The sequence below is a fragment of the Oryctolagus cuniculus genome, chromosome 8 (assembly GCF_051225735.1).
Source record: "Oryctolagus cuniculus isolate XC-2025 breed Fujian yellow rabbit chromosome 8, ASM5122573v1, whole genome shotgun sequence".
NCBI classification, from domain to species: Eukaryota; Metazoa; Chordata; class Mammalia; order Lagomorpha; family Leporidae; genus Oryctolagus; species Oryctolagus cuniculus.
In genome coordinates this window covers 42,018,248-42,078,144 of record NC_142874.1, presented here as the reverse complement: position 1 = coordinate 42,078,144, position 59,897 = coordinate 42,018,248, and the positions used below count along the sequence as shown (strand labels likewise).

General features: G+C 50.9%; 1 long non-coding RNA gene across 3 annotated transcripts; it reads right to left on the bottom strand.

Moving 5' to 3' along the window:
- Window positions 1–17,288: 17,288 nt before the first annotated feature.
- LOC149124994 (uncharacterized) lies at window positions 17,289–31,594 on the bottom strand. Of its 3 annotated transcripts, XR_016211872.1 has the most exons (5): window positions 30,768–31,594; window positions 29,493–29,581; window positions 28,198–28,351; window positions 23,792–23,926; window positions 17,289–17,850 (listed from the first exon to the last, which is right to left on the bottom strand). It is a non-coding gene; the product is annotated as an uncharacterized LOC149124994 (long non-coding RNA). The 3 variants fall into 3 exon arrangements; XR_016211873.1 differs by lacking the exon at window positions 30,768–31,594 and having other exon boundaries at window positions 23,843–23,926; window positions 29,493–30,222; XR_016211874.1 differs by lacking the exons at window positions 17,289–17,850; window positions 23,792–23,926; window positions 30,768–31,594 and adding an exon at window positions 23,952–24,839 and having other exon boundaries at window positions 29,493–30,222.
- Between the last annotated feature and the right edge of the window lie 28,303 nt (window positions 31,595–59,897).

Below are 59,897 nucleotides of genomic sequence, written 5' to 3'. Positions count from 1 at the left end.
CGGGCTTTCTCAACACAGTGGTCAAGGTGATGGATATACACGCAGTGGCTCCGTCTGAAAGACCCAGCACAGCACGGCCCTCTTCGTTCTTCCTCTCATTTCTCTGGAAGGAAATAGCCAAGCCTGGCGAAATCCTAGCCTGAGTGCCTGGATGACTGTGTGGAACAGAGCCAGTCCTTCCTTCCTTCCTTCCTCTCTCTCTCTCTCTCTCTCTCTCTCTCTCTCTCTCCTCTTTCTTCCTTCCATTGGTTCACTCCCCTAATGGCAGGCACTGACGGCGCTGCACTGATCCAAAGGCAGGAGCCAGGTGCTTCTCCTGGTCTCCCATGGGGTGCAGGGCCCAAGCACTTGGGCCATCCTCCACTGCACTCCCTGGCCACAGCAGAGAGCTGGCCTGGAAGAGGGGCAACTGGGACAGAATCCGGCGCCCCGACCGGGACTAGAACCTGGAGTGCTGGCGCTGCAGGCGGAGGATTAGCCTAGTGAGCCGCGACGCCGGCCTAAACCTTCACTTTCATTAGTGCCAGAGCGGGGCACAGAAAGCACCACCCCCGCCCTCCCCCACAGCAACCCTGGTGCTGAGACCCCAAAACAACAGAGCCTGTTGCAAAAGTTGTTCCTCGGCAACACGGTGTGACCGCCTGCGCAGGCTCCGTTCAGCCGAGGTGTTCGCGGCGGCTGCCTGCAGACCAGACTGTTGTGGTCGGACACTCCTAGTCGGTCTGCGCCTCTGGCTTCGCCACTCCACACGTGACCCACCGCCAGCGTACTGAGCGTGGGCAGCTCTCCTGCATGCGCTGAAATGCCAGTCCCGGAACCCCTCGCTGAAGGCACTGGCGCACTACTCACGGAGCAGAGCTGAAGTTCTGTGCCTGCTGTGCTGTCCCCGTAGCTACCACTTGAGATACGAGCGAATCTCTGACCCTAGTGAGCACATGCTTGGGCTCTACAAGCACCATTTTGCACTAATGACTCCTAAGGAGAAGCCATTGCCAGGGAAATAAACAGCTCATTAGTCTGCGGCCGGAACGGTCAGTGGAGGCACGGATTCCTGATTTGTGTTTTTGTATTTTGTGATTTATTTTCCATCCATCAGCAAGTACCCATCGATTGCTCGCAATGGGCCCATCACTGCTTTCATTTTGAGTACAACAGTGTATTTTTTTCAACATGAGATTGTTGTTACTACGCAATGAAAAAAAGTTATTGAATTTCTCTCCTAGTTAGAACACACACACACGTATGTACACACACACACACACACTAGAACTTTAACTCTTGCTGCATTGTTAATAGCAACTTTTCAACTGAATGCTGGAAAGCAAAAGATAGAGTTCTTTTAACGGCAGTTCCGTTGGGAGGAAACGTTTTCTGAAATGTTGCTTACTTGAGTGGTGAGCCCTGTTCTCTCCCTTTCTCCAGTGCACCTGTGGCCCATTCTTGGACCGATCTCTTTGCCTACATTCGGGCATCACACAGACCTGAGGCCTTCCATCCTTAACCTTGCAGGCTGTGGAGCCAGTTCATGGTGTCTCTTTCCACCTCTTCCATCTCTTGGTCTGCAAATCATTAGAAGTGGTTTTTCATGTGTCACTCAAGTGTCTAGTTCCAGTCAGCCCGGCTGTGGTCACCACTGAATGCAAACTTCCCTGGTTCACCCAAGTCCAGCGCTTGGATTCCTCCCTGGCCCCTGGCCTGCTGGCCGCCCTGGGCTCCTCCATCCGGATCTCCCATGCTGGTGGCAGGCTTGCTTGCTCCCCCTAAAGAAACAGGAAACTCATTGCAGTGCCCCAGCACTCTGGCAGGGAACTGCAGTTCTGACCACAAGTGAGCGTAGGCGCTTTGCTGTAAACAAAGCCTCTGAGTGAGCTTTCCTTAGGTAGAGCCGGCTGAGGGAGCAGAGAAAAATTATTATTATTTGGTGCAATATAAAGGAACGGGAATGTGGCAGAGGTGCAGTCTGAAGCCAGGAGCAGACAAGTTGAGGCCAAAAGTCCAGATCGGAACTTTCCTGCGGTGATGGAACTGTTTCCAGTTTGCAGCAGGCAATATGGTGGCCACTGGCCAAAGTGCCTGCTGAGTACTTTCAATGCTATTTAATTTTAATTCTTCTAAATCCAAATGGCTACACGCACGGCTAATAGCTTTGGACAATGCAGGACCAACATAGATGGAGGGCCTCTACAAATTCAAGGTGAAGTCTTAGAAAAGAAGCCAAGCAACGAGCAATGATGACAAGGAGGGTGAGAGGACCTTGGCTTTATGTCCTGTGCTGTGGTGTCTGCTATAGTCGGGGAGGGTCTTCAAGCCATTGGCTTGAAGGGGTTAACAGAAGAGGAATGCAGAGGCTGATGCAGTAGGTGAGAGGGTGAGCCAGGCCTGTGTCCTCCCACCTGGCAATGGGCTTGGCCTCTTTGTCCAGGTCCCTGATGATCTGAGGCACCTGCAGCCAGCAGCTGGGCAGAGAGGCCAGCACCCTCTGCAGCCTACAATGGTCGGGCTGCCTGGACAGGAGAGGGAGGCCGGAAGTGAAGTTTGATCTGCTTGTAACCACAATCTCTAAACCCCTGTTCCCAGCTGGCCCCGGGGACCACGCGGGCCTCAGGAAAGATGGCAGGAGACGGCAGACTCGCACAGGGATGAGGGCTGCTCGTGTTGTCTGTCCCTCTTCTCCATCAGCAAATGTGCTCAACGGCCCCCAGAGGAGCCGCTAGTTCCCCTTCTGCCAGGTGCCAAGAATGGCCAAGTGTAACGGAAAACCTCACGTTCACAAAGCGCCATAGCTTCAGGAGACAGAGCATCAGGGAGGTGGCCCCAGGAGGCAGGGAGGGGTGGGGAGAGAAAAGAATTACCTGGCAGCAGAGAGGTAGCAACGTTTCCACTTTCTTGCAGTGCAAGGGTTGCCCAGGCTGGGAACAACACCTGCTGCTGGAAGTGGATGAATCCAGAAACAGAGAAAGAAGCACATTATTTATTGGCATGGTGGTGACCACCTCAAGAAGGCAAATCTTTGTTCCTGGGATGGGACAGGAGAGAATTTTATACTTCTTTGTATAGTTTTGAATTTGAATAATTCTTATCAAGAAGAGTAGCAAGGCAGTGTTTAGTATTATTTTTTAAAGGTCTGTTGATTTATATATTTGAAAGGCAAAGCGAGAGAGAGAGAGAGAGACTGTAATAGAGAGACATCGTCCATTTGCTGGTAAATTCTCCAAATGGCTGCAATAGCCAGGGCTGGGCCAGGCTAGAGTTAGGAGCCAGTTCTCCCACGTGAGTGGTAAGGACTCAAGCACTTGGGTCATCATCCACTGATTCCCAGGTGAGTTAACAGAGAGCTGGGTCCGAAGCAGAAGAGCTGGGACTGAAACTCAAACTTCAAACCACGCTGAGGTGGGATACAGGTGTCCCAAGCAGCAGCCTAACCTGCTGCGCCGTAGTGCCTGCCCCTGGCCATTGTTGTATCAAGTAGATATTGAACAGAGGCATCAGGACACAGGATAGTTCATTGCCAAAGGCCCTGTGAGTGAGACACGATAACAGAAGGCCTATGATGGCGTTTCTCAGGGGAACAAAGCTAAGAGTGGAAGGACATGTGGCCATATTTTAATGACACTGGATCCCAACCATGGGGTCACAGGGGCCATGTTCTGGCTCTGAGCTCTGTGCCAAGAATGCAGGGGTATTTTTCAGGGACATTCGACAGATAAGATCGCCCACAGCCGCCACGTAGCACATCAAAAGAGGCACAAAGGAGGATCTGAGGTCCAGACAGAGAGGTCCTTTACAGGGCTGTGCTGTGGCACAGTGGGTTATGCCGTGGCCTGCAATGCCGGCACCCTATATGACTGTTGGTTCTAGTCCTAACTGCTCCACTTCCAATCCAGCTCTCTGCTGATGCACCTGGGAAGGCAGCAGAAGATGTCTCAAGTCCTTGGGCCCCTGCCACCCATGTGGGAGACCTGGATGGGCCTAGCTTTGTCCTGGTCCAACTCAGGTTGTTGCTGCCATTTGGGGAGTGAACCAGTGGATGGAAGATTTTCTTCCTTTCTCTGTTACTCTGTCTTCCAAATGAATTAAATGAAATCTTTTTTTTGTCTTCAAAGAGAGGTCCTTTTCCCCTAAGTATCAACAAATGTTGTGACTCAGACTAAGCCAATTAAAACAGGATGGGTGAACTTAGAAGCGGGCCCAATTGGACAACAAACACCCCCTCTACAGGCTAATGCGGGGAAGCGAGGCTGGGCTGTGCTCTATGGGACAAAGTCCACACCTGGCAGCTCCTTGGCAGACCCCTGGAGGGACAGAAGTGGGCTTCCAAGAGCCTATTTTGGGGACAGACAGAAACATTAACCACCTCAGTAGCGACAGCTGAGGCTGGGAGGCCTTCCTTCCGGGAGCTGCCAAGTTTGCCATCAGCCTGGAAAATCCTCTCCCTGGTACCCTAGTCTGTTCCCTCCTCCATCGTCCTCCTTCCCCTCCTCCTCCTCCTTCCCCTCCTCCTCACTTCCGTGTTCCTCCCTCCTATTACGTCCTGTACCCTTTCAGGGAGGAACTGCGCAGAATCGCTGGGCAACCACGGGACGGACTTGCAGCTACAGTGGTCGCCCGACAAATCAGGAGGCAAATCCATCTGAGCCCACAACTACAGACCAATTCCGACATCTCATGAACACGTACACTGACTTAATTCCTTCAGCTGAAGAAAACAGGCAACTAATGATCACAGTTCTCTCAGCCAGTCCAAGATGGAGCCACCAAGCTACTAGGACGTAGGCCCACGGTGGGTTTTGCAAGGCTGGCTGTGTCAGCGTGGTTCTCCCCCAGGGTTAGAGCAGGGAGCCCCCACTCCTCTGGGGAAGAATGGTTAACATAGTTGAAGTCAATTCATTCCTTCGGCCTTCCGTGGAAACCCCACCCCGTGGCTCTGTCTGAAAGGGTTCTGGAATGCCTATGGTTTCTTGCTCAAGAAAGAAGAATAGCTTTTTTGTGTCATTCTGAGAGCAAGCAACATGAGTCTCCACCACATACTGCAAAACTTGGAGACACACGATGCGTCAACCGAATCGCGGTCCCGGCAAGCAAGCCGTGATAAGGAGGTGTGCGGCACTCCACAGCCAGTCTCCTGCCGGTGAAGCAGCAGAACAGCCCAGCCAGCGCCGCCTAACAGCTGCGTTCTTGTCTACAACTCCAGCTGCATGAAAGTGGCACGCTACTAGGAAACAGTGTGTGTGCCAATAATGGAGATTGTTCGAGATTTCCAAGGAATTGGAGAACAAGAGCGGATTGTACGGACGGAGCTTAGGGAATTCATGGCTTGGCTGGAGCTTTTTGGACGTGGATCTGTTCTTCCCTCAGCAGCCTTGGATGGGGTTGAGAGGAAATCTGGTGCTTGGGTGAGACGGGGCAGATGAGGGAGTCACACGGAACCTGAGGGCCTGTGGAGGCTAGAACTGCAGCGTGAGGCGAAATTTAAGGCATAGGATTGGACTCACCCAAGTATCAGAACAGGCATCCGGGTTCTCCCCATCTCCGGCCCATTGCCTCTGTCATGGGTTCTTCCTTAGAGGCCCACAGCAGAGGCACTTAAGGAAGAAGCTTGTGGCTCCAGAGAGAGGTGTCCTCACAGGGAGTCTCTCAATTGTTCTTTCCCGGTCTGTCTCCCACCTTCCAGATCTCAGTTTGTGGATGGGAGAGGGAGGGGACGTGGGGCATCGTATCCAGTTGTACAGATGGAGAAATTGGGATACAACATGTTTAAGTGCCTGAGGCTTATCTAGGATTGATCCCTTCCCTCTCCACAGCTTTGCTGGAATAAACCAAGATTAATTGGAGGAAAATATACACGCACATTTATTACGCACATAGAGACAACCAAATAGTGTGAGTGCCCACTAGCCCAACTTGATTCAGAGGCTTACACACCCCTTCTCCGTAGGGGAGGGAGCAGGTGGGATCGTGGGCACTTTTTGGTAGGATAGTAAATGATTTTTATAGCAATTCAGTGAGCCTGGAGAACATACAATGGCCGGGGACAATGTCTGTTGGGCCTGTAGAAGAGACAAGGGTTTGTAAGTGATTCTCTTTGGAATACGAATGGGATTGAAATAGGGACAATGGTGTAGGACAAAAGTGCGTCCACGCTTGGTGACAGACTTCAGTGTTTGTCCCCGAGCTCTGCACTTAGTTAATGAGAAGTTGGAGAAGGGACCAGAAGTAATTGTCTTGTTCCTTGGGGATCTAGACTCTAAGCTATCAGAGGAAGCCTCTTGCCGCACCTGCTGCTCTCTAAGGCTCTTTTGATTTAAAATAATCAGTACACTATATAACCATATTTGGGGGTGACAGTCCCCAGATCCCTTCACAGTGCAGCAAGCAATAGATAGAAGTAGGATTCAAACCCTGCTCTTTGAAGTCTTGCTCACTCTGGGTCCTCCCTCTTCTAGGGAAACTGATTTCTGACTATCCATGCTTTTGGCTTTGCCGTTAGCATGTTCCAACTGTCTCCTGAGAGCCTCTGTGTCCAAGCTGGCTTCAGGAGAACTTGCTAGCGATTGCTAAGTTTCCAAACTCCAGACAGTCCATCTGCCTGCTTTCTAACCGCAGCTTCAGCCCACTGCAGATGTGACCCTCTCAAATGCTGGCTCTGTATCTGTGTCATGTTTGCGAGGGGACTTCCTGTGAAGCTGAGCTGTGTGTGGTGGGAGCTGGGCCAGAGAGCAGGTCATCAGCCAATGACAGCTCCATAGAGATGTTGACCAGATGGGAGAGGCAAAGTCAGAAGCCAGAAAATGAAGCCAAAGGTGTGCCAGGTGCAGACAGTGGGGAGGACAGCGGGGCTGGAACCCATGCAAAGATCTGCAATGCAGAAGTGACAGGAACATGCTAGGCAAAGACAGATCAGGGGGCAGCTCTAGGAGTCATCCATGAGCACTGGGCATGTACTATGGGGTATTCCATAGCCAAACACGTTTTACTGGGGTTTTAGCCACACTGCCTTGGGTGAAATACGGGGAGACCAGACTCAGATTAAGAGAGGGAGTAAGGAAGGAGTTTCACAGCTGGGTACATTTGCAGTGGGAAGTCCCCAGTCCACAGCACAGGACCCCTCCAGGGACACACTGCAATTGGCCACCAGGCAGAGAGAGACACGGAACCTTGAATGAGTGCCTTTATGTGGTTCTCATGGGCAGGACCCAGGCAGGCAGGGGAGATGAGTTCAGGATGGCCTGGTTGGGGTGATTTCAGCAGGCTCTGGGGCATAGGAGCTGTCGCTGGCTGTCTGGTACTTGGTCTTGGGGCAATTAGAGCAGGTGAAATGTTGACCTTGGGTGGGTGGTGGGGTGTGGATTGAATCAGTTGCTCAAAACTGGGAACTGACTGATCCCTGGTCCCTGGTCTCAAAATTGGGTCCAGACAGCAGTAATAAAAACTATATTACAGCTGGATCTGAATAGACTCCTAAAGAGAGTTTATTATTTAATTACAAAAGTACTAGAGGGAAATTGAAAAAGCCAATAGTATATAGAAAGCGAACTTGAAAATGACCCCCTAATGTCACAGGAACAACTGACGAGGCTGATAGGAAATGCATAACCGTGAAGGATCCTGTACACACCCATTGCTTTGTAGTTTATATAAAGCCAGGTTATAGAAAACACATGGCACAATGTCTTCCTTTTAAGCTCCGCCCTATGCCACAAGCCTTACTCCGTATCAAGATGAGTGTATACAGTTTGACCCTGCTGTTGTTAATGCTGGCACCCAGTCTGGCTCAAGCGTTCTGTGTTGCTGATCGTTCTCCTACTAATTAATAGCTATGTAGCCTTCAAGGTTTTACTGTTAGGCAGACTTGGTGAACACTGTACACACTCGCATGGCTTTTCTGGGGGGATAGCTTCCTATAAGTGAAATTTCTGAATCAATAATTATATGCATTTTACATTTAATTAGAAACTATTCAATTTCTCGCTAAAAAGATTACAACAGTGTATACTCCCAGAGCAGTTTATGATTAGACTTTAGACATTATTGATCCTAATTTCTCCCATCTAATTGGTGGGAAATGTGGCTTTCTTTTAATTTGTATGTATCTGATAACTAAGGAGGCAGGTAGGTCTTCTTAAATGCTATTAGCTGTTTGAATATCCTCATCTAGAAATTAACTCTTCAGAGGCTCCCCAAGTTTATAAACGTTTGTTCTGTATATTAGGCATATTTATTTTGTAGATTATAAGTTTTTATTAGTCAATATTTGCTTTTAATTTTGTTTGAGGTCTTTTCATGTGCAAAACCTTTTCTTTTTTAAATTAGAACTATTTTATAATTTTTGAATTATTTATTTCATTTTATTATTTTTTAAAAAAGATTTATTTATTTAGTTGAAAGGTAGAGTTACAGAGAGACAGAGGCAGAAAGAGAGAGGGAGAGAGGTCTTTCATCTGTTGGTTCACTCTCCAAATGGCTGCAACAGCCAGAGCTGTGCCAATCTGAAGCCAGGAGCCAGGAGCTTCTTCAGGTCTCCCATGCAGGTGCAGGGGCCCAAGGACTTGGGCCATCTTCTACTGTTTTCCCAGGCCACAGAAGAGAGCTGGATTGGAAGTAGAGCAGCCAGGACTCGAACCTATGCCCATATAGGAGGCCAGCACTGCAGGCCATGGCTTTACCTACTATGCCACTGTGCCAGCCCCTGAATTATTTATTTAGAGGAAGAGAGAGAGAAAGATACACGCACTTGTGCAGGGGTGCGAGCACATGCACGCGCACACACACACACACACACAGAACCATCCTCTAGTTTATTCCCTGAATGCTCAAAACAGCTGAGTCTGGGTCAAGCCACAGCCAAGAAGTAGGTCTCTCACGTGGGTAGCAGGGACCCAACCACTTGAGCCATCACCCGATGTCTCCAGGACGCTCATTGGCAGGAAGCTGGAATCGGAAGCGGAGCCAGGACTTGAGTATGGGCTCTCTGATATGGGATGCAGGTTCCCAAGCCGTGCCTTAACTGCTGCACAGGTCCTTCCTCTAACCACACGTAATTTTGCCTATGATTTTGAAGGGTTTTACAGCTCCTCCAAGTCTATCACAGTCCCCTGTATCTTCTTGCTGGGTTAAGAATCCTTCCTACTACCCTGACAAACCTCCGCTCCAGGTGAACATTTCAAATGTTCCAGCGCTGTCTGCCATCAGCTGTGTAGTCCTCGTTGTCTCCCCCTCTAAGATTTCACCGGGAGCCAGGCGGTCCTGAGCCTCCTTCTGCAGCTCACTCGCCCTCCCTGGAGATCCACTGAGTGCTTGTGGCCCTAAGTGGCAGGGTGCACATCACCCAAGCTCAGGAGCAGCACCCCTGCCCCTTCTCAGGACAGCAGCCTTCCCCACGGCACCCTCAGCTCCCTATGATCACCCTTGTGCCCTCCTGGGTTTAGAACCAAGGAGAGGACAGCCAGGCCTCCTCTACTCCACACGCTTGGAGCTGGAGGCCGGGGCTGGGGGTACTGGGGGATGGGGCGATGCCATGGGCTGTGAGACAGCCCTCCGAGAGAGTGGAATCCGCCCGCCTCTAGAAAGCCCGCAATGGAGGACAGTCACCTTAGCAGCAGTTTAGCAAGGGCTCTGGAGGGCAGAATCAAGGAACTTGGGAGTTCAAGTTCTCTTCTGGGAAAACCGATAGATCATCACCATGAAGGAAAAGGTTCTAGGGTCTTTGCTGAGTGCTGGGCCTCCCTGGGTGCCACGGAGGAAGGGAGAGCCGCTAAAGGGATCTGGAGTCGTTGCACGTCCAGGGACTTCAAAATAGACACAAACATCCTCAACCATTCTCGCTCGCTCTCTGATAAAAATGTCCTCGGCAAATCTAATCAATACTTCCAGGAGCACTAAGTGAGCTGCTCTCAGCTTGAGAAATGTCAGCCTTAAACGGTTCTGATCCCTTTCCATGGTGCTGTGGTCACAAAAGGGTCAGTTCAAAGCTTAAAGATCAGCACAGCTGGCACTCGCATTTCCCGATACCATCCCAACACCCCCATAGGGGATGCAAGTCCTCTCTGAAGCAGGCCCCGGCACTTCCCTTCCCTAGCTTGCATTTCCTTTGGGTGTCCGCCTGCTTCTACCCACATGTTTTTTGCCTTTTTGTGCCTCTAAACATAATTCAGCTTGATCATAATCCTCCTAGAGAGATAATCAGCAGAGATCCAACACTCAGAGAAAAACAGAATTAGCCCCTCAGCCCAGAGGAATGCAGGTTAAGCTAATTTCAGCACCAGGCTTCATTTCTCCTAGGGGGCTGCTTGGTTAGTCCCCCATTGTTCAGACAAGCTTTCAAGTGAGGAGGAGGAGGAAGCGTGCTACCCACACTGGATGTCTGGGGGAAGCAGAGAGCGGATGCTGCAGGCACCGATAGGCGGCAGGTGGAGAAAGGGGGTGTTTTTCCTGTCCTGGTTTCCATCCAGCCAATGCACCAAACCAGAGAAAAGGCCTGAGATGAGCACAGCGCCTGCCCTCAAGGAATTCCAGTTCAGGAAGGTCCCACTGCCAGAAACATATGGGGGAACAGTGGTGAGGCGCCAGTCACTCAATGTACTTTTTTTTTTTTCAAGATTTATTTATTTATTTGAAAGGTAGAGTTATACACAGAGAGAAGGAGGGGCAGAGAGAGAGAGAGAGAGAGAGAGGTCTTCCATCCACTGGTTCACTCCCCAACTGGCTACAACGGTCAGAGCTGCACTGATCAGTAGCCAGCAGCCAGGAGCTTCCTCGGGGTCTCCCATATGGGTGCAGGGGCCCAAGAACATTGGCCATCTTCTCCTGCTTTCCCAGGCCATAGCAGAGAGCTGGATCAGAAGGGGAGCAGCCAGGACATGAACCGGCGCCCATATGGGATGCCAGCACCGCAGGTGGCGGCTTTACCTGCTACCCCACAGAGCCGGCCCCAGTCAATGCACTTTTATTTTTTAAAATTATTTTTTTTTTGGCAGGCAGAGTGGACAGTGTGAGAGAGAGACAGAGAGAAAGGTCTTCCTTTACCGTTGGGTCACCCTCCAATGGCCGCCGTGGCCAGCGCGCTGTGGCCAGCGCACCGCGCTGATCTGATGGCAGGAGCCAGGTGCTTCTCCTGGTCTCCCATGGGGTACAGGGCCCAAGCACTCGGGCCATCCTCCACTGCACTCCCGGGCCATAGCAGAGAGCTGGACTGGAAGAGGGGCAACCAGGACAGAATCCAGCGCCCCAACTGGAACTAGAACCCGGTGTGCTGGCGCTGCGGAGGATTAGCCTATTGAGCCACGGTGCCGGCTATTGCACTTTTAAATAAAGTATGTGTTTCAAGCACCATTCTAATTATGCAATAAGTCAATACAGAAATAAAAAAGCTATCTAAAGCTATCCCTGGCAGGTGTCTGGTGTCATGGGTAAGCTGTTGGTTAGGATGCCCACATCCCATGTCAGGGTACCTAGGTTTCATTACAGCTCTGGCTCCTGACTCCAGCTTCCTGCTGATTCAGACCCTTGATGACTCACGTGGGTGAGTTCCTGCCATGCATATGGGAGACCCGGATGGAGTACTTGGCCTCGGCCCAGTCCAGATCCAGATCTGGCTGCTATGGGCATTTGGGTAGTGGTCAGACGGCAGCTCTCTGTCTGTTTCTCTTGTTGACACTCTACTCTGCCTCTCAAATAAAACACATTTTTAAAAGATTTATTTGTATTATTTACTTGAAAGACAGAGTTACAGAGAGAGGATGAGAGGGGAGACAGAGAGGGTCTTCCATCTGTTGGTTCACTGCCCAAACAGCTGCAACAGCCAGGGCTGGGCCAGACCAGAGCCAGGAGTCTGGAACTCCATCTGGATCCCCATGTGGGTGCAGGGGCCCAAGCACTTGGGCCATCTTCTGTTCCCTTTCCAGTTGCATTAGCAGGAAGCTGGATAGGAAGCGGAACAGCTGGGATTCAAACCAGCATGCATACAGAGTACCAGCATTGCAGGCGGTGGCTTAACCCACTGGACCACAATACCAGCCCCTAAAATACATTTTTTAAAGATTTATTTATTTTACTTAAAAGTCAGAGTTACACAGAGAGAGAGAAAGAGGTCTTCCATCCACTGGTTCACTCTCCAGTTGACCGCAATGGCCAGAACTGCGCCGATCCAAAGCCAGGAGCCAGGAGCTTCTTCCAGATCTCCCACGCGGGTGCAGGGGCCAAAGGACTTGAGCCATCTTCTAATGCTATCCTAGGCCATAGCAGAGAGCTGGATGGGAAGTAGAGCAGCTGGGACTCGAACCGGTGCCCCATGGGATGCCGGAGCTTCAGGCCAGAGCATTAACCTGCTGCACCACCAGCCCCAAAATACTTTACTTTTTTTTTTTTTTTTCAACAAATGTCTATTCCACGCATAGTTTTTTCAAGGCACACATTTCCATGAACTTTTTGAAGATCTCTCATTCACATGGATTTCAAAAATGTTTTCAACAAAATAAACAGATCTTTTAATTCCAGCCTCCCAAAACTTTCAGGTCCTATTGGGAACTGTCTAAAAGGGTGGCTGCTCTGCTGTCTTCAAGGGCACTAAATTTCTAAAGTAATAGTGAGGGTTGGTGCTGTGGCATAGTGGGTAAAGATGCTGCCTGCGGTGCTGGCATCCCATATGGGTGCCAGTTCAATTCCTGGCTGCTCCACTTCCGATCCAGCTCTCTGCTATGGCTTAGGAAAGCAGCAAAAGATGGTGCAAGTCCTTGGGCCCCTGCACCTGCGTGGGAGACCCAGAGGAAGCTCCTGGCTCCTGGCTTCGGACTGACACGGCTCTGGCTGTTGCAGCCATCTGGGGAGTGAACCAGTGCATTGAAGACCTCTCTCTCTCTCTGCCTCTGTCTCTTTGTAGCTCTTTCAACTAAATAAATAAATCTTTTTTAAAAAATAAGAAAAATAGTGAGGCAAATATTTTAATGTACATTTTTACAAATACCAGTGCCTAAGGTTTTTGTCTCTCTTGAGATTTTACCCAAAGATAAAAAGAAAAATCACATTCTAGAATGAGAATCTTCCAGAAATACATACCTTACTCCAGCATGTATTCATACCAATGTATATTTTATCTATCCATCTATCGATCGATCTATCTATCTATCTATCTTTATATATATCTTGGAAATCTATATCAACTTCCAGTTTTCCAATTTCTCCTCCTCAGGGAATGCACAAGATTCTGGAGTCAGAGGGTCAAAGAAGATCTCATTTTGCTCTGATTTTGAGTTCCCTTCACTGACAGCTTGCCAGGGTCCAGTCCTGTGGTGCTGTTGTCTTGCAGAAATCTATGTGGGAGAATCTCTTTCTTGTTTCATTTGAAGCAAGCCTTTTTTTTTTTTTAAGATTATTTATTTGAAAGGCGGGGTTAGAGAGAGAGAGGGAGAGACAAAGAGAGATTTTTGCATCTGCTGATTCACTCCCAAAATGGCCACAACAACCAGGGCCTTGGCCAGAGCCAAGGACTCCATCCGGGCAGGTCTCCCACTTGAGTGGGAGGGACTCAAGTACTTGGGCCATTCTCTGCTCCTTTCTCAGGCTTGTTTGCTGAGAGCTGGTTCAGAAGTGGAGCAGCCAGGACTCGAACCAGCACCCAAATGTGATGCCAGTGTCACAGGCACTGACTTAACCCACAGCACCAGAACCTCCCAAGGAGGTCTTTAGTTTCAGCCAACGTTTTCTATCAACTAATTTGTTTAAAAAAAAAAAAAAAGATTTATTTAGTGAAAAACAGAGTGATGGAGAGAAAGACCTTCTGTCCCCTGGTTCATACCCAAATAGGAACAACAGACAGGTCTGGGCCAGGCTGAAGCCAGGAGCCAGGAACTCCATCCAGGACTCCCACATGGGTGGCAGGGGTCCAGTACTTTGGCCATCTTTTGCTGCCTTCCCAGTAGCATTAGCACGGATCTGAATTAGCAACAGAGCAAGTAGGACCCGAACCAGCTCTCTGATGTAGAATACTGGCGTCAAAAATAGTAGATCAGCCTCATGTGCCACAATGCCAGCCCCTGAATCAACTCATTCCTTCAAAGATTCAGCTTTCTAAAATCCCTCAGAATGCTGGCTGTCCACAACGCCCGTCTCTCTGCCTCTCTGTCTCTGTCTCTCTCTCCTTCTCCCTCTCTCCCCCTTCCCCATCTCCCTCCTGCACCTTGGCCTTGTGTCTGTGTTCTTTCCTTTCCTGCTGCAAACAGCATTCTGCAAGCTGTGAAGCTGGAAGGGGAATCTTCCGCTGCCTTCAGTGGACAAAGCTGCTCCCGACTTGGGGTATAGAATAGGAATGGATTTCCTTTCCTTTTTCTCCTCTGGGGTAGAAACACAAATACCTGGTGATTCCATGTGACTTAGCATCCCCCACTACCCCGATTCTCACCCCAAGACATACCCAATTGCATAAATCAACAGTGACCTGACAAGGGCTCCTTTTAGCATTTTACTGCATAGCGTAGACGCAGGGGAAACCTGGCCAACGTGGCAGTGTTTTTTGTGGTGCTGGGGCCTGAGCTAGCTCCAGACCTTTGCAGCTGGGATTGTCTGGGGTCTGTATGTCCAGCTACCTTCTCTGGTGACCTACTGTGCAGAGCTGGACAGACACAGGCGTGAATACTGGGCTCAATATGGCAGCAAGGAGGACGTGTGTGGAGGGCCTTGCATACTCATCTCAAGTAAAAAAAGCAGAGAAAACCTCCCCTTCCTGCAGTTGGGTAACAACTGGTGGGAGAGAGCACCTGGCAGATGTGGCTGGGAGGAACCAAGAGGCCAGGCTGGCGTGCATGCGGGATGTGGGAGCCTTCTGTCCATGGGGATCCCAACCTTCAGTGAGGATGTGCTTGCATTCCCAGAGCTGTGAAACCACGGCTGGCAGTGAGGACACACCAGGGCATGGCCTGCATGGTTGGAGATGAACTTCCTGCCCAAGCGGCCCCCCCAGCATCTCCAAGGCTGCACAGTGGAATCACCTGGTGTGGGAAAAGACACGTGGAGCCCCACCCCCAATAAATATGCTGATTTAGTTGGTCACAGGTGGGGCTCAGGCAGAGGGATTTTGAAGACGTCCATGCACCATATTGGAGCATGGGTTCAGGTTCTGGGCTGTTCTATTTTGGATCCAGCTCCCTGCTAATGCACCTGGGAAAGCAGTGGAAGATGACCCAACTTCTTTGGCCTCTGCAACCATGTGGGAGACCTGGAAGAAGCTCCTGGCTCCTGGCTTTTGCATGGCCCAGCCCTGGCTGTTATGGTCATTTGGCGAGTGATCCAGCAGATGAAAGGTCTCTCTTTCTCTCTTGTCTCCCTCTCTCTGGTGCTCTACCTTTCAAACAAATCAACAAATCTTTAAAAAATAAAACAAGTGCTCCCATGTTATTGTGGCAGAGTTGAGATGAACCAAACTGACCAGTTGGAACCAACCAGCTGGGAAATTCACGTTAGTGCCTCAGTTTCCCCTTTGTTCTGAGGGATGCTACTGGGTCAGCAGGGTCTCCAGTGCGTCCGGCTGTGCAGGCCTCCAACACCTCCCCATGGTGTCTCCCTCCCATCTTCCCCCTTCATATCTGAGCTGTTATGCTTTGGCTCCTGTGGGGACCGATCTCTGCTAAGTGACAAAGACTGCTAATTGCTTAATCAGATAAACTAATTGCTGTTAACACTACCTGGCTAAAACATTCCCCGTGCACATAAAATATGCCTTGAGTCTGTCACACGGGCTCCCTGAGGAGTGGTGCCTATGTGGGGGAATTTCTGGCAGGGCCAAGAGAGAACAAGGGAACCTCACAGGGCTTGCAGTCCCGCCACGAAGGGGCTGTGCCTTCGCAGAGAGAACTGAGCCCTTTCTGTACCAGCTGCATCCACCTGGCCCATTACTTGGTCTGTGCTCACTGCCCAAGGTCAGGGCTAAAGGCCCATCCAAGGGTGTGGCATGTTAGGGCTATTCCACAGACCTATCTTTCATGTCAGGGGCCAGACCCAGTGACTAGCGGGGCTTCAAAAACTTGGAATTAAAAGGTAAGTTTATTTTGGTGCAAAAATATCGAAATCTATGCATACAAGGGGTCTGCAGAAAGTTCACGAAAAATGCACATTGTGAAAAAATTAGGCATGGTGTTCACAATTGTCTTACACCAAAGTAATCTTAGCTTTCAATCCTCCTTTTCCACGCACTTTTTGAAGTGTTCATGTACATCTTCGGACAGCACATCTCATGTTTAATACGCAGAGATTCAATCTGTAGCTAAGCCATATCCCTCTCATCTGCATTTGTTAATTTTTCTTTTGTTTTTATTTCTGCTGTGGCAAAATACATAGGAAACTTCCGATCGTGGGATGGGCATTTGACCTAGCAACGGAGCTGTCGGGTAAGATGCCTGCATCTCGTATTGGAGTGTGGGAGTTCCATCTCCAGCTCCACTCTTGACCCTCCTCCTCCTGGTGCAGTCCTGAGGAGTAAGAAGATGAAGGTTCAAGTGATGGGATTTCTGCCACCAAGTGAGAGACCTGGATTGAGTTCCGGGCTCCTGGCTTTGCCTTAGCCCAGGCCACTGCAGGCATTCGGGGAGTGACTCAGCAAATGGAAGCTGTCTGTCTCTCAAATAAATAAATAAATAAATAAATAAATTTGGGGCCGGCACTGTGGTATAGCGGGTAAAGTTGTCACATGCAGTGCCTGCATCCCATAGCCGGTTCAAGTCCCAGCTTCTTTACTTCCCATCTCTGCTATGGGCTGGGAAAGCAGTGGAGGACGGCCCAAGTCTTTGGGCCCCTGCACCTATGTGGGTGGGAGACCTGGAAGAAGTTCCTGGCTCCTGGCTTCGGATCAGTGCAGCTCTGGGCGTTGCGGCCATCTGGAGGGTGAACCAGTGGATGGAAGACTTCTCTCTCTCTGCCTCTCCTCTCTCTGTGTAACTCTGACTTTCGAATCAATAAATACATCTTTAAAAATAAATAAATAAATTGGCCACCTTAATTATCTGAAAGCATACAGTTTAGTAGTATTGGGCACATTTGTATTATCACCCAACATCACCACATCATGCATGTGTTTCCCTTCATCTTTCGAACCGAAACTCAGTCCCAATTAAACAGTAACTCCCCCCTTCCCTCCTCCCACCAGCTCCCCTCCCCCTGCAACCAACATTCTACTTCCTGCCTCTGTGACTTTGACTATTGTGGGAGCCATGGATAACTGGAATCAGAGAAAAGTTGATTTTTTAGATATAAAGATTGAATTTTATAGATTGTGTGCTGTTACATTTTCTCTTGTTATTTTTGTCCATGCCCAAGCCTTTCTGGAGCCCCGGGGTCCTGGTTTTATTGTCTGAAGTGCTCCCTAATGGTCCCAGGTCTGTGCCATGGAATGACAAAGGGCTCTCAATATCTTTTCAGTCATGGTAACTTTATGTTATTTTTTTTTTAACAGTACAGGGAAAAAGACAAAGTCCCTGTAGACCCCCACACTCCTACTTTGATGCTGATAAACTAAGCACATCGGTTCTGTTAGTTTCAGACCAATCAGTCTGAGTCCTCATTCAGTTAGCATGTCCCTGAGCTTCACGGTAACTTTGTAGCAGAGCTGGTGTCCTGCCCCAAACTCCATTCTTGGCTTCCCCATCATCACAGACCCCTAGTGGTTAGCTGCTGTGACCTCAGCCTCTCCGTCAGCTGATAGGGCCACGGGTCAAGAACTGTATGAGAAATTGTGTCCTGGGACTGCAAGCATCTCTCCCTAAAAGTAGGTGACTCAGCTGGGAGGGGCCGGCCCTTCCTCCTTCCGGCTGCTTGAATGTAGATGTCATGGCTGGACCTCCAGCAAGCATCTTGGATCATGAGGTGACCCTGTGGTGAAGGAAGAAGGAGCTGACGTTTGCCCGTCATGGACCCACCATCACAGCCTGGGACTGCCCGCCGCCAGATATCCTTACAGGAGAGAGAAATGAGCTCTCTTTCATCTAAACTTTTGAATCAAAGCCTAAAAAATGACAAAATCAACAAACTCCTTGTTAAAATCCAGATACCCTGTGTCTTTCCCAGAAAGAAGAATGTTGGGGTTGAAGGAGGGAGAGAGAGCAGGAATGAACAAATGAATGAACCAAGTGATCTTGAGTTTCCGGTCCCTGAGTTTTCTGGGAATACAACATGATTTCTCCACATCGGGAAGCGCCCTTTACACCCACAGCCTTCTCCCACTTTGAAAAAGAGCTCGGAGGTTATTAGGAAGAGGGGAAAAACAAAAAGGGAAATTTGTCAGCATGTACTTGACTCAATCTCCTGATGTTAGGAGCTAGAAAAGCCTTTCTTTGGAGACTTAGGCCATTTCTAACAGTTTTACTTTGAAATCCCTAATTATGCACTCATTGGAGCCAGAACCAGCAGCCAATTACCCATGAGAATCACTCACTGTGTGGGCTGCCTTCTCTCTCTGTTCGCATAATTTCAAAATGCAATTTCTAGAATCATGCTAAATACTTGTAAACAGAGATTGGTTTAATTGCAAGGAGGAGCGATTTCAGGGGATAAAAAATGAAAGCTGTTTCTTCTTGTTTTGTTGATAACAAAGTGGTCCTGTTTGGGTCAGACCCACAGTTCCTGTCCAAGCATCCCACCATCCAAGCCAGGTCTCTCTCTAACTCCAGTTGGAGGTGCCGTACTAGGAAGAAGGGTGGAGATTTGGTGGGGGACCAACAAGAACGTAGCACTTGGAGTTCGAAGACCCATTTTCAAGGAGCCAACGTTATGGCACAGAGGGCTAAGCGACTGCCTGCAACACCAGCATCCCATAGGAGCACTGGTTCAAGTCCCAGTTGCGTCACCTGCTAATGCACTTGGGAAAGCAGCAGATGGTTCAACTTTAGGCCCCTGACACCCACGTGGGAGAGCTGGATGGAGTTTCGGGCTCCTGGCTTCTGCTTGGCCCATCCCTGGCCATGGTGGGGTAAAAACGGATGGAAGATGTATATGTGTGTGTGTGTGTGTGTGTGTATAACTATGCCTTTTAAATAAATAAACGTATATATACATATATACATGTATACACATATATACATTCTTTATATATAAAGAATGGATATATATATATATAAAGAAAGTAGACCTGGGTTTGTGTCCCAGCCCCAGCACCCACCAGGCTGTTGCTATGAGCATGGTCGCCTAGCCTTCCCCAACCTCAGTTTCCTTATCTCAGAGCTATGCAGGGTTAGGAGCACTGTCGGGTACTGGAAGGGTGTAAACCACAAAGGGTTCTACTGGGTTCTATGTGTCAAGAGGGTAGAGGCTCAGCTGCCTGCTGCCTCAGGGCTCTGAACAGTGCCTGGAAGACCCTGAGAGGGGGTATCACCTGCAGAATGGCCCTGTGATGAGAACTACAGAACGTCAGCGGCCTTTGACGACCACCGTTTGTTTTTCACAGGTCTGTGGGCTCTCGCTGACCCAGGCTGGGCCTGACCGACCTCCAGTGGACTGCTTAGTCTTGGTGCGGCTGAGCAGAGAACACCGAGCTCTCTGGATGTCTCTGGCTCCTCTCGGGCTCGCCACTAGCTGGGGCCCCTCCTTCTCACGCTGAGGACAGAAATACCAGAGGAGGCCAGAGCAGCCTGGCTGTGCCGTAAGGGAAGACACGTGGCCAGGCTTAGGAGAGGGAATTCCACTGCGCCCACGCAGCAAAGGTACTGCGAAGTCCATAGCAAAGAGCGAGGATGGTGAGAAGGGCAAACAATCGAGCTGTTAAAATCATTGCCCATGGGGCAGGTATGAGCAGATGTGATTTTGGAAAAAATGAATGAAGGAAGGAAGAAAGGAAGACAAATGCGAGCCACTTGAGGCTCTTCAAGCAAGCCCTGGCATCGCCTCATGGCTTTCCCTGTCTTTGACTAATGGAGGAAATGCAGCTACCACAGACTGCCAAGTTCGGCACTAAGGAAATGCCTCTGCAGCTCCTTGCTCTACCCTCTTGGAGCTCCTCCCCTCTTGCTCTCCAGCCTCCTGGGCCAGCCCCTCCCAGCGCTGGCCCTGGAGCTCACTCTTAACTGATTGTTGTTAGGATTGTAGTTGCTCTCCCGGGTGTCATCTAAACACGTTGTACCATTTCAAGACATGGAGGGACAACGGGGTTGGAAGGTGTGTTTCTGCCTGCTCATTGGGGGGCTTCTTGAGTAGAAATAAAGAAATCGCATCACCTGCAATGATAATAACTATCAAAGAGACTGAAACCCACCGGTTAATGGTGGCTTTCTTTGGGGACTTAGCTTAGGGATAAGGTATAAGAGGAAAACATTTCCCTGAAATTTTTTGCATTCCCATGCTGTTGGGAAAAAAAAAGTTGAACCATATGCATGTTATTTTTATCATGTGTTTTTTAAAGGCTTTAGAGACGCAGTCTGTGCAGCTTCTTGCTTGTGTTGGTGCTGTGGGATCTGGAGGGAGGTGGGATGACAGGCCTGGGAGGCTGGAGGGAGGCTGGGGGCTTTATCCAGAAGCCCCTCAAATGCTACCCCGTGGACATGACTTCCCTGTCTGACTCACAAGGACCCCATGTAATAAAGGAAAAGAAAGCAACTCCCCCTGCCTCATATTAATACCGGGAAGAGAGCATGAATGAAATTAACATTCCTGTCTGCTCACCTAGACGAAAATGTCACTGGGTGAATAAGAGAGTGATTACTTGCAAGGCTGAATGAGCAAACTCCTTAGGCAGATGGAGAAGGCTGGTTGTACTACTGATTTTGGGGTTATTTCCCTTGTCTTTCCATTTCTTCCTGCCTCCTCCGGGGTTTCTGTGGGCCCGGGTTTGCATAAAGGGTATGTTTGGGGGAACATATCCTGGGAAGGCACCAGCCTCCTTTTTGCATTTCCAATTTGGTTTTTAAATGTTTCTGTAGGAACAAACATGAGCTAAGAGGGATTTTTTTTTTTTTTCTGGAAAATGCTGTTCACAGCTCTCTTCTGGGTAAGGCTTAGAGAGCTGTGTGCTGAGTTTCTTTCCATGTGCAGGATAAAACAGGTGGGGAACAACCTGGCCATAGTTTTACTTTGCATGATGGTTGGATCGGGTCCTTTTGATGCTGAACGCCTCTCTGATACTATAGCTGATGAGAAGTAAGGTAGCGGGCTGGGGTTGTGATGCAGTGGCACCGGCATCCCTTGGTGGAGCACAATTCGGAGCCCCCGGTTACTTTGCTACTGACCCAGCTCCCTGCTGATGCACCTAGGAAAACAACCAATGATGGTCCAAGTCCTTGGGCTCCTGATCCCCACATGGGAGACCTGGATGGAGCTCCTCACTCCTGGCTTCAACCTGGCCCAGCCCTGGGCTTTGCGGCATTCGGAGAGTGAACCAACAGATGAAAGATCTCTGTCTCTCTCTGGGTCACTCTGCCTTTCAAATACATGAAAAAGTCTTAGAAAAAGAAAAAGAAACGTGGTGGTTTCTGAAATGATGATATGAAATTCCCCAGTCCTTATTGATTGCTGAGGCAAAGCTGGTGTGCAGGGTGGGCATTTGGCACAGCTGATGAAGCCAGTGCTGGGAGGCTCACATCCCACGTCAGAGCGCCTGGGTGCCAGTCCTGGTTCCACCGTCCATTCCAGCTTCCCGCTAATGCAGACCCTGGGAGGCAGCCAGTAATAGTAGTGGAGTCCCTGGCATGCCCATGGGCAGCCCAGCCTGAGTTCCAGGTTCTTGGCTTTGGCCTGGCTCAGCTCTGGCTGTGGTGGACATCTGGGGAGCGAACCAGCAGATGGGAGATCTCTATCTGTCTCTCTCTGTCTCTTTCTCTGTTTCTCTGCCTTTCAGATAAAACAAAATAAATTTAAAAACGTGATTTAAAAACTGGGTGCCTGTGAATGCCCGGCATGTGCCTGTGGTTGAGTGTGCTGAGGGGAGGGCGCGTGGGAGGGGAAAATCTTAGGGTGAGATGGCTTTTCCAAAGACCAGCATCATCTGCCGCTGTTCTGGCCACAGAGAGTAACACAAACCCTGAAAATGAAAGTTCCAGCGTCCCCCACCCCCCTGTAAACCAAGACAAACAGCCCCAGGGCTCAAAGCGCTCCAACCTTGAGGCCAGAGAGAACGGGCCTGGAGTGCCAGGTGACCTTGAAACTCAACGCTGGGGGAAATCCTTCCGGAACACAGAGTGACAAGCCATCTAGTGCCCCGCTGATTGCCTGCCCTCCCAGAGCCGGGAGGGGGGAACAAGAAGAGGGAGTTGCTTCAGCCACGCCCCCCCCCCCAGCGTCCCTCCCTGCCCTCCGAGGCTGGCTTTGCAGAGATGCTCACTCTATTGCAGCCTCTCCCCATTAAAGCAGATCGTGCGCAGCCTCTGTATTCCGGTGATTGTGTCATAGCCGGCTAATGTGCAACGCGGTAGCTTAACAGTCTATTAAAACACAGCACTGCACATTAAAATCCCCACTGTACCACTGCAGATCTGCCTAACAAAGAAAGGCAAGGTCTCCACAAAGCCCCCTTTGCTCCCTGAGAGTTGCTGCGACAGATGGGGGGGGAGTCTCTTACAACAGAGAAAATTTAAAGGGGACATGGGATGGTGAAGGGGATGCTGAACACTGCCTGAGGTCCCCAACCCCGCTCCCAGGAGAGCAGCCCCTCCGCTTGGCTGCAAGCAGCCAGATCTGCCAGTGCCATGGGCTGCATCTGGAAATTCTTGGAGTTTAGTGACAAATCCCTTCAGATCAGCTCTCATCACTCAGATCTTTATTTGGAAGCACTTGAGTTTCCTGTCTCCTTCTCAGAGAGAGGCACAGTTCAGGAAAGCTGCCCCCAGCTGGGGGAGCCCCCCCCCCCGCCCCGCCCCGCCCTGGCTCCTCCCTCCAGGAACTCTTCAAACAGCTGTAAATCCTCCCACCAACATCTCCCTCCTTCAGAAACAACCACAGAGCCTGGCCCCAGCTGCCAAGGGAAAGAATCAATGGTTTAACAGCAGCAACACAAGGCTGGGAATGTGGTGTAAACACCTCTATTGCACATAACCCAAATATCACCTTAGAAACACCCTAGACACCCGGAGAAGAAAACTCCTGGTGCTGCAGCTTCAGACGGGCCCCGAGCGGCATGCCTGCGAGTGAGCTGTCAAAATACAGGCGGCAGCTTTGCAGCGGAGCAGGCGCAGTGCAAGGAGAGAGGGGAAGATGGAGAGGCGAGCTTGGGGATTTGCAGAACCAAAGGCAAGGCAAGGAAGTCGAGAAATAAGGCAGATGGAACAGCTGTTAGCCTGGCGCTGACCGGCTGAGCCACATGTGCACCCAAGGAGGATCAGGACACACAGATGGCACTGGAACCAAGGTTGCACCCCCAACCCGTGCCCCACAGAACCAAAAATTGGAGACAGAGCCGACGAGGAGGAGCCAGACAGCTCCTAGGAAGTGAGAAGGCTGAAGATGACAACATAGGCTGATTGGGTCCCTCCGCATACGATCCACGCGTGGTCCTGCCCCAGGTCCCTGCCATTACGAATCTCCTTGTCTGACGTCCCTTTCTCCTTCCTGTTGGCCTCAAACTGTTATTTTCTTAAGTATCTTCATTTTTATTCCAAATATTTCCCCACCACCACCACCACAGAGAAAAGAATTCAAAGCAGAAGCATAAATACAGTGCACAAGGGAAAGCAGGATTTGTTCAAACGCGAGAGTGCGCATACATTCACGCATGCGTGTGGGCCACCGCACATGGAGACACCCGCCAGGAGTTAGCCAGAGTTGCCTGTTAGGAGAGAGGCCAGAGAAGGACCCTTGAGCAAGACCCAGAAGCCGAAAAGCAAAAGGGTACCTCCAAATATATCAGTCCCTTTGATGAGGAAGGAAGTGGAGTTCCGTGTACCTGAGGCTCTCTGGGAGTTTCATGGCGCCTCCACATGGCTCTGAACTTCTACACAGCCATCATGGCGGCTCCCTCTTCCTGGTCCTGGATGAGACACAGTGCATTATGGGACACCAGGGTTATTGGATTGACAGGTGATGGGTGAAGTTACAATGTAGAGCTACACAGAAATTATGAAAAAAATTCTTCCAGCGTTACTTATTCCTATGTAAGTCCCAAACGTTGCTCAGGGAGACAGATTTGGGCTTTAGCCCTGCCTCCAGGCCAGTCAGCCACACAGATAAAACTTCTGTGTCCCAAAGGCCAATCAATGGCACAGATTGGTTGGTGTGCACACTGGTCGTGAACTGCCTAACTTTGGTAACAGCTGCGTTTAAAGAGACAAGAAAAGATGAAGCAAGTGTTCTTAGGACGTGGGCGGCACCTGGCACAAGTCCTGTGGAACTCCGAGCCTGGAGCAGAAAGTGACCACTACCTGTAGTTAGCCCCCAGACTGGCTGATGCCCACTTTGCCATCATCAAAATTCCCTAAAGAATATAGTATTGCTGATCAATGAAGGAGGCCATAAGCACGACAGACCAATCAGGAACTTGTACAGGTACTGAGCAGGCACCTGCCAGCCCCAGCTTCAATCGGTAAGGACCCTTCCCACAACCCCACAGGGAGCTCAAGGAATTAAGTGACAGCTGCCCAAGTCCGCACCGCATTTTGCAATAAACACCTCCTTTCTTCCACTCCTCCAATGATTGGTTTTCTGCACAGTGGGTGGGCAAACCCAGTTTCAAGGGGTCTACAGCAACTCCTCCAGTCCGTCATGGGGCTTGTTCTCCAACAGGAAGAGGGAGAGGGTCAGGAGGCAGGTGCAGGGTTCACTGCTCCCAGGTTCTGGGGGTGTCATGGTGCCTCCAGCTGGAGCTTAAGTTCCACATGGCCATCGTGTCCTCTCCTTCTTCCTGGTCCCAAGGAGTCCCGGGTGCATTATGGAAAGTGGGCAGACTAGAGCGACAGATAAAGGGTGGAGTTATAACGTATGAATCACAGCCTTAAGTCTATGAACAACCGAGGGCCTCAATCAAGTCCTCTGTGCCAAGAATTTCCCTGAGCTTCCCTCTGGCCGCGTCCCCATCTTCAGTTTGCCCAGGCCCAGAGGAGGACGGCAGAGTGGAGACGCAGAGGGGAGAGTGGCCTGGGAGCCAGAGCTGACTTCCCCCCTCTTTGCACCCCGGGGACTGCTAATTGCACCCGCACCTGTGAGGCTTTGTGTCACAGGCTCCCAAAATGAAGAATGGAGAGTTACACCCCCAAACCAGTGGCAAGGGAGTCTTGGGAGAGGACCTGCCTGCCGCACCCTTATCTCTGCCCCCAGCTGTGATGGATGCTATTCAAATTCCAAGGGAGCCTCTGTTAGCAGCATCTGTGGTGTGGTGGTGGGGTGGGGTTGGTGAGAAAGAAAGGGTGAGAGGAGCAGCCTGGGAAATGCTGGTTGATTTTCTTCTCAAAATAGTCCAGGTGGGAGGGGGAGAGCTGAGGAATGAAAACGCACGATAGGCAGGATTTCATGGCTGTTGCCCAAGATAGTTCGGGGTAGGTGGCATCTACAGAGCAGGGCCCAACGCATTCCTGGCTGCTACCTTCCAAGCAAGAATTTAGAACCAATTCACATGCAGACAAAGTGTCCTCCCTCAGGCTTGTCTTTAGGAATTTAGGAATGCAGGATCTGGACAGGAGTCTTTATTAGCAATGTGACCTCGGGGCTTGTTTTAATAACCTCTTTGGTTGAGATGGCCCATCAACAGGGTCGCAGCATTGGTATTAAAAAACAAGAGCCCATGGAGGCAAGAGCATGGTGCACACTACAGAAGCCTGTGTGGATGATGTTATTACAACCAACGGTTAGCCTGGACAGGAGCAAACACCACTGGCCCACCCCTGCCTCCCTTCTAACTGACTCCCAAGGGCGCAGCTCATACTCTGGGCGTTCTAGGACCCCCCTCAGTAGCTTTCACAGACTTCTGAAGGCCAAAGCCAATGAGCTCACTCCAAGAAGACAACAGAGGAAGCCCCCAAGGTCTGCCAGCCACGTGGGTGCTTCGCTAACAAGCTGTTCTCAAGGGGGAAGAAATAGCCGGGCTGAGGGGTGGCTCCCCTAGCCAGGAGAGGGAGACTGCAAAGGGAAGGAAAATGCGAGGAAAGTGACATGGAGAGAGCTTTGTCACATGGACCGAGGAGGCCACCAGGAAGCAGGGTTTATGCACAGAACGCCAGCTGCTGCCTGGATGTGACCCTTGGTCACCCCCACCCTTGAGTACAGGCACATGGAACTCTCAGACAACTACATTGGTAACCCAGAAGCTTAAGATGCATGGCAAGGAGGCATTAGACTCCTGTTCTGTGGGCATTCCCATTCCACGTATACATTTGCTCCTTTACCTTCTGTCAACCACATGGCCCCTGTTTCTTCTCAACATCCCATAGCCCATAGAAACTCCTACTTCCCCTGCCTTCCTTGGGACCCTGATGCAGAGTTAACTGAACCTGAGTTTGAATAGATTGACAGACCATGGAATATCTTCAAAGGGGACTCTGGTTCCCCGTCTGCCAAGGAGAGGGGCTGGTCCGGCCTTTATCCCAGGACACACATAAGATCTATCCTTGGAACAAGCTGGGGAAATGGCACCTCCTCAGGCACCACCGTGGCATCTCTACAGCCTTCCACATCATCAGTTGTGGTGATTGGTTGTATAAGCACCCGTCTGTGTGCGTAAGCACCTGTGTGTCTCCCCAGCGTGTTCTTTCCTAGGTATGGAGATTCTGACTCCCTGAGTTCTTGCCCTTCCCCGCCCTCGGTGCCCCAGGCTCCTGAGACACGAAATGCACTTGTGTAGCCACACCGCTGGTCCTGTCCTTCTAGGTTCCCTCCGCGTATGGCTTGTTATCTGTCCCGCACTCAGTCTTTCCTGTGTGGTTTTCCTCTCTCCCTCACAAAACTTATTCTATGTTAAGAAAATGACATCATTCCTTATACAGGGACATGGACCTTATGTTGCTTCTCAGATTCCCTTAGCCACAGCTGCCACTGCCTCCTCCTCCTTGTCCCTTTCTGTCTTCCTTAGTGCGCCCACGTACTCCACTTTGCCTCTCCATGTACATGTTCAAGGTGGGAAGGCAGACTCTAGTCAGGTGGATCACAGGGAGAGGGCCTGAGCTTGCCTCCCTCCCCCTTCCCTTTTGGTGATGAACATGACACCAGGGTGTAAGTTCTGGGGCCTTTATTCTCTTCTTAAGAGGCAATATTGGCCGGTGCCGTGGCTCACTAGGCTAATCCTCCGCCTTGCAGCGCCTGCACACCGGGTTCTAGTCCCGGTCAGGGTTCTGGATTCTGTCCCGGTTGCCCCTCTTCCAGGCCAGCTCTTTGCTGTGGCCAGGGAGTGCAGTGGAGGATGGCCCAAGTGTTTGGGCCCTGCACCCCATGGGAGACCAGGAAAAGCACCTGGCTCCTGCCATTGGATCAGTGCAGTGCGCTGGCCGCAGCGCGCCGGCCGCGGTGGCCATTGGAGGGTGAACCAACGGCAAAGGAAGACCTTTCTCTCTGTCTCTCTCTCTCACTGTCCACTCTGTCAAAAAAAAAAAAAAAAAAAAGAGGCAATGTTGCCCACACGCACCACTGAGATTTGGGTTGAGCTAATGTGGATTTTTAAAAAGATTGTATTGGTTTACTTGAAAGGCAGAGAGAGAGAGAGAGAGAGAGAGAGATCTTCCATCTGCTGGCTCACTCTCCAAAGGGCCACAAAATCCTGGGCTGGGTCAGGCCAGTGCAAGGAGTCTGGAATTCTATCTGGCTCTCCCAAGTGAGTGGCAGGGACCCAAGCCCTTGGGCCATCATTGGTTGCTTTCCCAGGTGCATTAGCAGGCAGCCTGCTCGGAAGTGGAGCAGCTGAGCCTGGAGACAGTGCTCTGATATGGGATGCTGGCATTGCAAGTGGCAGCTTCACCCACTGCACCACCACACTGGCTTTCAGTTGTGGAGTCCCGTGCGGTCCTAATGTGGGGTGGGATTCTACCGTCTGGAAGAACAGCAGCTCCTTGGAGGGTAAAACTTGACAAATGGGAGGTTGGGGGGGGGAGGGGGCTGACAGACCCATCCCTCTGCACCTGTCTGGGGGAGGGTGTGCTCCTCTTCGCAATCTTCCTAGGGAAGCTCCCGGTACCAGGCAAACACGTGTGCTGAGTCCCTACCTGTCCTTGGCCAGTGCTGACCTGAGTGGAAAATGCATCCTGTGGAATCACTTCTCACCTTGATTTCTTTCACTGCCCTTTGACCTTTGACCTTCACTGCCTCCCTGGCACCTCTTACCTTTTAATCCTTGCTCAGTCTCTGCATTTCTAGCAGGTCAGGGCCCAGGTACTCATTTCACTTTCTTCAATGCACACTCCGTTACTTCTTCTCAGAGATATTGAAGACACCTCTAGTCGTAACCTTCATATTGGCTGGCCATTTTTGAAAATTTCTAAAATGTATTTATTTTCATTTTATTTGAAAGGGAGAGAGAGAGAGAGAGTCATCCCTCCACTGTTTCACCCCCCAAACACCTGCAACAGCCAGGGCTGGGCCAGGCCAAAAACAGGAGGCGGGAATGCAAGGTGTTTACCCAGAGTGGGGAATCTGTTCATTTTCTGTGTACAGAGTTCCAGGGATCACAGGAGCAGGCAGGCCTGGGGCTCAGGCGTCTGACAGGTGGGATTGAGAGAGAACAGCCAGGCAGGCCTTCTCTAAGCTCTTCTCCCAGCCCAGCACAGAGAAATCAGAGCAGGCGCTGCAAAGTACTGGGCTGTTTCTCTCCCTCTTTCTGTTTTAAGACAATGTAATCAATGAAAGGATTTAGAAAAAGTGAAGTGTAGAGAGCCTAAGGGGGTCTGGAGATGGGCTTTTTATCTGCATGGCTTCTCTCCCTGCGGCTTTTATTTGCCTTTGGAAAGACCAGGCTGTGTCAATAGCAGCTCATCATCCCATTAACCAGGTGATGACGGGCAGGGCTGGCAGGTGGAGGCCGTCTCATCTCCTCTCCTACTGTGGAATCTTGGTCCCGCCTGGGGTCCATGCCAGGCTGCTGGGGGAGGGGAGCAGTCGCGGGCACCACCGAGGGATCTGGTAAGTGAGGACCCCCTCCGTGTGCGGATCACCTAAATAGGCTTCCCGCTTCTCTTCTGCTGAGAAATGCAGCCTGCGAGAAGGAGGGAGGCTTCTCTCCATTCTCCCGGCTTCTAGCTGCTGGGTTGTGGACTCAGCGGGAGGAACCAGACTAGGTCAGGCTGGACGTCCGTCGTCTTCAGCCCCTTCTCTCATCAGACTTGGCCGTGAGAGTCAGAGAAGGCAATTCCAGCCTCGGGGAGATAAGACCGCCACAGGCTCTGCCCATCTGATGCTCAGGCAGACTCCAATTCCAACATGCCCCAGACAGAAGTCACCCTCCCCTCCAAAGCAAGGACCTCCTCCAGCCGCTCACGTGAGTGCTGGGACCTGGCTGTCATTCTTGGCTCTGCCTCTTCTTGTCCCCAAGTCCCATCACCAAGAGTCGTCAGCTTTGTTTTACAAGAATGTACACCTTGGATCCTGCCATCTCCACTTCTCCAAGCCTCTGTGCCTCTCACCTGCATGGCTGACTGCTGTCATCCTGGCCCCAGGCAGGGAGAGCTGCCTGGGGCACATGTCCTGGACTTCAACAAGGAATTCAAGGGAGCTGGAAAAGAGCAAACAGTGAGCAGCCAGTGTTTTACTGAGAAAGCAAAGAGCCACACTCCACAGACAGCATGGGGCACACTCCAACTCAGAGCCGTGTTTCACGTGTGGGCCATTTAATGTAAGGGGAGGTGCATTCTAATAAGGAAGAGGGATATTCCGGGTTTTTCTGGGAAGTAGGAGGAGATTTCCCCTGGAATCGAGCTGTGACCCCCTTTCACTCTTATATGGTCCAGTGTGTCCTGTGTGTGGGGGGGTGGCTGGCAGGTGCATCATTTAGTGTGCTCAGGTATAGGTCAATCCAGGTCGATCCCTAAACTGCTAAGGGTGTGGTCCAGGCAGGGAGTCAGTTTCTACTCACAGCCTCCTGTGGGTCTTGAGCTAATAGGAGCTCTAATCTCCAGGTGGCCCCACTTCTTCCCCTGCCTCCCCATCTCAGTCGCCTTGTGGCTCTCCCCCTGGCTCTTCCTCATCCAGCAACAAAATCCATTGTTTTCAGGAAAGAAACCGCATCACAATCCCTCTCATTGTACAGCTCCTCAGTATTTCCCATTGACTGTTGGGCTCAAGTTCAAGTCCCAGAGTCCCTCCCAGAGGCTCCTTGGGCCTTCATCAGCGGCCCCCTGCCTACCTTACCTACCCCCATCCTCCCCACATCCTCTACACTCATCCCAGAGCCCCTGAGTGTATGGCTCAGAGGGTGGGGCTCAGAACCCAGGACCCCAAAGGACAGTGCTTGGCAGGCTGGGCACTCAGAACCAAAGGAGACTGGCAGGAGCCAAGCTGTCTGCCACCTCCCTCTTCTCTGTCTCCTAAGCGGGGCATGGAAACTACAGCTCTTCTCCCCAAAGTCAGCCATAAAACCCAGAAAGTTCTATGACCTCCTTTCCCTCCCAAAGGTCACTTGTGACAGGTGTCCCTGGGGGCAGAGTATCTTACAGGGACACAGCTGTGAGCAGACCGGCCCTGGCTATACTATCCTGAGTTTATTGTAATCAGCTTATCCCCAGTTACCCCATTAGGTTTCTCCATAGCTATCCGCCACTTGCATCAGAGGGAGGCGCTTTCTTGCTCTGTGCCTCTCCGTGGCACGGCTCACGCCTGGTGCTGGGCATGCATCTCACGGTTCATTCCCCCACATGACTCAGCTCCACAGAGGAAAGTACAGTCCCCGCTGTCTTAGTTACCTCTGGACCCTCAGCGCCCGACACAGTGCCTGGCCACCGGAAGATGCTTGAAAATCTGCAGGTGTATTTTGAGTTGACCAGATCTTGTGAAAACTGCTTTGAAACTGCCAAGGCGCCGCAGTGTGATTCGGAGTTCTGCTTTTCATCTCGGAACAAGCAGGAGAGCAGATTCTATTATCATCTGAACCTGCGTGCAGCTTATTTATATCTGCGTGTGACACCTTCCAAGCGTTTGCATCTCTGGCTTTTCTTTTCTACCTGCAGAAGGAAGGGATTGGGCCTCTTTAAAGGAATTGCCGGCCATCATTGGCAGGTGGGTTCATTAGGGAAGCCACAGAACATTCTCATCACTGCTTTAATTCCTTTTTTATAGTTTGGAAACTGAAAAAGTGACACACAGCTGAGGGAAAGGAAACAGGTGGACAACCGGACTTTGCCTTTGGATAGCGTGACTCTCACTCCGTTTAAAAGAGTGGACCTGGGGCCGGTGCTGTGGTGCAGTGGGTTGACACCCTGGGCTGAAGCGCCAGCATCCCATAGGGGCGCCGGTTCTAGTCCCGGCTGCTCCACTTCCGATCCAGCTCTCTGCTATGGCCTGGGAAAACAGTAGAAGATGGCCCAAGTCCTTGGGCCCCTGCACCCATGTGGGAGACCTGGAAGAAGCTCCTGGTTCCTGGTTTCAGATCGGCACAGCTCCGGCCATTGTGGCCATCTGGGTAGTGAACCAGAAGATGGAAGACCTCTCTCTCTGCCTCTCTTCTCTCTGTGTAATTCTGACTTTCAAATAAATAATTAAAAAAAAGAGTGGACCCCTCTTTCTCTCCCGCTTTTTCTGTGACTCTGACTTTTAAATAACATAAATAATTAAAAAAAAAAAAACGGGGGCCAGGGCTGTTGTGGCATAGAGGGTAAAGCCACCACCTGAAACACTCGCATCCCATGTGACATCAGTTCATGTCCCAGCTGCTCCTCTTCCAATCCAGCTCCCCGTTAATGCGCCTGGGAAAAGCAGCAGATGGTCCAAGTGCTGGGGCTCCTACACTTGTGTGGGAGACCTGGAATGAGCTCCTGGCTGCTAGCTTTGGCCTGAGTCAGCCCTGGCCATTGCAGCCACCTGGGGCATGAACCAGTGGACAGCATCTCTCTCTCTCTCTCTCTCTCTCTCTCTCTCTCTCTCTTTCCCTCAATCTATCTATCTCTGTCTCTCCCTCTCTCTCTGTAACTCTGGCTTTCAAATAAAATAAATAAATCTTAAAAAAAAAAGAGTGGACCCCAGGTTCCCCGTCTAAAAGGGAAGAGGGGTTACTGGCCGTCTGGGAAGGCCCCTTTGTAAGGTGAGAAGCGCCATGGAGGTGGTTAGAGACGCTGAGCTCACAGCCTCTCTAAACCCTGGGACTTTGGGAATCACTTTATTTGTGCCTCAGTTTCTACCTTTGTAGCCGAAGATGAACTCCTGCAATCTTGTGGGGATTGAAGGAGACGAAGCATCAGGAAACCCTTGGAAACTGCAAATAGGAGGGAAGTGTGTGCTTCTGTCCCTGAACCAGGCTTCCCTACTGCGCAAACTGCTCCCATAGTGCACCTCAGAGGACACGATCGTACGTGGAGACCCCTGCTGCTGCACTGCTCCCTGCTCCACAGACAGGCCTCAGCCTGCACAGTGTCAGATATCAGTACACCTGGAAGAAATGTTTGTTGAGTGAATGTCAGATGGGAAGCGAGGAGAAGGTAGATCTGTAGGAGGTGGGGAGTCGGGGGAAGAGCGGGCCAGATCCCTGGGGGGATAGACAAGGCCCGGGAAATAAATGGAGGGCCTGGTGTCAATAGAGCACAGCTTCCTACATCTCTGGGCCCAACCCCCAGCTCCTAGCCCCTCCCGGAAAGGGGCCAGCCTCAGACATGGGAATGGAGCTCTTGGTCCCGGCTGACTCAGCTCCCAGGGACCTCTCCTTGGGGTGCCCTGCCCAGCCACTGGGCACAGCTGTGTACTCAGAAGGCCTGAATTTGGGAGTCTTTCAAGAGGCGCACGCCCTGGTCTCAGCTCCAAAGGATGCTGTTAGAGGCCAAATATGAAACCGCATTTCCTCCGGTCCCCTGGGGCTCTCCAGCATGAAGCACCTGCTTTGTCCCGGCCCTGCGCTGTCCTGGGCGCCAGAGTGATGCCAAAGGAGCCACAGGCTGAGCCCACCTCTGGCAGGGAGAGCTCAGCTCCTTTCCCACGTGGGGATCCTCGGGGGCGGGGGGGGGGGCAGGAGCAGAGACGTAGGACCTGAGGGTGGGGTGGGGGTGGCAGAGTGAAGGTGAGCTTTGGGGGTTAGGGAGCGAGGTGGGTGAGCCAGGCAAGCTGTCCCGGCTGCCAGGCCAGCCTGGCCGGCCACCTCTCCCTCCACTGCTCCAGTCTCATCCCTGACCCGTGGGTGCCGAAGGTGCACTGGGCCAGGAACCAGGGACTCCTTTGAATCCCACCCCCACCTTGCTGGGAAATCATAGGTCACCCAACGGGGCTGTCTGGAGCCAACAAAAAGGACACTGTTCCTTTAAGATCAAGAAGCGGGATTGTTTTATTTTCCCTCCCTCCCTCCCTCCCTCCTGTCTTTTTAAGTTGTACGTACTTATTTTCATTTTATTTGAAAGACAGAGAGAAAGAGACAGAGAAACGGACAAAAGAGATCTTCCAGACACTTTCCCTACTGCTGCCTCTTACCCAGGGTACCCGGATTGACAGGTGCAGATGGTGGCAGACAGAGGATGCTTCTGAGCCGGAGGCCAGTGTCCCACTGTTGGCAATGGTTGCTCTGCACAGCTCTGGGCCCCCTTTCTCCCACACACATGAGCAGGAGTGCCGAGGACACCCCGCCAGCCCCGCACAGACTGCCAGACACCTGAGTGAGGTTTGGCCCCATTCCAGCCAAACCCCTTCCAACTTGGTTTTGAACTTGACACAGCCACAGCGCTTTCAACAAGACAACCCTGTCCCATCCCATCCTATGTCAGCCCAACTGTGAGGCCTTTCTTCCCGCGCCTCCAGGCAGGAGACAAGGAAGCTGCCTCCTCTTGTGCGTGCAGCTCTCTGAACAAAGGCGCCTGTGTGTGCAGGGCCCCAGCGCTGTGCCTGCATCCCGAGCGCGTCTGGCTGCAGGGTCAGCAGTGTGGCCAAGCGCGCACGTTGGAATACAGATTGCCCCCGAGCTTCTGGGGCTGTGCCCACCATGTGGCCGCGCCTGGCTCTGGCAGCCCGACGTTCAGCTGCCAACAGCTTGCGGGCCTGTTTGCTGTATGGCCAGCATCCTGTTTGGTGATGTGACAAGAGTACCAGGCTCTCTGTGCATCGCAGAACCCCGGTCTCAGTGCAGCCAGCGTGTGATTGTCGCATCTGGACAAAGGACACATTGGTCCCAGCCGTGGATCAGCCACTCAGCAAGCCCTCCTTGGAAGCCCCCTGCCCGCTGCTCATCAGCCATAGCCCCCCGCCCCCGCCAAGTGTGGCCTCACTATTCCTGGAGAGATGCCGCAGTCTGTTGCACGGAGCTGTTTTGGAAAAGCACTGAAATAGTTCACTTTCTGCTACAGACAAGAAAAACCCGGTGCTCTGCGCTTACTTCCAAAGCAGCGATCCCCCACCCCCAACAGTAATGAGCGCCTTCCCTGTAGGATCAGTGCAGCTGAACTGCAACCTAAATGCGTGCCCCGTGTGAGTGAGTGCGCACGCATTTGAGGCCTTTGATTAAGTGATTTGCAAAGTGGCATAGACCCTTCCACTACTAAGCTCTGCTGTTGGCCTGTGCCTCACACTCAGTAGAACAGACAGCAGGACAAGCGTGTCCATCACGTCCCTCTCGGTCCTCCCACCCGTCAGCCCCTGCACCTTCTCCCTGTTCCCTGGACTCCTCCTGCCCTCTCGCCCCTTGCTGTCGACCTACAGGGCAGGTCTCCTCCAACCCCTCAGCTTCCCTCAACATTCGCTAAACGAAATCCCAACCTGGGCCACGGGAACCCTGACCACTGTTGTCTTTGCTACATTGACACCAAGCACTCCTGGGGGCGTGGACACTCCTGCAAAGGCCAGGCCACCACAAGGTCACGGCCCCCAGCCTCATCTTCCCCTGTCTGCAGGGAGCGCCCTCTTCTCTGCCCCCTCTCATCTCCCTCACTCAGCAGATGAACTTGTCTCCAGGGTCAAGGCCATGGGGCCAGTCTCCCTGGACTTACCCATGCCCTTCCTGTAAACACCTGTGCTGCTGCATCCCCCTCCCCTGTCCCCTATCCTTTCTCCCTGACGCCTCCTGAGATGTTGACAGTGACCCCTCTGTTTAATTTTTTTTAAATCTCCATCTCCCTGTAACCTGTGAACGCACTTGCATCTGGCCCATGTCCCCCTCCAGTTACTGCTCAGTGGCCCCTCCCATTCTCTTGCAAATACCTTGGATGCCCCGATCTTGTGACTTCCACACATTGCGTTCTCCAGGCTCCATTGTGAGTCTGGAACATCCCCTTCCTTCCCCTCGCGCCGCATGCGGGTCAGCATTCCAGGCTTGTGTTCTGACCGTCGCTGGTCCTGCTCTACCACACGCTCTCTGGTGAAGCGTGTCCTCTCTCCAAGGATACACACATCACTCGCAAGCCCCTTTCTCTAACTGAGCTGTTTGCCCCCAGCTTTGCCCGTAGACACCACTATGCGCTTCCACACTGGCAATGGGGCGCTTCTGGTAGCCCCATCCAGCCTCCCCTCCCCACCACTGCCCCTTGCTAAGGGCGCATGGCCCCTGGCAGGGTGGAGATGTGACTTCTCCACGCTCCTCCCCACCAGCGTCAGTTCCTCCCAGAGCTCTCTTGAACATCTCCTGAACTCGTCTCCCTCTCCCAGCCGTCCTCCCGCCATGCTCTTCCTGGCCCTGGGCAACAGCCTCCCGGATGTCAGCCCTATTCGCTGCCTGTGCTGTCCTGATTCCCAGAGCGACTCCTCTGAAAGGCAAAACTGGGCTCATCTAGTCCCTTCCGTGGTCTCGCTCTGATCCGGCCTCTGTGCAGAGGTGCTGGGTCCTTCTCAGTAGCCTGGAGCTTTCTGCTCCCACGGCGCCAGGTTACACACACACACACACACACACACACACACCGCCTCTTGTCCCCCTCAGTCCCAGTGCCCTGTCCTCCTCCTCCTCTGCCCACTCATCTCTTTACTTGGCTGTTTTTTTAAGCTGCAATTATTATTTATTTGAAAGGCAGAGCAATGGGGGGGGGGAGTGGTTACAGAGAGAGAGAGAGAGAGAGAGAGAGAGAGAGAAAGAGAGAGAAGAGAGACAAAGAGTTCTCCCATCCACTGGTACACTCCCCAAATGCCCTCAATAGCCAGGGCTTGGCCAGCCTGAAGCCAAGAACCAGGAACTCCATCCAGGTCTCCCATGTGGGTGGCAGGGGCCCAAGTACCTGCGCCACCATCTGTGGCTTTCCCAGGCTCATTAGCGGGGAGTTGGATTAGAAGAGAAGCATCTGGGACTTGAATTGGTACTCTGATAGGGGAGGCCAGTGCTGAAAGCCAGAGCTTAGCATATTATCCCACAGCCTCAGCCACTTGGCTGATTCTTGCTTATGCTTTAACACTGGCTATGTGTCTCTCTTCATTCCTCCTCCACAACCATCTTGAAAAATGTTCCTCTCATATTCAGAATATTGGATTCTGTCCCCAAAATGTTATGTGTTGAAGTCCTAACACGAGGGCCTGGTGCTGTTGCACAGCAGGTTAATACCCTGGCCTGAAGCGCTGCCATCCCATAGGGGCACCAGTTCGAGACCCGCTGCTCCACTTCCGATCCAGCTCTCTGCTATGGCCTGGGAAAGCAGTGGAGGATGGCCCAAGTCCTTGGGCCCCTGCACCCACGTGGGAGACCCGGAAGAAGCTCCTGGCTCCTGGTTTCGGATCGGCACAGCTCCGGCTGTTGTGGCCAAATGGGGAGTGAACTACTGGATAGAAGACCTCTCCCTCTGCCTCTCCTCTCTCTGTGTAACTCTGACTTTCAAATAAATAAAAATAAATCTTAAAAAAAAAAGTCCTAACATGAGAATCTGAGAATGGGGCCTTGTTTGGAGCTAGGGCCATTGCAGATATAATTAGTTAAGATGAGGCAATACTGCAGGACAGTGTGCTGTGATCTCGGATACTGGTCTTCTTAGAAAACAGGAGACTTGGGGGCACAGGTCCACACTCAGGGGAGTGCCATGTGAGATGGGAAGTGATGTAGCTACAATCAAGTCTCACCGGGAGTTACAGGAGACGCCTGGAACAGATCCTCCTCTTACAACCACAGAAGGAACCGAGCCTACTGACACTTTGATCTTTGATCTTGAACTCTCTGGTTCACCCTCCAAATGGCCGCAATGATCAGAGTTGAGCCAATCTGAAGCCAGGATCCAGGAGCTTCTTCCAGGTCTACCACATGGTGCAAGGGCCCAAGCACTTGGGCCATCTGCTGCTTTCTCAGGTTCATTAGCAGGGAGCTGGATTGGAAGTGGAGCAGCTGGGACTCGAACTGGAGCACATATGGGAGGCCAGTGCTGCAGGCAGAGGCTTAACCTACTATGCCACAGCACCAGTCCTGCATACTATTAATTGCTATCAATGTACTCTCTCCTTACCTGGCCACATAACTCAATCCGATCATAGGGATTCCATTCTCAAGATCATGTCTCATCTCACACTGTGCAAGAACCTCCACAACTGGATTGCCTTCCACCCTTCACACATTAACATGAGACTAGGGATGAAGCCACTAACACACATGCCTTCGGGGGACACCCAGACTATTATCCAAACCGTGACGCCCCACCATTGTGCAAGTGTACTGTGTCGTAATGCCTGCCTACGTTCACCACTCCCCACTCTCTAAGGGCAGGAAATGTGTCTTATTCATCCTCGCATTCCCTGGGAAGGAACAGTGTCTGGAACACAGAAAGACTCGAGAAGTGTTCGGTGAATTTTCTCAACATTTTGAAAGAGTCAGACGGACCACAGACGCTTAACTGACTCACTGCTCCACAGCCCCTGAATTTCTTTCTCGCACTATACTGCCATGGATCCTGTCCTTGATGCGTTCACTGGCTCTTCCCCCTCTGTCCTTCAAGATTCCCTCCCCTTTTCTGAACATCTCACAGCTATGGGTGCACCTGCTCTGGGGGCAGCTCTGGCCCAGGGTTCCAGCTCTGGTGAATCTTTGTCCCTCCGGGCCTGGGGAGGGTTAGGACATCCCCCTGTCGCTTGTCCAAGGGGCCTCATTCCCTCCTTGTTCTTTAATTCTGCCCACTCCTCTGCAAATAGTTTTTCTACTCAGTGGGGATGAGCCATCTGTTTCCTGCTGGGACCCTGACAAATACCACTGGTAGGCAGGTGGGTGGGGACAGAGATGATAACCAAGTTTCAAAAATAATCATTTGATTTTTTAAAAAAGGAACTTTTAAATCCCATCGCTTAAATCCCTCTCAGTTCTGTTTTCAAAGCACCACATACCTAGCATTTTTACCTAAAGCCTGCCATTTGACCCGTGCATTTGCTATGCATTTGACTAAACATAGAAAACGTTCAGTTTAATTTGACGTTTTATTGAACACCGGTGTTGTGCGAGGCATAGTGATGGGTGTTTAGAATCCAAAGAGCAAAAGATCGTGTGTCTGCTGAAAAAGACCCAGAATCTAACGGGGAGACAGGCGCATCAGCAGCACAGTAGGGGGACTTTGAGAGCACTGAGGAGGGCCCTGCTCTGGGCCTTGAGCTGGGTTCCACATCCACATGAACACTGACATGTGGGTTATCCTCTCCCCAGTGTAGGCAGCTTTTAGAACCACATGAGCCCCTGTACTTCAATTATATTTCACAGAACCATCTTCAGATGTTTTTCATCAAGATGCTCTCTCTCTCTCTCTCTCTCACACACACACACACACACACGATGCTCACTTACGATGTCTTGGTTCAAGAGTATACCTTGTACTTTCTCTTTTCTTACCATTGTAGGAGGTTTTTGTTTGTTTGTTTTTTTTTTTTTTTTTTTTTTTTTTTTTTTGACAGGCAGAGTGGATAGTGAGAGAGAGAGACAGAGAGAAAGGTCTTCCTTTTTCCGTTGGTTCACCCTTCAATGGCCGCCACGGCTGGAGTGCTGCAGCCACCACACTGCGCTGATCCGAAGGCAGGAGCCAGGTGCTTCTCCTGGTCTCCTATGCGGGTGCAGGGCCCAAGCACTTGGGCCATCCTCCACTGCACTCCCAGGCCACAGCAGAGAGCTGGACTAGAAGAGGAGCGACTGGGACAGAATCCGGCACCCCGACCGAGACTAGAACCCGGTGTGCCGGCACCGCAGGTGGAGGATTAGCCTAGTGAGCCGCGGCACCGGCCATAGGAGGTTTATGTTAGACAGGTCTTCAAAGAATTACTCGAACCAACAAGTCTCAATTCTTGAAAGATCACAAGAGTGGCCCCTTAAAAACAGACATTCCTGGGCCTGGTTGTCAAAATCAGAGGGGAGGCCATGCACCAGCGAGACCTGGGGATTAGATGTTTGTTTATTTGTTTATTTATTTATTTATTTTCACCGTGGCCCTGTGATGAATCTGATAGTCTAGCTGGGAGCCACTGTTCTAAATCAGCTTCTCTTCACAGCAACCGTAATTTAGATCAAGGTTTTTCAGCCATGATGACTTGGTCATCTACATGTGTTGTATCAGCACAAGAATAAACATTAGATGAATGGAATAGAAGTGAGAGTGCAGAAACCTTTATATTCATAGACAATTGGCTTTCTACAAGGAAGCAAGGACCACACAATGGGGAAAGTCTTTGATAAATGGTTTTTGGGATAACTGGTTGTCTGTATGAAAGGAAAAAATGAACTTGGACCCCAACTTCATGTCATATATGAAAACAGGTTCAAAATGAATCAATAACCTAAATGTCAGAGCTAAATTATAAAACTCTTAGAAGAAAACATAGGCATAAATCTTTGTGAACTTGGATTAGGCAAGAGTTGCTTAGAGATAAAACAAATGCTAGAGATACAAAGGAATATGGGTAAATTGGACCTCAAAGATGTTAAAAACTCTTTTGCACATCAAGAGACACCATCCAAAGAGTGAAAAAATAGTTCACAGGAGGCCGGCGCTGTGGCACAACGGGTTAAAAGCCCTGGCCTGAAGCGCCGGCCTCCCATATGGACGCCAGCTCTAGTCCCTGCTGCTCCTCTTCCGGTCCAGCTCTCTGCTGTGGCCTGGGATAGGGGTGGAGGATGTCCTAAGTCCTTGGGCGCCCCTGCAACTGCATGGGAGACCCGGAAGAAGCTCCTGGCTCCTGGCTTCAGATCAGTCAACTCTGGCCGTTGCAGCCATCTGGGGAGTGAACCAGCAGATAGAAGACCTCTCTCTCTGTCTCTATCTCTCTCTGTAACTGTGACCACGATGGCCACCTCACTGGCTCTCTGGTTTCTCCATCCCCTGTGTCCTGTTTTCTACACAGGCTCTGGAATGATTACTTGTAAATCTTTTTCATCATCTCCTGATGAACTCCCAGTGCTCTTCCACTGCCTTTAGAATAATCCCACCAATCCTGACTACTTTTGCAAAGCTCTGCCAAGTCCGGCTTCCAGCCTCATCCAATTCTCATCTCTGCGTGGAACTCCAACTGCCTTTATGTTCCTGGACCATGCTTGGCTTTTTCCCACCTAAGGACCTCTGCCTCTGGTGATCGCTTTTACTGTAATGTGCCTTGCTCCATGATGGCTTCTCAAGAATTGGGCTGGGCTCAAAGAGGGTTTCCCTGCCTTTTCTTTTTGTGAAACTCCTAGTGTTCCCATGCACACTCTTCCACCCTCCTCCTACTCCCTTCCTACCACTCTCACCATAGGCAATGATCTTATTTGTTTGTGGATTGCTTGCTTGCATCTTTCCTCTAAAACTCAAGATTCATGAGAGCAAGGGCCTGGCCAGACCTTAGTTAGCATTTCATCTGCTGTGCCTAGCACAGGGCTGAGTGTCTGGGCACTCAATGGCTATTTGGTGAAGAAATGAATGGGCGTTAGGGTTTGTGCCAGACTAAATTCATGCAACCTGTTTTGTGCACAGTGATGGCCAAGATGAGATCTTCCTGTATCTGTATCTTCTCTATATGTTAGGAGCTCTGTCTTCACTGATCATGGTAAAGGCTGACTTATAAGTCTCTGGTCATCTTGGACAACCGTCCTCCCCAACAAGAGTGCCGTTGGCCTTGTTGATAGGCAGATCCTGAATTATCTAAGGAGACTTCTCCATGTCGTTGTTGGCGTCTCCTTTTCTTTCTCTTCTGCTCTCCCCCTTTTTCTCTCTTTCTGGTTTATCCATGAACAGTTATCTGTTAATTGAATGGTTTAACATTGATTTCTTCTTCATGTTAACTCACAAAGGAGTTTCAAAAGCCTCACGATTCTCGGTTCCAGCGACTCTAGTTGGCTGCGTTTTAGGTTTTGGCCTCTTTGTAAAATGATTAATGACCTGTAAACAAACAGTTACATAGAATGGTTAAAGCGCCCGCTATTTAGAGGTCCCTTGTGGGGAATTCTTTTTGTAAATGCAGGAACTGTCCAGTTTAACTCCCTGGTAAATATGGATTTTTCTATTGTGGAAGCTGTGCAGGCTGCACCTGCCCCGTTTATACAAATCCAAATGTGCTGTTGTCTCTTCTGGCTCCTTTAGCCCGTTCATCCCATCCAGCCATCCAACATCCCTTTCGTGAGTATCTCCTGTGCATCACGGAGACTGACGTTATAGGCTTCTGTCCACAACGATGGACCAGTGACAAGAGAAGTTGACAAGAGGCTGAGAAGCTCCTAGAGATCAGGAAACACTTTCATGCTCAGCCTTGAGCTATCTGGAGGAAGATGAATGGCAGGAGCCAAGCAAGTGGGAGGAGAGGGGTCAGGAAGAGAAAGGGCCACCACGCTCAAATGCACGGAAGTTCGAGAAAGTGACTTTTGAGAAAGACATCAGCTGAGTGTGGATGTGGGACAGCAAAAGGAATAAGCAGCACTGACCAAGCAACCACACAGAGGCCCTGGTGTTGGTGCTTATGGCAATGGGGACCATGGACAGGTGTCATGGAGGACACTAGGAAAGCACAACCCATGCAACTCTTGTGGGGAGCAGATCAAAAGAAGACCAGGGCTGATGGCAGGGAGACCTGTCAGAGGACATCCAAGTCATTGGCCTAAAAAGTAGGTTTTGAGCCAGAGATTTTCATCCTTGGACCTACCAGGCGAAGGGGTCCTCACTGCACTTTGGAGATTCTGGAAATCTTTGCATGAAAAGATTTTTTTTTTGCATGTGTTTCTGTGCATTTTCCTGAGAAGTGCATCCAGAGCTCTCATTACATTTCAGAGAGGCCCGTGACTCCAAACCAAGATCACCAGGATCACAGCAGTGAGGTTGGAGAGAGCAAATGCAATGGGAGGGAGGTTGAGAAAGACACACTGGGAGAGTTCCAGATGGCACCTGGGTAGAGGAAAAGGGAAAGACAAGGCCTTATTATGGTAGTCATTATGGATGTTTTTCTGAGGCTGTTGGGAGACCATTGGAGAGAGTTAAGAGGGGAGAAAGAGCTGGGTTGAGTTTGAAGGGGTGTGTGAGGCATCCAGGGAGAGAGGTAAGAAGCCCACAAGAGGATGAGGACTTGGATATATCCATGAGAATCACTTTCATACAGGTGATCATGGAAATGGTGCAAGCATGGGTCTGCCTTGGAACATGGAAGACCCCAGTAGTTGGGGGTAGAGAGAAGGGAAGGAATTTATGAATAAGTTTGAAAGGGAGTGGCGAGAGAACAAAGAGGAGGACTGGAGAAGAGGAGTCGCTCAAGCAACGATGTACAGGCTCTGCAGGATGTTGCAGGCTCAGAAGCTGCAGAGAGTGTAAAACAAGGCTCAAGGGCTGTGCATAGGTCACCACAGTCTGCTGGATGGTGCAGGAGGACTGGACACGGGAGGCTTGCAATGTGCTAAGGAATAAATGAGCAGTGGAGAGCCAGGGCAGACACCGCCCCAATTCTGCATTTCCTGGGCCTGCCCACTGGGCTGATGGATGAGTCATACCTCATTATCAGAAGGACCAGAACAAAGGATCTCACACTAAGTGGTGGCCAGGTGCACAGATCAGGAGGCTGTGGTTCTGGGGTCTGTTATAGACTGGGGAGGAAAAAATTAGGGATATCCTGGTAAAGGGAGACCATGGAAGCAAAGGTTCTGAAGTTCCAGAGTAGCTTGAAGGGTAGGTAAAGTGGTTACAAGGAAGAGAGGAGCTGAAGGAATTCGAGGTTGAGATTCGAGTGAGAGAGTGGAGCGACAAAGTTGAAAGGTGAAGTAGAGAAAGGCCAAGGGTGTGGTTTCCAGAGAGTGTGGGTAAAGCAGAGCAGATGTGAAGTTCATTGACTCTCCAGGGAGACAAAGCCTTTCTGGTGGTGGAGGGGCTGGTAGGTTATGCCCACAACCACTGGTTAAAAGTTCCTTGCCTGAATAATTTACTTGATATGAAGCAGAATTTGTTTGCTTATTAATTTATTTTAGAGGCAAAGAAACACACACACACACACACAGAGAGAGAGAGAGAGAGAGAGAGAGAGTGCCTCCACCTGCTGGTTCACTCCCCAAATTCCAGCAATGGCTCCTGGCCAGACCTGAAGCTGGGGGCTGGGAACCCAATCTAGGCCTCCCATGGGGCTGGTAGGATTCCATTCACCTGAGTCATTACCTGCTGCCTTCCGGGATCTGCATTAGCAGCAGCCAGAGTCAAGAGCCAGAGGCAGACATTGAATGCTGGCACTCTGATATGGGACATGGGTGCCATAGCAGCATCTTAACTGCTCAGCCAAAAGCCCTCCCCTGTTTTGTTTTGTTCATTCTTTAATGGAACGAGATGGAATAAAGTAAACATGGCCAAAGAGCATAATTCTTTTTTTTTTAATTTTTTTTTTTGACAGGCAGAGTGGATAGTGAGAGAGAGATACAGAGAGAAAGGTCTTCCTTTTTGGCCTTGGTTCACCCTCCAATGGCCGCCACGGCTGGCGTGCTGCGGCCGGCACACCGCGCTGATCCGATGGCAGGAGCCAGGTGCTTCTCCTGGTCTCCCATGGGGTGCAGGGCCCAAACACTTGGGCCATCCTCCACTGCACTCCTGGGCCACAGCAGAGAGCTGGCCTGGAAGAGGGGCAACCGGGACTAGAACCCAGTGTGCCGGCGCCGCAAGGTGGAGGATTAGCCTATTGAGCCGCGGCGCTGGCCAAAGAGTATCATTCTTAATAAAAAAGCACGTTTCAAGCAACATAAAAAAGTTTTTAGGGAAGAAATTGTACAAGCATACCATCAATCATAGCTATGGGGTATTATGTGATGGTTTGCTATGTGTACGTTTTTATTCAATTTTATTTGTGTCAAGTAAGATGTACTTCTTTGTGGGGGTTGTGGTTAAAAAAGAATGACGCTTGGAGGACGTGAGCTTCAAGGCAGCTTTGAAAGAAGAGGAGAGGGTATGGAAAGTGAGACAAGAAGCAGTGACCCGAGCCTCCCTACGACTGACGATGGGCAGGGTCCAGATGAGCAGGTGCCTGGTTGGATGAGTGGATGGAGGAAGCCAGGCCTCCGAGCCCTCCCAGAGCAAGGTGGGGTGGTTACAAATGCTATTATTTGGGCCGGCGCCGCGGCTCAGTAGGCTAATCCTCTACCTGCGGCGCCGGCACACCGGGTTCTAGTCCTAGTCGGGGTGCCGGATTCTGTCCCGGTTGCTCCTCTTCCAGGCCAGCTCTCTGCTGTGGTCAGGGAGTGCAGTGGAGGATGGCCCAAGCCGTTGGGCCCTGCACCCCATGGGAGACCAGGAGAAGCACCTGGCTCCTGGCTTCGGATCAGCACGGTGCGCCGGCTGCAGCGCACCGGCCACTACGGCCATTGGAGGGTGAACCAACAGTAAAGGAAGACCTTTCTCTCTGTCTCTCTCTCTCTCACTGTCCACTCTGCCTGTCAAAAAAAAAAATGGTATTATTTGCGGATGTAGGTTGGAGTCACAACATGCAGGACTCATAACACCAAAACAATCCATCACGGTTGGTTTGTGAAAGAAGCAAGGTCTGGTTTAAATTTAGCTCTGTCACTCCCTGCAAAGCCTGCCAGTGCAGCCCATGGGTGCCCTCCTGCTTTCTTACCCAGAGCCTTCTTCACAGTCTCGCGTGAGCAGAGGCGAGAGATGCTGATTTGTTCCCCGCAGTGTAAATTTCATTTGATTTTCCCCCTTTAGAGTCCTTGCTATCCTTTCCCCCTGTTGTCTCTTATTCTCCTGTCTATTTCCTCAGTGTGCTGTTGAAATTGCCTGTGGCACAGTGAACCTGTGTATGACACGGACAAACTTGGCTTCCGCTGCGAGCATGACGGGGATGAGCCGGCCTGAGGCTTCTGGAAGGTGCAGTTGCCGTGTGTGGCAGAGACAGACCACTGTTCTGACTCCCATTTCCGCTTCCTCCCGAGCATGCAGACACTGTTTTACCCAGCCTCCCTTGCAGCGTGGTGTAGCTAAATTTTACCCGAGGAAGTGTGGAGGTGGAGGCGACACTTGTGCTGTCCAAGCCTGACCTGTAAAAATGTGCCCCGTTGCACCCTGCCTCCCCTCCCCCATCTGCAGCCTGGATGCCCACGCCAGGCCAGCACTGAGCCTCACGTTGAGGATGGCAGAGACCTGGTTACCATGGGCCCCGAGGGACTGCCTGGAGCAGAGACTTCCTTTCTCATCCCACCTACGCCTGGCTTGTTGGATTCCATGTGAATGACACAGATCCTGCGCTGTGTTCAGCCCTGAGCATTAGGGGTCTTATTTGTTAGAACACAGGTTACATTAACCACTACACTTACTCTAGCGCACACTGAGATAATCAACAAGCAGACATTCCAGTTCAGGTCTGGTTTCCCTTGGAGCTGGAACAACTTAGTGACTTAATTTCTCTCTCCGTAGAGGAGGTTACACCTAGTATTTTGAAAATCAGCTTTCTCAGCTGTGTTCTCACTTTACTTTTGAATTTTCCTTTTTTCACCATCATTGAAAAAGCAAAGCTGCGTAGTGCTTCCTGCTTTCCCAGCCCCACTGCTGTCCTGGCCTGGGAGACTCGCTGGGCTCCTGGCTGATGTTGCTATCAGAAATTGTTTTCCCTCGCTTTGGGAGGTCCTCAGTGTATGACAGAGCCAAGCCAAATGTTAGTGGAAAGCCCCCAGTGAGTTCAAGGAATGGTAGTTCTCACACGTGGGGCAGCGCAACGTGAGAGGCCCTGTGTTAGACATTTGACGTGGGAGCCTAATTGCTAATCTCGGCGCCCTGCACGGTGGGCGTGAGTGCGCCATTTAGTGATTTGGAAAGTGAACCCGGGAGCAGCTACTGGACGTCCCCAGGTGACACAGCCGGGGATTGGTACAGCCGAGCTTCTGACCCAGACCTGAAGACTCCAAAGCCCATTCTTTGACCCACTTGCTTTCCCAAATGTGTGCTTCTCAGTTCTACCCCTCCTGAATGTCCATTCTTTTCTATTGCTTTCCTCTGATACCCATCTAACTGGCTCTGCTCATTCCTTGGTTAACACGGGGGTACCCTGAACTCAGCCAGAACCACTTCATTTCTACAAAGGAAATAGAACTCAGCCCGACCGGTGCAGGGAGTTTTAAGCTTGCCTTGTTGGTCTTAGGATCTACAAAGGTACAAATGAAGGTTCCAGTAAACCTAAGGGTATGCAATACTCCCCGTAGGAGAACAACAGCGAAGGCCGTGCCTGCCGGCCCCTCTGACTCCGTCTGGTTCTAAGCACAAGTTTGCTGGCAGGTTTGAACATTCCTGAGTTCACATGCTGTATTAGAGAAGACTGTTGTCTTCTCTCACCTCGGGCCTACCCAGGCCTGAGACTTGACATGTTTCTGGGATGAATCCTAGGAGGGCTGAACACAGTCTCTAATACAGTCTCTAAAGGAAGTGTCCTTGGCCACTTGGGGACGCCTGGCCATGGAGGCGTTGGTTGGTGCCTGCCATTCATGGGGTGGTTACTTTTTTTTTTTTTAAGATGTTTTAATTTATTATCAGAAAGTCAGAATGACAGAGGCAGAAGGAGAGACAGAGAGAGAGGGAGAGACCGAGAGAGAGAAAGAGATCTTCTGTCTGCTGGTCTATTCCCCCAAATGTCCGCACCACGCGGATGGCAGGGGCCCAAGCACTTGGGCCATCCTCTGCTGCCTTCCCAGGGGCATTAACAGAGAGCTGGGTGGGAAGTGGAGCAGCCGGGGCTCCAGTGTGGGATCCGAGCTGGGGTACCCATGTGACAGGCAGCATCCTGCTGCACCACAGCGCCAGCCCCATGAGGTGGTTAATTTAAGGTCCACACGATTGCTACGCAGGCTACATTTCAGGACTGTAGACATTGGCCTTCTTAGTTCCCTTTCTTACCGCGGCCAAGTTTCTTAACTCCAGGAGAATAAAAACCTCCCCAAAGGCTTGCATTAGGGTTTAAGAGGACAAGCTTTGATTCTTAAAATCTTGGCCCAGGAGTGGGCACTTAGCCCAGCAGCAAAGATGCCAGTTAGGATGCCCCTGTTCCATATCTGAGTGCAGGGGTCAACACTCACTCCTGCTCCCGACTCCAGCTTCCTGCTGAAGCAGATCCTGGGAGGGAGTAGTGGTGGCTCAAGTTAATTGGGTTCCTGCCACCCAGGCGGGAAATCTGCACTGAGTTCCTGGCTCCTGGCTCTGGCTCTGGCACAGCCTCGGCTGTTATAGGCATTTGGGGAGTAAAACAGCAGATGGGAGTTCTCCTTCTTTCTCTGCTTCTCTAATCTCTCTTTCTCTCTCTCCCCACACCCCAAATAAACTTTAAAATATATGAAATTTTTAAAACCTGGCCTAGGGGCCAGCATTGTTGTGTAGCATTTAAGCCAACACCAACTCCCATATTGGAGCACCGGTTGGAGTCCCAGCTGCTCCATTTCTGATCTAGCTCCTTGCCAATACTCCCAGGAAAGCAGCAGAGGATGGCCCAAGGGCTTGGCCCCCTGCCAGCCACCTGGAGGACTCAGAAGGAGCTCTGGACTCCCAACCTCAGCTTGGCCCAATCCCAGTCATTGCAGCCATTTGAAGAGTGAACCAACGGATAGATCTCTCTCTGTGTCTGTCTCTCTGTAAATTTGCCTTTCAAATAAATAAGATAAACCTTTTTAAAAAGATTTTTATTTATTTATTTGAAAGATAGAGTTATAGACAGAGAGAGGGAGAGACAGAGAAAAGTCTTCCATTCACTGGTTTACTCTCCAACTGGCTGCGACAGCCAGAGCTGTACCGATCTGAAGTCAGGAGCCAGGAGTTTCTTTCAGGTCTCCCACATGGATGCAGGGACCCAAGGACTTGGGCCATCTTCTACTGCTTTCCCAGGCCAAAAGCAGAGAGCTGGATCTGAAGAGGAGCAGCTGGAACTCGAACTGGTGCCCATATGGGATGCCAGAGCTGCAAGTGGAGACCCCAGCCTACTACACTACAGCATCGGCCCCTAAAATAAATCTTAAAAAAAGAAAAGAAAAGAAAAGAAAACCTGGCCCAGCTACCAGCTACCAGGCAGCTTTATGACCTTGGGCAGGTGGCTCCATCCTCCTGAGCTCATTAGACCCCCACCATAGAACTATTTCAATAGCTAACTAAGCCGGAAGGGCATGCTGCACAGGGCTTAGTGCTTAGTGGAATGTGAGCAGGTTCTACTGCCGGTATTGAATTCGTGGTTCATCCTGTGCCCCCTGGAGTTCCCACTCATCCAGTAGAGGAAGCACTCTCTACACTCAGTGCTGGGCGTGACGCAAAGGAACTGAGGAGCTTGGCGTTTATGCTCAGCACCCAAATACTAAGATTCACACGACCTGCGCCGGTGATGTCAGCTCGTTGCTCGAGTGTCTGCACTGGACAGTAAGGAAGCTTCGAGCCCAGTGCGGCCAGCGGTCCCAGTGTCGGCTGGAGCTTAGTCACAGACGGGAGGAAAGGCTGATTAGTCACCACCCTGGTAAACACAAGAAGGTTATCGCCTTTTATTAATAGACCAGGCTACGCAAGCAATAAAAATAGGGAAGCTTCAGAAGTCAACTTCTTTGAATTTTAGTTGTTGCACCTGCTGCGTTATATATGGACTTTGTATAATGGTCTTGTATCTCACGCTGCAAATCAATTACTTATTAGTTTTTATTGCCAAGGAAAGGAAAATATATTACTATTCATTTTAGCCTTTTCCTTATTGATTCAAAGAGTACAGAGCTGGGACTTGAAGAAAAATGATTACATTCATTTGTTCATTCTAAAAGAGCTATACCACATTATAGAAAATTCAAAAGGAAGAAAAAGCAGGAAAAAAAAAAAAACCTGACCAGCCTGCTCAGCAATAGTTAGTATTTAAGTGTTCTGCTTCCATTTTTCTTCAGCGTATTTTTACACCAAGTATTGCATTTTTACTAACCACTATGTAATAAGCATTTACTTTGTCCCCGCATAGAGTTTTAATTGTAAAATGATAACCCACGAGGCATATCCTGGTGGGTTTGACCATTTTCCTATTCTTGTCTTACTAGAAGGCAGTAGAACCCAGGCCACATGGGGCTTGGGGCCAGCGCCAGGTTGAACCTCGGCTCTCTCATTCGCCAGCAGCATGATCTCACTCCTCCCGCTGAATCTCGCCAGGCCTAGCTGTCCTCTAGTACAAAAATGTGGGCTAAATTAGTACCGATCTCGTCAGGTTATTGTGAAAACTCCATGAGCTCATGTTCGTAGAAGACTCACCCCTATCTGGAACGCAATAGAGTGCACTGACGTTAGCGGCTGCTGCCACAGAACCTACATTCCAACTGGATGACCGATCAGATTTTTATAAGTGTCCCTTAAGAAAATACACATAAACTATCAGGCCCTGTCACTTCATCTCGCTGGACCTGGCTCCTCATTGGCAAAGAGAGCTGGTTGGACTATACAAGCCTCAAAGGTCTCTCTACCCATAGCCCGCCATGATTCTTGCTTGTCAGGAAAAGCAGCCAAAGCCACTGCAGGGAAACGAGTTACGGGAAAACTCAGCCTTGCTCGAAAGATCCCGCAAGGGCCTGACAGCTTGAGCTCCTCTCCTCTTTCTGTCCAGATCCACGTTTGACCCTTGCTCTGCCTCCTTCCTTCTGAAGATCTCTGGGAGTTCAGCGTGGGCTTCTCAGAGCTCCATTTGTCACATGGGCTCAGCAGCTACTGTGCTCACCCAAGGTTTATTTATCCATTTCACATCCTAACGTCCCCTCACTGCTATCATCATTTTCCTATGTGGTCATTTGCAGAAGATAAATTGAGCTGCAAATTTCAGCAGAACAGGCATTGCTCTTAGTCAGTCCCTGAGGGACCGAAAAAAAAAAAAAAGATTTTTTTCTACTCTTACCACCTGCTTGTGCTCTCCCTATAACCTCCCAAGAAGAACTTTTAATTAAAAATTAAAAAAAAATTCTTCAGGCGCCAGAGTAATTGGATGAGCCACCTCCCTGGTACCAAATCAGGCACCAAAAGGGACTGAACCAACCTCACGTTCGGATGGGAGGTGCCACTGCCCGGAAGCGGATGTTGTGGTCATCGTGGAGCCACCGAAGCTCCTCTGTGGCCTTCCGTTCCCAGGATATGTCAGTGGAGCCCAGCTTTCCCCGCGTCCCTCCTGGGCGCTCTGTTGCATCAGGAGGAGACACAGGGTAGAGAAGAGGCCTGAGGCACGTGGGCACCCCTGGGAGGCCAGGCAGGCAAGCTCGGGAGTTACATTGCCTGGGTTTGATGCTCGCCCTATTCTTACTGGGCGACCTCAGGTTGGCTCTTTAACTTCCGTGCTGCAGTGTCAAAGTGAGAATAATAGGACTTAAGAGGACTCCTCTGCAAGTTAGCCCATGCACAGAAAGATAGGACATGCCTTGGATATTCTAACTACGTAATCAACAGCATTTCCTGCTGGGAGGGACCGAGGAGCGTGCAACTCCTGGGTCTGGGGTCGTCAGATCCATTTCAGAAGTTCCCATTTGCCTCCTGGGCCTCACTCCTGTGGGAGGGCTGCCTGCTGTCTGCTGCTGGGGTGGAGGGGTAGCACTCCAGGTGTGGAAGGGGCGGTTTTCCCTGTCCTCTCTCCCCGCTGGTCTCAGGGGAGGGTGGGTCACTGTGGAACAACCTTTCTCCCCTGTGACTGCTTCTTCTAGAAGCTTCTCCTCCTATTGCTACTTAGTGATCTCTGCTTCCTGGATCAGGCTGGGGCCCAGATGCCTTCCCTCCACCTCCCATCCCAGCCCACCGCCCCTGGGTGGACTGCAGGTCCCGGGCAAATCCTTTATTTCTCATGAAGATGTCTAATCCCTCTAGGTTCCAGAGAGCAGTCTCCTCTGAATTTCTCAGTGGGATCTTGGAAGGATGGCTGTTGCCCCAGGCCTCTCTGTGTGTGGTGCTTCTCTGTTCTCATCTGCAGGCTCCCAGTGGGGAGACATAGAAGCTTCTGGATGAGAGACGTTCTAACAAGGTGATCTCTCAGCAGAGTACCATGCGGGGTTCCCCCTTGCTGAATGAGGTCAGGGGATGTGTGTGTAAATGGATGTATATATGTACAGGCGTGTGTATCGATTTATCATTCATTCATCTAGTTATACCTACCTATCATCTGTCTGTCTATCATCTGTCCAGCAGTCATCTATCTTTAGGCATCACAACGCCTCATGAAGTGACTATTACTGTGCTCATTTTACACTTGAAAAAAACTAAGATCGAGAGAGAAAGAGAAGATTGTGACCAAGCCCAAGCAGTTAAAAAGGAGAAGGAGAAGCAATGTTATTTCTTGTTGAGTTAAGCCACTGCTTGGGACATCCACACCCATGACCGGAATGCTGAGCTGAGTTCTGGCTACTCTGCCTCTGATCCAGCTTCCTGCTAATGCACCCGGGAAGGCAGCAGATGATGGCTTAACTACCTGGGTTCCCTATGGGAGACCCAGATTGAGTCCCTGGCTCCTAGCTTCAGCCTGGTCCAGCTGTCCAAATGTCCAAGCGACATTGACATTTGAACAGTGAATCAGTGGACGGGAGATCTTTATCCCTCTCTCTCTGTCACTCTGCCTTTCAAATAAATGAAACTTTAAAAAAAAAAAAAGAAGAAAAAGAGGAGGATCATAATTCAAGCACATTTCCCAGGTGTCTGCACTAAAGAAGTAGTCTCTAAACTTCAGGTTTTGAGTATCCCTTGCAGGAAATGGGTCTCTGTCATTTATAAATTATATGTATCTACCATAACACTAATATATTATGTATATTATAAAACACATAGCACAAAAATAGAAATTAAAAGATAATCCCCTAAACACAGATGACTGTCTCTAAATACCATTTCCCACTTAAAGTAAAGAGCTCCTTGGACTAGGGTCTAATTTTCAGTCTGGGAAGTGAGTCTGGAACATCTTGTCATACCAGGAGCAAGGAAACTCTCCATTATTGGATCAGGCCAAAAGAGCTGCAGAGCCAACCTGGAAAGGTTTCCACAGGCCAGCAATGCAATTATTTCAATCCCATTCTGTATCCCCAATCCGCATGGTTATCCTATTATGAAAAAAAATCCCGGTGACCACTTTTGGAGAATACTAGGTGACCAGTTCATCAATTTGAAAACTGGCAAATAATAAGCAGCATTTAACTTGGTTTTCCCACCAGAACTGTGCCCTGGGGTTAGCAAGGACTCAGAGCTGATGAGAAGAAGCTCATTACTCAAATATTCCAGTGAGTACGCGAAGGCAGAGTTGGACTACCATGTGCTGCAACTGCTGGTGAATTAATGGGCTTGTTAGAGATCACTGGAGATCGCTGATATCTCAGAATGAGAGCCAGGCAGACATTCTGTTCTCCCAATGATCTCTACAACACCATCTACAAAACACTCAAGTCCAACCCCAGGGAGCCTTGTGATTGCCGATTTATAAGAAACACACGTGATAAAGGACATGACAGCCACAGCAGCAGCACAATCCAGCTGGTAAAAGATTAGCGGAGTCAGAGCACCCAAGTTCTTCAACCAAAACAAACAAACAAAAAAATAGCAACAATAGAGAATGAGTGATTGAGACCAACAGAGAAGAGACTTGAGCGACACACTTACCCCTCACCATGTGCGTACCTGGGAATCCCAACTCAAACGGTAAAATAAAACTTACAGGACAATGAAAGGGCTACAGACGCTGACTGGATCTGCTGACTGGGAATTACTGCTGATGCTTTTGGAGTATGGTGTTGTATGTGGTTATGGCTTTTAAAAGTGAGGACCTGTTTTTTAGGTCTAGACGCTGAAATGTATGTATAGCTATAATGAGATGGTTTCTGGGATTTGCTTAAAATAATTTCTGGAGAGAGAGACAAGGAGATGAGTACATGGAAGACCCAAGAGTGGCCATGAGTTGACAATTTCGGGAGCTGGATACTTTTACATGCATTTCAGTTTTTAAATAGGAAAACTGTTTTGTAATGATGACATAAAAAAAACAAATGTAAGAAGTTTTAATTCTTTATTTCTTTATTTCCAATGGGTTGTTTGGAGGTGGCAGCTTCAGGGTACAGCATTTTACGTGGGAGACCATTGCTCTAGTCCCTCATATGACATCATTTCTCATCCTGGGGCCTGTATGAGATGTGACCAACAGAAGGTTCTAGTCTGTCCAGGAACCACACCACCCAAATATGTCAGGGGCCGACAATGTCGCACAGCGGGTAAAACCATCATGTGGTATGCCAGCATCCCATATCAGAGCACAGTTCAAGTCTTGGCTGCTCTACTTTCCACCCAGCCCCCTGCTAATGTGCCTGGGAAGCCAACGGAAGATGGTGCAAGTATGTGGGTCCCTACCACCCCTATGGGGGACCAGGACTGAGTTCCTGCCTCCTGGCTTCAGCCTGACCCAGCCCAGGCTGTTGAAGGAATTGAACACGGGGAGCAAACCAATAAATGGTAGATATCTCTGTCTCACTCTGTCTCTGTCTTTCTCTGTGTCTTTCAAATAAATAAATCATATTTATTGCCAAATCGGCAGTGCCTGTAGCCTCGCACTCAGGAATTCCTTGCTTCTGTCACCAGCATCCCCTTTGGAACAATGAAAGGAATGTGCTTTTCAAGTTCCCTGCAGAAGGGAAGTTTCACACTGTTTAAAGGAGAAGAAGACTTGGCTTTTAAGAAAAAGGAGAAAGACAAAAAAAAAAAAAAAAACTCCCTTCGTGAAGTCACAATCCTGCCAGCTCACTCGGATCATGAAATAATGCTGTTGGCAATGACATTGGCTGTTCTATCAGAGTCTCGGTAAACTTTCTCTCCCCTGGGCAGTATTTTATAGTTACTGCTTCTCCGCCCCATTGGCACAGACATAATTTATTATTTGTTTACATGTCTCACTTACTCTGCTAAGGTGGAAGCCCAGTGATGCATTCTTGCCGAGAGCATCAGTGAGCGTGAGAGAGCGAGCGTGCGTGTGTTCAGGAGCTCTGACAGTTCGGCGCCTTTAGCTTGTCTCCCCAGGGTTCCAGGACTCCTGGCGCTCTCAGGCTCAGATCCAACGGGTCCTAGGTCCCTGCAGTTCCTTCTCACGGTCCAAAGAGCAGGACCATCCCAGAGCCACACAGGCTCCCTGTGAACGTGACTCCATAGTCCCTCCTTTGATTTACCTTCCTCTGGCTGCTGGCAGGCACCTGTCACAGTTTGCACAACACTTTTCTTGAGACAATTGCACGAAGGAAATGGGGCAGGTGTTGTTACTTGCTCTTTATCTCCACATGAACCCCACAAAGGCCAAGGGCGTGTGCAAGTTCAAATAGCAGAAGAAGAATCCAGCCAGGGCAGTGCCCCGGGATGGCAGAGGAGTTGATATCGGACTATGGGGTGGCAATTATGATATCACTGTGTGCTTATTAATAAATTCCCAATATTAATAAGCCTGTGTGGGTTCTTGCCTAATATTCAGAGAAGAATTCTGAATACCAGCATAAAAGAACGAGGCAACATGATGTGTTTTAAGCTTTTATTCAGTGAGAGAAATGCATAGGAGAGTGAAGGCCCTATCTAAAAGACAGAGGGAAATCTGGGTACCGAGTACCAGGAGCCAGCCACGCGGAGGAGCTTGTGTGGGGGAGGCTGAATCCAGAGAGGCCTAGAGGAAACTTCCTGAGCCTGCCTCGAATTTGAAAACCTGTCTTTAAGCTTCACCCCAGCCCCAGGGCGCTTTAGCCTAAGGATCCTTAAGGTGGTATAATAGGAGTGGCTAAGACCCTTTTGCATCACCACACCCCACCCCTTGCCCGCATCCGCTCAACCGCTCTGTGCCATCCGCTCTACCTCAGCTATATATACACCTCCCTTTTACAATACAGTGAGACCCTGCTTGGACTGGGCTGCACACCGGGCCCGACCCCCCCCCCCCCCTGGTTTGGGGAAGGCTGAGTGGCGGGTGGTGCACTTCCCCTCCTCGGTCAAGGCAAGCTGCGGGCAGCCTGCCTAATTCTCCAGCAGTGGCGATGGCGAGGAACAGTCACCGCAAGCATGTAGGCCAGGAAGCTTGGGGCAGGTGGCCCGAAGGCTATGCACCCCGAAGGCACAGGGGCAGCGCGGGCCCACAGTGGCAGAAAGCAAAAAAAAAAAAAAAAAAAAAAAATGGACACCACAGGTGTGGCCAGGTAGGGACATGAGGTTACACAGGGGTGAGGTGAAGGCTTGGTCTTCCAGCTCCCAAATCTGATCAATTCTATCCTATATACCTGCCTACAACAGAGTGACTGTGGCCGCCACCCAGTTGCTCACTGCTCCTCATTAACAGGGGGCCAGACACTAAAGACTCGGTTTCTTTTCTACTAAAGATAGAAATAATAGTACTTACTGCATGGGGCTCGGTCAGAAATAGATTTTTTTAAAATGCTCAGTAACATGACTGATATGTAACAAATGTGCAATGATGTTAACAATGCTAGTGGTCTTTCCAAAGCATTATGCTTATTTATTAAAACTAATAGAAAACAATATTAATGGGAGACTCTTGTAATAATGATGATCATAATATAGCAACAGGTGGCTTACTGTGCACCAGGCATCATTTACAAGTCTTAACCCAATTATTCATCACAACAAATCTACAAGACACTTGTACTAGAATACAGTTATCTTTTCATTCTATTTTCCACAAACTTTTTTATTTGAAAGGCAGAGCAACAGAGAGACAGATCTTCCATTTGCTGATTCACTCCCCAAATGCCCACAACAGCCGGTGCTGGGCCACGCGGAAGCCAGGAGCCAGGAGCTCCAGGGTGGTAGGGGCACAGGTACTTGAATCATCACCAGCTGCCTCCTACATTACAAAGAAGTTGGAATCCGGAGCAGAGCTGTGCCTGGAACCCCGGGACGCAGGCCTCCCATGCGGCGTCTCAGCAGGGCCACCAAACTCCTGTACTTGCACAGGCCTTGTGAGCATCCTCGCACGTGGTAGTCCGTGCGCGTGGCAGGCCCCACTGTCACTCCCGTAGGATGGATGAGGAACACAGGGAGTCAAGCAGTCTGACAATTTCCTGGCCTCTTTAAAGAGCCAGCCACAGCGGAGGTCCTTCTCTGCTCTGCAGCTTTGGGGTCTTCAGTCACAAAGCCTGGAACTGTGACATCATCAGGCCCTCCCCTACCCCACCCCAGTCCTGGAGGAGTGCTCCCCACGCCTGGTTGTGCCTTTCACTCGCCCTGGACTTTCCCCTGGGACGGTCACGTTGACGGCTCTATGCGCCAGGTGGTCTTTGGGTGAGGAAACAAACCCAGGCCGGCAGGGATTGGGGCTCCACTCTCCCCTCTGCCTCCCTGCAGAGGCCCCTCCGCTCTGAGCAGCCTGCAGCCCCCCTGGGGGTTTCCAGGAGGCCTGGATCTCAGTGCTGAGTCCTTGCCCGGGTCTGGGCATTGCAGCACCAGAATTCTCAACAGGGGGCGCCCGCGAGCCCAGACGGCGCCCGCGCGCCTGGCTCGCGTCCTTCGGGGCTCAGGCTGCAGGGAAGGGCTTGGAATTCAATCCTCCGCATTCCAGCCAGGGTTCCTGTGACATAATAAAGCCCAACGAGGGCTCTCGAGTGACTGGTCAGCAGAAGCCCGGGCGGGATTTTCTATAGATAGCCAGGGTGTGTCTCGGGCCGTGTCCCTCTCCGCAGGGGGAAAGTTCTTTTACGCTTGGGCCGGGCCGCGCCGTGCGCAGCAGGTGCGTGGGGTGGAGCCGCGCCGGGCGCGGGGCTCAGAGAGCTCGGCAAGACCCGGACACGTGTGGCGGCGGGGCCGGGGGCGCAAGGAGCCCAGGCCGGCGCAGGGAATTCCAACTATGGCGCTCGGGAGAAGACGCTTTAGCTATTTGCCCTCGCTGACCGCACCCCATGTTGGCACGGCTGCCGCGGCCAGGAGCTGTCCCAAACACCGAGCCTCGCGCAGCCTTTGATGCGGGCTCCGAGGGAGGGGACGATGGGTCTGGAATGTTGGTTTGCCCGGGATCTGCCGTCGCGCGGCCCGGCGGCGGGTCCCACGGGTGTCCACGACGGGGGCTTGGGTTGTGAGAGCTCTGTTTTCCTTCCCGATGGCTGAGGCGCCGCATTGCTTTTGGCCGCGTCACGGAGTCCCCAGCGCGATGGCAGTGGCTTTGATCGGTTTTCATCCTGTTTGCTGGCGGAGAGGCATTCTCAGACGCTGCGCGTGTATTTTACATGAACTAGTATCTAGGCTGCTGTGGGCTTTCGCCATGGCAGTGCATCGAAGGACTCGGGGCTGTTTGGGGTCTGCTGTGCGGTCAGAACCCCGAGGCGGCGTTAGTTCCTGGCTGGGGGACACGTCCACCTGCTGTCTCCTCCTCCCCTCCCGGACAGCCGGGCTCTGGGTTTGCCCACACACGGAGGGGGCAGCGGTGAGGCGGTGCCGAGCCTTCTCATCTAATCATTAGCTTCAGGATGAACTCATTAGAGGCGGACTATTGTCCTTGTTAATTCTAAGAGCACTGAGGTCACATAGCCTGGTTCTGAGCACTTGGCCTTGAAGCTGTGAACACTTGGGTACATTCCCCCAGCCCCACGCGGGCCTCCATGTACTCATCCGTTGCTCGGTGGCTGCTGATTCCTACCTGGCAGAGTTGTTGAGAGGATTAAATGCCATCGCACCTGATGGAGCGCACGGATTTAATAACCTACAAAGGGCCCTGTGCGGCGAGCCCCCGGAACTGTCAATCAATGACGGCTTTATTATTAGCGCCACTGCCCAGAGCAAAACATCCTGGAGACTGGGCCTGACACCCTGAGGGTCCAGGAATCTGGACCGCTTCCAGCACCAGCCTCTCCTTTCAGCCCTGAAATTCCTCGCATGCTCCGCATTTGTGAATTGTATTATTCGCAGCGGGAGAGTGAGGGGTGGCAGCCCTCGCCCCGTCTGGAATCCCAGACACACCTCTGCGAGGCTGACCTGGCACAGCTGCCCATACACACAATTTGGGAAACAAGAAACAGACCCTAGGGCAGCTCCTTAATGTGTCTGTCTCGGAGCAAGAGAAGCTGGGGTTCTCTGCCTGCCAAATCCCTGTGCTCTCTGCCCCCACGCCCAAGGGAGATGCAGGGAGCCTCCCACGCTCCCTCGCAAGGCTGTTGTCCGCCCGTGCTGCAGCTGAGGGTCTCTCTGGAGCTGGAAAGACAGGACTTGTCTGTAAGGAGGCCTGAGCTTGGTAAAGCCCAAGTGGGAGCTTGCTTCCCGCCTGTCAGCTGGGGGACCTTGGACTAGCAGCTCAGAGTTCGCGAGCCCCGGATGGGAAGGTGTAGGGTAGAAGGGGTTAACCCCTGTGAGATGCCGGGTTCGGTGTGGGGCACAGGGCGGAGCCAAGGCTGCTGCGTTTCAGAGGGAGGCGCACGCTGGCCACAGGAGTCGCCCTCCCAAACAGCCTCCTTTCCAGAGCCTTCTCCGAGCACACCGAATAGATGACCCGAGAAGAGAAGAGGCACTTTAGGGATCCAGAGAGTGCTGTTCACTACCAAGGAGGAAAGAAATTTTATCTCTGTAAGGAAAGGGGGCACAGAGCAGAGAGGTGACGGGATATGAACTCACAGCCAAACTGAATGTAGTAGCAGAAAACTAACTCGCAGAGGTCGACCAGCTGCCAGCGTGTGCGCACAGCAAACAAGTGGCAGAAGGCCCAGGCTCCAGCAGGCTGTGCCTTTTTATAATCTTAGGTGGGCTAGGGTCCCCAGGGGCGGGGGGCCATAGGCTGGAGGTGAGCTCCTCCATGCAGATTTTTCAAGTTTTTTTGGGTTAGGGCCCCCAGGGGTTGGGAGCCATAGGCCGGAGGTGTGCTTCTCCTTACAGATTTTTCAAGTTTTTCCGAGGGCTTTCAAACCTGGAGAAGAATACAGGGGGCCGGCGCCGCAGCTCACTAGGCTAATCCTCCACCTTGTGGCGCCAGCACACCAGGTTCTAGTCCCGGTCGGAGTGCCAGATTCTGTCCCGGTTGCCCCTCTTCCAGGCCAGCTCTCTGCTGTGGCCAGGGAGTGCAGTGGAGGATGGCCCAAGTCCTTGGGCCCTGCAACCCATGGGAGACCAGGAGAAGTACCTGGCTCCTGGCTTCGGATCAGCGTGGTGCGCCGGCCGCAGCGCGCCAGCCGCGGCAGCCATTGGAGAGTGAACCAAGGGCAAAGGAAGACCTTTCTCTCTGTCTCTCTCTCTCACTGTGCACTCTGCCTGTCAAAAAAAAAAAAAAAAAAAAAAAAAAAAAAAAAAAAAAAGATTACAGGGGTTGGGATAAGGAACAAATCGTGGTATGAGACTGAACTGGGGTAACAAGAACCCAAAATGACTGAGGCTTCTGTTCTTGTTCCATCGATCTCAGAAATGATTTTTGAAACAATAATCTGGTTACCCTATACCTCAGCTCCACCATGCATACCCGGACGTCCTAGTTCATCAGGAATAGCATTCAGAATATTGAAATGTCTCTTGTCAAAGTCTATTTCTTTTTTTAAGATTTGTTTATTTGAAAGTCAGAATTAGAGAGAGAGAGAGAGAGAGAGAGGTCTTCCATCC